The 55,000-nt window shown below is 41.3% G+C and overlaps 4 protein-coding genes across 4 annotated transcripts; all 4 read left to right on the top strand.

The window, feature by feature from the left end:
• Positions 1 to 4,746: 4,746 nt before the first annotated feature.
• Positions 4,747 to 7,005, top strand: LOC134441128 (zinc finger protein 300-like). Its single transcript, XM_063191314.1, has 2 exons — positions 4,747 to 4,759; positions 5,698 to 7,005. The coding sequence occupies exons 1-2, from the start codon at positions 4,747 to 4,749 to the stop codon at positions 6,633 to 6,635; spliced, it is 951 nt and encodes a 316-aa protein (XP_063047384.1). The 3' UTR covers positions 6,636 to 7,005.
• Positions 7,006 to 15,494: 8,489 nt separating this feature from the next.
• LOC134441790 (gastrula zinc finger protein XlCGF7.1-like) lies at positions 15,495 to 21,735 on the top strand. The gene is made up of 2 exons (XM_063192196.1): positions 15,495 to 15,705; positions 20,535 to 21,735. The coding sequence occupies exons 1-2, from the start codon at positions 15,510 to 15,512 to the stop codon at positions 21,134 to 21,136; spliced, it is 798 nt and encodes a 265-aa protein (XP_063048266.1). The 5' UTR covers positions 15,495 to 15,509; the 3' UTR covers positions 21,137 to 21,735.
• A 5,512-nt stretch (positions 21,736 to 27,247) lies between these two features.
• On the top strand, positions 27,248 to 35,096 carry LOC134441125 (zinc finger protein 239-like). The gene is made up of 4 exons (XM_063191313.1): positions 27,248 to 27,260; positions 27,619 to 27,974; positions 28,050 to 28,416; positions 35,062 to 35,096. Exons 1-4 carry the CDS (start codon positions 27,248 to 27,250, stop codon positions 35,094 to 35,096), a joined length of 771 nt encoding a protein of 256 aa, XP_063047383.1.
• A 6,276-nt stretch (positions 35,097 to 41,372) lies between these two features.
• Positions 41,373 to 46,053, top strand: LOC134441787 (zinc finger protein OZF-like). Its single transcript, XM_063192191.1, has 2 exons — positions 41,373 to 41,800; positions 45,163 to 46,053. The coding sequence occupies exons 1-2, from the start codon at positions 41,377 to 41,379 to the stop codon at positions 46,029 to 46,031; spliced, it is 1,293 nt and encodes a 430-aa protein (XP_063048261.1). The 5' UTR covers positions 41,373 to 41,376; the 3' UTR covers positions 46,032 to 46,053.
• The last annotated feature ends 8,947 nt before the right edge of the window (positions 46,054 to 55,000 follow it).

The raw sequence follows: 55,000 nt of genomic DNA, 5'->3' as shown, positions 1-55,000 counted from the left end.
GTGGTCTATCTGGTCAAGCAGGATATAGTAGCGAAACAGGTTAGTTAGTTAGTTAGTTAGTTAGTTAGTTAGTTAGAAACTTCATTGTCCGCGATGGGGATTTTTTGTCAATTTTATTGCCTATAACATGATAAAAACTAAGATTTAACACATACAATACACACCTAGATATAACATACATGACATGACAATAGGTTCTGTGTGTGAGGTGCCAGTTTAAGCAGAAAATGCCCGGTTGGTTTCATCGTCCCAGTCCAGCCCTGTGTGAAAGTGTGTGTTGATTGGGCGCCGCTGATGCTGCTGCTGCTACAGAGAGGAAAACAAAACATTCATGACTTGCACACATGATGAGAGCATGAACGCCGCCCACAGTAGGGGGTCCAGATGAAATAAGAGGGGCATTTATTTCTCTCTCTCTCTCTCTCTCTCTCTCTCTCTCTCTCTCTCTCTGGGGGTTTTGGGTGTTGAGGTGTTGGATAATTAACCCGACCTGGTAGACATGCAGACATGCAGACATTAATGCGACCTGGCAGACATGCAGACATGCAGACATGCAGACATGCAGACATTAATGCGACCTGGCAGACATGCAGACATGCAGACATGCAGACATGCAGACATGCAGACATTAATGCGACCTGGCAGACATGCAGACATGCAGACATGCAGACATGCAGACATGCAGGCATTAATGCGACCTGGCAGACATGCAGACATGAGGGCGACCTGGCAGACATGCAGACATGCAGACATGAGGGCGACCTGGCAGACATGCAGACATGAGGGGTGTGTATATGTGCATGTGTTTGGGTGTGTTACATAATGTATGTGTGTATGTACGTACATTTTTATTTGTGTTTATGTGAATGTGTGTGTGGGTGTGTGTGTTTTGTTTGTGAGTGGCGAGGGCAGGCGGGCGGGCAAGCAGGCCAGGCAGGGCTTGTGTGTGTGTGTGTGTGTGTGTGTGTGTGTGTGTGTGTGTGTGTGTGTGTGTGTGTGTGTGTGTGTGTGTGTGTGTGTGTGTGTGTGTGTGTGTGTGTGTGTGTGTGTTGAGAGGGGAGGCCAGACAAGGCTTGGCCCGGTTAGAGTGGCCATCGGTCCGTTTTTACGACCTGTTCACGACTTCTGTGTGTCCCTCTCTTTGTCTTTCCTCTCCTCCTAGTCTTTTGCTTATGGCCTCAAGATGCGAGGCAACGTCATTGACGCAAACTAGACCTTGCCAGTCGGTCGAGTTTCCGATATCTGCGGCCGCCATGTTACTTCAGATTTAATTCCAGACTTTGCAAGCGAATTAACTGTATTGCTGTCGCCTTGTGTCAGGGAAATCTCTGTGCAATTAGTGTCAATTGCGGTCCATAGCCCTATGAAGTGCTGACTGTAGGCTATGAAAGTTAAATAAGGTATATATATTACTTGGTACGTTTACATGAGGCATTTAAATCCGATTTAACTCACTTTAAATCTCATTAAAACTTAATTCCACTTTAAAAACATCATGTAAACACTTACCGAACAGGATTTAAGTTAATTCCGATTTAAACTTAAGTCCGATTAAAGTGGGTGGTTTATTCCTCTTTTAAATCCGATTAAACACGTTCCTCTGTCATGTAACCTTTTAATCAGAATTACAATAAATCCGGTCGTTCCACGCATGCTCGTTGACCACACGATGGCGCCAAGAGCCCGTGCTCTTTGTCAGTGAGAGAAAGATGGCGGCACTTCCTGTTGATTTTCACATGAAAGTTTTGCTTAATTTAAAGTCCCTAAGCGACTATAAATGTTGTGGCTTCCATATATTGATGTAAAAGTGCCCCACGAAGTAATTAAGCACAACAAAGTTACTCCACATCACCCTTTCACCAGTTCGTTTTTCTAAGCAAGGAGGGTGCTAACTAGCATTTGAAAGAACCAGACCCAAAGGGGATTTTACCAGCCTTGAGTCCTCTGAGGGAATTCATTTTCGGGCTGAAGATAAGCTTGTGTCCCAGTAGTTCCCCGGAGGTTTGGCGACCACGCCCCCACGCCTTATTTGGCTCACTCAGCACGTGCGTCCTCAGTCCAATCGCAATGCTTTATTTTCCCCAGACGTTTAATCGCATTTAAGTGAAATTGCCATGTATACACGTCGCAAAATAACTCTTAATCCGATCTACTTAAATCCGATCTATTAGATCCGATTCAAAAACATCATGTACACGTAGCAATTGTCTACTGTCTGTTTCCTATTTTTCCTACACTGGTGGCAACGTATATTGCAACTACGTTTGTCCGCTAAATGCCTTTACAACGAGGGCTCTCAACTTTACAAACAGGGCAAAGAAAGCGTTCTGCACGGGCGCTCTGTCTGTATTTTGAGCTCGTGTTGTTGCTTATCCAGCGTCTGCATGAAAAAAAGGTTGACAAGCGGTTTGCCTCTCATTTTAAAACACAGCTGATAAACACTCTCCTGACCAACTTTGAATAAAGTAAATCAAATTAATTGTTGGCTATTATAGGCCTACGCATGCATGACTACCCAAAATACATGAAATAAATACTTATGAAATAATACAGACAACAACGGAAGGATTTGTCTATCGTAACCTGCCGTCTCTGATACAACATTAGGCCTAAGTGAGTGGTAGCCTACTGATGACTCCTTTATGACTGAGGTAATGAAATGCGAAAATCCTTCCCAAAAAATCTTGTTTTACAAGTAAGCTGAGTTAGTCTGAGGTAAGATGGCAGCGCTGTTCCCTGATTTCTGCCTACAGTTTAGAATGCCGACTTCACTGTCTTCTCCACGGAGGCAGGGAGTCGGCAAGTCAAAGCAATGGGTACGGCGCGAGGACGCTAGGTTAGAAAGTTAGGGGGCGGGGTTGTCCGGCCGAAGTCCGGACAGCTGGTCACCCTAGGCCCGGTGTGTGTGCCCAACATCCCAGAGCTCACATCAAGCGGTCAAGTCACAAATGAGGACCAGATTCCAGCGTGACACTCTCTGCCAGCTCATCGCAGCTTTGAGGACCAGATTCCAGCGTGACACTCTGCTATCTCAGCTCAGCTCTGAGGACCAGATTCCAGCGTGACACTCTCTGCCAGCTCAACTCTTGTCTCTGTCTGTCTGGGCTAATGGGCTCTGATTGCCAACATGTTGCCTCAGCCAGGACTCTGACGAGACCTCCGTTCTCACCTGCCCAGGTGTGTCAGAGGGGTTCTGCTCTTCTCTTAATCGTACACAGCACAAAGCTAACATCAAGTCGTCTCTGTAGCCACATATCCTGCCGGCATACTCGCTCTTTCGTTAAAAAAAACCCTCAACTGAATCAAAACAACATTGCAATTGCATTACTGAGATATTTAAGTAAAAATACTTGGTCATTACTATTTTGGTGGCTTGTAAGGATATAACATACGCTCTGCACAAATTGGTTAGTGCTCCTGGAGCCAAATGCTGGTACAAAAGTAATACGTAGAGGTGGCCAGAGTAAAAGTAAAAGTGAAATGAATATGGATAAAATACATTGCATGCTATTGCATAGCTGTTACGCCAGTTATTCCATCGTACCATACTGTATGAGGTGGCTAGATGATGTTACTGAAAAATAAACTAAAAACCTAAAAAGAACTCCCTCCCCTACAATTTGCTCCAACCAGTGCAAAATGATGTACATCGGTCTGTAGAGTGAATGTAGATCGGTTACTCAGTGCAGTTACTTCTATACTTTTACTTTGGCCATCTCTGGTAATTCAGTATCACAAGCTTTGGGAGTCTGTGAGAAACTGTAAACCTTTTTAAATATATGAAAGGTCCTTTTTTGAAAGTTTGTCATGAAGTAAAGTCATACAGTAAAGAGATTTCATATAACCTGTGGAAAGGCCTGATCACACTACAGCCACTAGAGTAGCCTAACAGTTACAAATAACACTCAGACTGGGTAGCAGGGCACCCTTGATTAGAATGGAAATGACTTTCCACATTCATAGCCGTTAACACCCTCTGGATCCTGAAACCACAACAACTCTCCCATTTACACCTTGATGGGTGAGACAGTTTGTCACCTAACGAGGGGAGTGGTCTACAGCTCCACCTCTACTAGTGGCCCAGGTATAAAGCTCCTGGCTACTTTCTCTAAGGTCAGAACTGCAGAAGACTTGGCTAAAACAAAACAGCAATTGGTACCATCAGGTCAGAACTGCAGAAGACTTGGCTAAAAAGTGGAATCTGCAAAAAGTACTTCTGCTGGCTACAACTCTGACCCTTTGACTACCAGAACCTGGATGAATGTGAATCTTCATAGATGTCAATTTTCTTCCTGGATGAATGAGAATCTTCATAGATGCTCATCACAACTCACAATGAACATGGATGACATAAAGGAAGAGGACATCTATGACTTTCTACCAGAGCATTTGTCTGCAGACACGAAAGATAGTCGTACTTGGACACCAGTTTGCAAAGAAGAACCAGTTTTGTCATATGAATATGAAGGAGAGGAGAAGTCTCAAGTCATGCAATTTAGTGGTGATGAGAACACTTCTACTATTCAGCCATCAACTCCATCACAGCAAGAAATATCTTTGAAGATGATTAAAGAAGAAAACATTGATGATTTCCTTCCGGAGTATTTATACAGAACAAAAGAGGAAGAGAATGATACTGACACACTGAACGTGAAAGAAGAAGCCCTGGATATGAAAAGGGAAGCAGAAGACACCCTGGACATGAAAGGGGAAACAGAGTGTTCTCTAATGGAACAAAATGCAGACATGGACCCAATAGGTAAGTTTCATAACTTAAAGGTACACTGTGTAAGATTTTTAGTTGTTTATTTCCAGAATTCATGCTGCCCATTCACTAATGTTACCTTTTTCATGAATACTTACCACCAGCATCAAATTCTAACTATTCATTATGACTGGAAAAATTGCACTTTTCATACATGAAAAGGGGATCTTCTCCATGGTCCGCCATTTTGAATTTCCAAAAATAGCCATTTTTAGCTGCAAAAATGACTGTACTTCAACAAAATATGCCCAGCAATATACGTTTCTGGGAGAATGACCCAAAATATCTCCGGATTGAAGACATTGAAAATGGGCTAGGCCCAAAGCAGCTGTTGCTCCATATTATGTCACTTTTTTACATTTTAATTTTACATATGACAAATGCCTCATGTGCACCTCATTATATTACTTTTAAAAATGTTAATAGGATAACGTCACTCAATTTGAACATGCAGTTGTAATGCTCACACTACCCTGAACTTGTCAGTACCTGAGGTTTTTTCTTCTTCTTCCTACTTTCCAGAGATTCAAGTCATTGTAATAGGGGCAGCGCTTTGTTTACATTACAAAAACGGTTTTTATGTATTCCCAAAAGTATACAACATCAGCAGACAACTAGAAAACAGCAGTACTTCATGGGAAAATATTGGAGTAGGCCCGTATTATTATTTTTTTTAAAATGTTAACAAATGCTGCCCCCATTAGAATAGGTCATATCTTGGAAAGAGCTGAGCCGAAAAATGTGGCATCACCGGGTACTGACAAGTCAAGAATAGCATGAGCAATACAACAGCATATTGAAATTGACTGAAGTGGTCCTTTAACAATTTACCATGTCTCAAAATTATGTATTCTTCAATTCATCAGTTGTGAAGTCAGAAATCATTTGTTTGTTTTTCTTCTTTTTTCTTTTCTCATATGAACACCAAGCAGCTCATAATAACACAGACCAACACCAGTGTGCCACATGTGGAAAAGGATTTAAACAGAAAAGTATCCTCATTATCCATGAGAGAATCCATACTGGAGAAAAGCCTTACCAATGTACTGCATGTGGAAAAGGCTTTAAACAGAACGGTATCCTCATTATTCATGAAAGATTCCATACTGGAGAAAAGTCTTACCAGTGTACCACATGTGGGAAAGGATTTGCAGGAAAGAGCGATCTCATCAGGCACCAGCGAATCCATACTGGGGAAAAGACTCACCAGTGCAATAGATGTGGAAAATGCTTTAAAGAGAAAAGTACCCTAATCAAGCATCAGATAAATCATACTGGGGAATGGCCTTACCAGTGTTCTACATGTGGAAAAGACTTTGTTTATAAAAGTGCCCTCATCACCCATCAGAGATTCCATACCGGAGAAAAGCCTTACGAGTGTGCTACATGTGGAAAAGCCTTTCTACGGAAGTGTAATCTCATCAGGCACCAGATAATCCATACTGGGGAAAAGCCTTACGAGTGTGCTACATGTGGGAAAGGATTTGCAAGAAATAGTGATCTCATCGGACACCAGAGAATCCATACTGGGGAAAAGCCTCACCAATGTGGTACATGTGGAAAAAGCTTTAGAGAGAAAAGTCACCTCATCACGCATCAGAAAACTCATACTGGGGAAAGGCCTTACCAGTGTGCTACATGTGGAAAAGACTTTGCATATAAAGGTGTCCTCATCACCCATCAGAGATCCCATACTGGAGAAAAGCCTCACAAGTGTGGTACATGTGGAAAAAGCTATAGACATAAAGGTGCCCTCATCAGGCACCAGCGAATCCACACTGGAGAAAGGCCTTACCAGTGTACCACATGTGGGAAAGACTTTGCAGTCAAAAGTGTCCTCAAAAGGCATCAGAAAATTCACATTGCCTAATCCAATTCTTGAAAAAAAAATGGATGGAATTATATTCTTCAAAGAATGAACTGTTTAGAGCTGTTAGGGGTCTGTGAAATTACCCACAATTTTTTTTTTGCCATTTTAGATGTTTTTACAGTATCTGAGGAAAATGTGCCTTTTTGGTGTGACATCACATTTCTGTAAAATACAATTAATAATATTCTGCACAAACATCTCCCCATGCACTGTCTACTATTGTTCTTTAACCCCCAATACACACTACTACCCACCCCCCCACACACACACCTATGCATCATACAGGCAGACAACTGCATGTTTTCACTGAATTACTTGTAATAATTGTGTGAAAGTGACAAATAAATTGCCTGGTATCCATACATCCTTGCAGGATAAATAAAAACAACAAGTAAGGCTTGAGTAGCAAATTGCATAACATTGCATAAGCATGTCAAACCACAGGACATGAAGTCACACCACAGGCCTTTCTCTTTATTGTGTCAATTTCAATTCTTTTGTATACATGACTGACCTTGGACCCCATGTTAACTAGATGAATAAAAACAATATAATCTTAATATGTGGCTTTATTTATTGTATTTGTGAATGTCTGTGTGGGTGTGTGTTGTGTTTGTGAATGATGGCGAGGGCAGCAAGGCCGGCACGCAGGCCAGACAAGACTTGGCAAGATGTGTGTGTGTGTGTGTGTGTGTGTGTGTGTGTGTGTGTGTGTGTGTGTGTGTGTGTGTGTGTGTGTGTGTGTGTGTGTGTGTGTGTGTGTGTGTGTGTGTGTGTGTGTGTGTGTGTGTGTGTGTATGCAGAGGGCAGGCCAGACAGGGTGTGTGTGTGTGTCCAACCCCCCAGAGCTCACATCAAGCGCTCAAGTCACAAATGAGGACCAGATTTCAGCGTGGCACTTTCTGCCAGCTCAGCGCAGCTCTGAGGACCAGATTCCAGCGTGACACTCTCTGCAATCTCAGCGCACCTCAGCTCAGTCTGTCTGGGCTAATGGGCTCTGATTGCCAACATGTTGCCTCAGCCAGCACCCTGATGAGACCTTCGCTCCACTCTCACCTGCCCAGGTGTGTCAGAGGGATTCTGCTCTTCTCTTAATTACCGTACACAGCAGGAATAGCAAAGCGGAAAGTCTGCAAACATCAAGTCGTCTCTGTAGCCACGTAGCCTCGAAGCCTCTTTGTGCAGATGGGCCCGCCGGCCTGTTCACTCTTTCGTAAAAAAAAACAAAACCCTCAACTACATCAAAACAGCATTACAATTACAATACTGAGAGATTTAACCAAACAAGATTTGGTCATTACTACTTTGGTGGCTGTAAGGATATAGATACGCTCTGTACAAAGGGGTTAGTGAGCCAAGTACAAAAGTAATACACAGAGGTGGCCAAAGTAAAAGTAAAAGTGAATTTATGGTGTTATTACAACAGTAGTACATGATATTACATAGCGCTTACACCAGTTATCCCATCGTACCATATGAGGTGGCTAGATGATGCTGTTTCGAAACTAAACTATAAAGAACCCCCTCCCCCACAATTTGATCCAACCAGTGCAGAATCAGGTACATCGGTCTGTAGAGTGACTGTAGACCAGTTACTCAGTGCAGTTACTGCTATACTGTTACTTTACCATCTCTGGTGATTCAGCATCACAGGCTGTGGGAGTCTGTGAGAAACTGAGACGTGTTTAGAAGTATGAAAGGACCTTAGTGAAAGTTTGTCATAAAGTAAAGTCATACAGTAAAGAGAATCCATATAACCTGTGGTCAGGTCTGATCACACTACAGCCACTACCGCAGTCTAAAAGTTACAAAACACTCAGACTGGATAGCAGGGCACCCTTGGTAGAATTCAAATGACGTTCCACATTCATAGCCGTTAACACCCTCTGGATCCTGAAACCACAACAACTCTCCCATTTACACCTTGATGGGTGAGACAGTTTGTCACCTAACGAGGGGAGTGGTCTACAGCTCCACCTCTACTAGTGGCCCAGGGATAAAGCTCCTGGCTACCTTCCATTAGGTCAGAACTGCAGAAGACGACTAAAAAGGGGAATTGGTACCATCAGATCTGGACTGCTGAAGATTTGGTTAAACAGGGGAATCTGCAAAAAAATACTTCTGCTGGCTACAACTCTGACCTGACTAAACCAGAACCTGGATGAATGAGAATCTTCATAGATGTTCATCACAACTCACAATGAACATGGATGACATAAAGGAAGAGGACATCTATGACTTTCTACCAGAGCATTTGTCTGCAGACATGAAAGACAGTCGTACTTGGACACCAGTTTGCAAAGAAGAACCACCATTGTCACATGAATATGAAGGAGAGAAGTCTCATGCCATGCAATTTAGTGGTGATGAGAACACTTCTACTATTCAGCCATCAACTCCATCACAGCAAGAAATATCTTTGAAGATGATTAAAGAAGAAAACATTGATGATTTCCTTCCAGAGTATTTGTACAGAACAAAAGAGGAAGAACATGATACTGACACACTGAACGTGAAAGAAGAAGCCCTGGACATGAAAAGGGAAACAGAAGAAGCCCTGGACATGAAAAGGGAAACAGAAGAAGCCCTGGACATGAAAAGGGAAACAGAAGAAGCCCTGGACATGAAAAAGGAAACAGAGTCTTCTCTAATGGAACAAAATGCAGACATGGCCCCTATAGGTAAGTTTCATAACTTAAAAGTACACTGTGTAAGATTTTTAGTTGTTTATTCCCAGAATTCATGCTGCTCATTCTCTAATGTTACCTTTTTCATGAATACTTACCACCAGCATCAAATTCTAACTATTCATTATGACTGGAAAATTTGCACTTTTCATACATGAAAAGGGGATCTTCTCCATGGTCCGCCATTTTGAATTTCCAAAAATAGCCATTTTTAGCTGCAAAAATGACTGTACTTCAACAAAATATGCCCAGCAATATACGTTTCTGGGAGAATGACCCAAAAATATCTCCGGACTGAAGACATTGAAAATGGGCTAGGCCCAAAGCAGCTGTTGCTCCATATTATGTCACTTTTTTACATTTTAATTTTACATATGACAAATGCCTCATGTGCACCTCATTATATTACTTTTAAAAATGTTAATAGGATAACGTCACTCAATTTGAACATGCAGTTGTAATGCTCACACTACCCTGAACTTGTCAGTACCTGAGGTTTTTTCTTCTTCTTCCTACTTTCCAGAGATTCTAGTCATTGTAATAGGGGCAGCGCTTTGTTTACTTTACAAGTATACAACATCAGCAGACAACTAGATAACAGCAGTACTTCATGGGAAAATATTGGAGTAGGCCCGTATTATTATTTTTTAAAAATGTAAACAAATGCTGCCCCCATTAGAATAGCTCATATCTTGGAAAGAGCTGAGCCGAAAAATGTGGCATCACCGGGTACTGACAAGTCAAGAATAGCATGAGCAATACAACAGCATATTGAAATTGACTGAAGTGGTCCTTTAACAATTTACCATGTCTCAAAATTATGTATTCTTCAATTCATCAGTTGTGAAGTCAGAAATCATTTGTTTGTTTTTCTTCTTTTTTCTTTTCTCATATGAACATCAAGCAGCTCATAATGACACAGACCAACACCAGTGTGCCACATGTGGGAAAGGATTTAAACAGAAAAGTATCCTCATTATCCATAAGAGAATCCATATTGGAGAAAGACCTTACCAATGTACTACATGTGGTACAGGATTTAAACATAAAAGTTCCCTAATTATCCACAAGAGAATCCATACTGGAGAAAGACCTTACCAATGTATTACATGTGGTAAAGGATTTAAACATAAAAATTCCCTAATTATCCATGAGAGAATCCATACTGGAGAAAAGCCTTACCAATGTACCACATGTGGGAAAGGATTTGCACGAAACTGTGACCTCATCAGGCACCAGAGAATGCATACTGGGGAAAAGCCTCACCAGTGTAATAGATGTGGAAAAAGCTTTACAGAGAAAGGTAGCCTCATCAAGCATCAGAGAAGCCATACTGGGGAAAAGCCTTACGAGTGTGCTACATGTGGAAAAGCCTTTTTATGGAAGTGTGATCTCATCAAGCACGAGCTAACTCATTCTGGAGAATGGCCTTACCAGTGTGCTACGTGTGGAAAAGGCTTTTCATGTAAAAGTGCCCTCTTCACCCATCAGAGATGCCATACAGGAGAAAAGCCTTACCAGTGTGTCTTATGTGGGAAAGGATTTACACGAAAGAATGATATCATCAGCCACCAGCGAATCCATACTGGGGAAAAGCCTTACCAGTGTACTACATGTGGGAAAGGATTTGCACGAAAGAGTGATCTCATCAGACACCAGAGAATCAATACTGAGGAAAAGCCTCACCAGTGTAATAGATGTGGAAAATGCTTTACAGAGATAAGACACCTCATCACACATCAGAAAACTCATACTGCTGAAAGGCCTTACCAGTGCTCTACATGTGGAAAAGACTTTGCATATAAAAGTTTCCTTCTCTCCCATCAGAGATCCCATACTGGAGAAAAGCCTTACCAGTGTGCTACATGTGGGAAAAGCTGTAGAGAGAAAAGTCACCTCATCAGGCACCAGCGAATCCATACTGGAGAAAGGCCTTACCAGTGTACCACATGTTGGAAAGACTTTGCAGGCAAAAGTGACCTCAAAAGGCATCAGAAAATTCACATTGCCTAATCCAATTCTTGAAAAAAATGGATAGAATTATATTTTTCAAAGAATGAACTGTTTAGAGCTGTTAGTGGTCCGTGAAATTACCCACAAAATTTTGCCATTTTTAGATGTTTTTACAGTCTCTGAGAAAAATGTTCCTTTTGGTGTGACATCACATTTCTGTAAAATACAAATAATAATATTCTGCACAAACATCTCCCCATGCACTGTCTACTATTGTTCTTTAACCCCAACCCCCAACACATACTACTACCCAGCCCACACACACACACCTCACTGATTCTTGAGAAAGCGGCTAAAACATGTCTCTGCAATAAACTGCCAATTCTGTTGAAAATAAATTACATTTTCATGAACAAAATGAATCCAGGTAAAGACACAGGGGTCTGTTACATAAATGTACAGTCGTTTGAAATATTTAAGTGTAATTTTATTACTTTTCATGGCTATAAACCTGCCCACACCCTGTAAAAACAGCTGTCCCAAGGACAGACATCATCATTTCAATTGACTTGAAATGTAAAAATCACTGATATTATTGAATAATATCACCATGATGTGAAATTCCATGTTGAAGTGGTTCTGCAGATATGCACATAGTGCGTGTAAAGCAATATTTACTACTATTTTCTGATTGCTCAAAGTGTGTCCAGCATATTAGTCACCACCGTCAGATTTTTTTTAAAAGACAATAAAATCAGGTATGCGCAAGGTCATTGTCATTACTTAGGACCCCTTTTCAAACCTTTAGATCTACTGAGTACTTCACCATCACTGAAGCTCCTGTAAGTTTACTAATTTCGCCTCAATTTGATAATTTGTTTGGACACTGGTACTGTCCCAACCATAAACTGTCAACACCGTCGGGGGTTTTAATAGTATTATTGTTACATTAATGTTAATTATATATAATTTTTCAGAAGCGTCATGAAGCCCTTAAGAAACAGAGCGAAAACGAAGTGGCTAATGTGAGCAAAAAATGCACAATATGTAAAAGAGTGTTTTTTTGTCTCACACCGTCAGATGTCACCACCGTCAGATTTTGTGCCGCTCATCATCTTGTTCCATATTTTACTAAATTGTGCTGGTTAATGAAACATTACCAGACATGTTAGTAATAATTGTGACCCAAACTTATACTCCAGCCTCCACTGAGGTGCATTTGGAGGGTTTTTTGTCACAAAACCTGACGGTGGTGACATCTGATGTAGTTCACGAAAAAGCATGTGTTTTACATGTTTTTGACAAGTTTTAAGAATATGCTTCCAATAAGTATCTACAATTATGTTGAATTGTAAAAGCAATTCACTTAAATACAGTAAACTTATTTTTTAACTTCTAATTCTGTCTGACGCTGGTGACAAAACCAAGAAAGAGCCCATTTTATGAAAAATGTAAAACATGGGGAGCTTGGCCAATACATTCACTGCACAGCCAAGACGTTCATCTATGATAATACACCTCTATATTTTGGATTTGAACAACTTAAAACCTGTTAATGCCACATTTTCAATAATCTAGGCCTACTTCCTAGAGGATCTAACAAATGAAGAAAAAACACATGCACAAACATACTGTGCACACACAAAAATAAAGTGTTTATGCTAGATGTCATTGACTTGAGAGGGCTATTTATTTTGCTAAATGTAGGTAATAATTAGGTCACTTTCACCACCTTCAGATTACTGTCACCACCGTCAGTTCTCAAGTCACCACCGTAAGAAGGAGTTTTGGACATTTTAAATGAATGTGCTTACAAAAATTTTCCTTTGTAGTTGTTGAATTATCAAAGTAATAGCAAATTTAAGCCTACACGAATATTTGTGAAATTACAAAAAAATGTTTGATCTATTTAGCCATTAAGTAAGCATTGTCTGACAGCACATATTTTTTTAAATTAGAACACATGAAGCAGTATTAAAATAGAATGAAAGTGAATTTTCAACATTTAAAGGCGTATGTGTGAACCAAAAAACACACACAATCACTTAAAAACTCCAGATACATATGCAACCAAATCAATACACTTTTTATTGCTTTTAATTGTGTCTGACGGTGTTGACAAAAAACAAGGTATGATCGGAGAAAAACCTGATTTCTGAAAAAAAAATGGAAAATGGGGAGATTGGCCTTGTGCATTTCTGAAAAGCCAAGACCTTTGTCTACGAGGATATACCATATTATTTTGTAATTCACTTTGTTTTTTTTCTTTCAAGATTACAACCTGTTTTAGCCACTTTCTCAAGACTCAGTGACCTATAAATTGTACAGGCAGACAACTGCATGTTTTCACTGAATTACTTGTAAAAATTGTGTGAAAGTGACTAAGTGAATAAATTACCTGGTATCCATACGTCCTTGCAGGATAAATTAAAAAAACAAGTAAGGCTTGAGTAGCAAATTGCATAACATTGCATAAGCATGTCAAACCACAGGACATGAAGTCACACCACAGGTCTTTCTCTTTATTGTGGCCATTTCAATTCTTTTGTATACATGACTGACCTTGGACCTCATGCTAACTAGATGAATAAAAACAATCTTAATATGTGTCTTTATTTATTGTATTTGTGTTTGTGAATGATGGCGAGGGCAGCAAGGCCGGCACGAAGGCCAGACAAGACTTGGCAAGGTGTGTGTGTGTGTTTGTGCAGAGGGCAGATCAGACAGGGCTTCGCCCGGTGTGTGTGTGTGTGCCCAACACCCCAGAGCTCACATCAAGCACTCAAGTCACAAATGAGGAAAAGATTCCAGCGTGACACTCTGCCAGCTCAGCGCAGCGCAGCTCTGTCTGTCTGTCTTGACTAATGGGCTCTGATTATCAACATGTTGCCTCAGCCAGCACTTTGATGAGACCTGACGAGACCTTCACTCCGCTCTCACCTGCCCAGGTGTGTCAGAGGGATTCTGTTCTTCTCTTAATTACTGTACACAGCATGAATAGCAAAGCGGAAAGTCTGCTAACATCAAGTCGTCTCCGTAACCACGTAGCCTTGTAGCCTCGTAGCCTCTTTGTGCAGATGGGGCCGTCGACCCGTTCACTACATCAAAACAACATTACAATTACATTACTGAGAGATTTAAGCAAACAAGACTTGGTCATTACTATTTTGGTGGCTGTAAAGATATAACATACGCTCTGCACAAAGGGTTTAGTGCTCCTGGAGCCAAGTGCATGTACAAAAGTAATACGCAGAGGTGGCCAAAGTAAAAGTAAAAGTGAATTCATGGTGTAAGCACAACACTAGCACATGATATTGCATAGCAGTTACACCAGTTATTCCATCGTACCATATGAGGTGGATAGATGTTGTTACTGATCTAAAAACCTAAAAAGAACCCCCTCCCCCACAATATGATCCAACCAGTGCAGAATCAGGTACATCGGTCTGTAGAGTGACTGTAGACCAGTTACTCAGTGCAGTTACTGCTATACTGTTACTTTACCATCTCTGGTGATTCAGCATCACAGGCTGTGGGAGTCTGTGAGAAACTGAGACGTGTTTAGATGTATGAAAGGACCTTTGTGAAAGTTTGTGATTAAGTAAAGTCATACAGTAAAGAGAATCCATGTAACCTGTGGTCAGGTCTGGTCACACCACAGCCACTACAGTAGCCTAGCAGTTACTACAACACTCAGACTGTATAGCAGGGCACCCTTGGTAGAATTCAAATGACTTTTCACATTCATAGCCATTAACACCCTCTGGATCCTGAAATCATAACAACTCTCCCATTTACACCTTGATGGGTGAGACACTTTGTCACCTGACGAGGGGAGTGGTCTACAGCTCCAGCTCTACTAGTGGCCCAGGGATAAAGCTCCTGGCTACCTTCCATTAGGTCAGAACTGCAGAAGACTTGGCTAAAAAGTGGAATCTGCAAAAAGTACTTCTGCTGGCTACAACTCTGACCCTTTGACTACCAGAACCTGGATGAATGTGAATCTTCATAGATGCTCATAACAACACACAATGAACATGGATGACATAAAAGAAGAGGACATCTATGACTTTCTGCCAGAGCATTTGTCTGCAGACACGAAAGATAGTCGTACTTGGACACCAGTTTGCATGAATATGGAAGAGAGAAGTCTCATGTCATGCAATTTAGTGGTGATGAGAGCACTTCTACAATTCAGCCATCAACTCCATTACAACAAGGAAAATCTTTTAAGATGATTAAAGAAGAAAACATTGATGATTTCCTTCCGGAGTATTTATACAGAACAAAAGAGGAAGAGAATGATACTGACACACTGAACGTGAAAGAAGAAGCCCTGGATATGAAAAGGGAAACAGAAGAAGCACTGGACATGAAAAAGGAAACAGAGTCTTCTCTAATGGAACAAAATGCAGACATGGCCCCTATAGGTAAGTTTCATAACTTAAAAGTACACTGTGTAAGATTTTTAGTTGTTGATTTCCAGAATTAATGCTACCTATTCACTAACGTTACCTTTTTCTTGAATACTTACCACCAGCATCAAATTCTAACTATTCATTATGACTGGAAAGAATGCACTTTTCATACATGAAAAGGGGGATCTTCTCCATGGTCCGCCATTTTCAACTTCCAGAAATAGCCATTTTTAGCTGCAAAAATGACTCTACTTGGGCCTTACTAGAAATTATTAGTTTATTACTTGGCAAACTTTCATGAAAAAAAAAAAAAAAAATTGGCAATATGCAACCCAGTTTCAATGAGCTGTATAGTCGCAATACTTTGTTTGTCCATTTCCTGCACAGTGTACCCAGTGATGGTACAAGAAGGAGATAAGTCAGGCTCGTTGTTTTCCGGTATCCCGTGACGTCAGGTGAACGCCCCTTTAGGAGACCATCCGAGTTTGAGAGTGAATTACGCCTCTAGAGTGCATTTGTGGGATTGAATCCTTGGATGACAGTTCAGATTTCGGATGTCAAAATGCAAATTGACGTGTGTCCTCCTCGACACTTCCACCTTGAAATAAAACAAAGGGGTGAAATAGGTTTGTGTTGTGTGTCTTATTCATTGCACATCATCCAAAGACGGAACACAGGTGTGTTTCACATAGGCCTACCTACTATTTAATTATGCCATCGTATATTTTTGGGTAGCAGCAACTGTGTAGATGAAGTAATTAGCAATATTACATAACATTGGTTGCTCTTTCTATCGTAATTTTGGCGATAACGTCCAGCATGTTCACAATGTAGGCTAGCTTCAGCGCAATTCACCGACAAAAGGCTCCCAATTCCGCGCACTTTTCAGGTCAGGGTATTTCCGTTAGGCCTACTGTTTATTATTCCTTTATATGCCTGTTGTGCTGATTTCGCTCACACTTGCAGTCCTGGCTTTACTGCTGCAGGAACTGTGATTAGTTTGGTCGTTGCTGTGGAAACGGTTGAATAATTTTAGTCCTAAAGTTAAATAGGGAAGCGGCCAGGGCGAGTTTGAAGCCAGAATGTCGTCGTGAAATTAAAGTTCCATCTCTTTCCAGCTGCCGTTACATTACAATGCTGTCTAGCGATTATGGCCGTTTGACTCGGTTTTAAATGTCATCACCGTTTCAAATTGTAGGCCTAGGTTATAGCCTTGACATCTCTTTAGTAGGCTATTTCATACACATATGGTGTCCCATGTAAAGTGTTACAGACTTCTCGCGAATAGGCCTATTTCCTCACTGCCTAGCCAAAAAAGGGGACAACTAATGTGGCTTCACTGACAACTGCAACAGTTAGGCTACTGCAAGCAACTGATATCTACCTGGAGTTGCATAAACCAAAATACGAAAAGTGCATTAAACACCGCACACTGTGTAGGCCTAGGCCCTACTGTTCTCCCCCCCTCTTCAAAGCACGCGTTTCGCCCGGTGCGTCTTCAGGTTCCCGAAGACGCACTGGGATAAGAGCTAATCTGAAGACGCACTGTGCGAAACACGTTGCTCGCTCAGGGGGAAAAATACAAAAGAAGTATCCAGTGTGCGATGTTTAATGAACTTTTCATATTGATCAAGTTTTTCTGCCTTACACCTGGAAGGGTTGTGCACAATACAAGGACTTCCATGCACAAATAAATAAATACTAGGCCTAGGCTATAGGCCTATATATATGACAGGATATTACAATAAATGTACAATGAAAACAACGTGAATGTCAACTGGGATTACTAGGCCTATAGGGCAGACAGTTACCATGAGCGACGCGTCCCATCCCATCCGTCTCCGCCACGCCTCTTCACAGACTACGAATCCCACCTCAGCCCTTTGGATGGCGGTAATACGCAACCCTTGTCAGCTGCCACCAAACGCAACAGTAAGAGAAGAAGAAGGGGGGACAACGCCCCCTTAGGAGACCCAAACTTGAGCACATCCATTTACATTGTGTGGGCGGAGTTCAGGGTATCTCCTTCTTGTACCATCACTGGTGTACCTTTTAAAAACTAGAACGTCCTTAAAGGTGCACTGTGTAGCATGAAGGGTAGGATGGTGGCCAGAGTGGGAATTGCAACTATGATGCTTATTGCAAAATGTGACCTTTTCATTAATATTTTCTGATATGACCAAAGAACAGTAGCCTACCTTTTGAAGCTATACATGTATATTTCTGTAAATTCTGTGATAAAATAACAAAAAAAGGCCTGCCCACTTAGATGTTCCTTGTTGTTCTTTCATTTGTTATTTTAATTAAAGAGCACAAAGAAGATCTAAGTGAAGACATTTCTCTTCTCAGTTTGTTTATAATCTTATGCTTGACAAATTTTAATCAAAAGTGTGGTGTAATCTGGCTCAATGGATTATTTCTAGAAATTCAAACAGACAATGGAGAAAATCCTCCTTGTCATGTATGAGAAATGAAAATGCCCAGGTCATAACGAATACTTTCAACTTGATTGTGTGGTATGTCTTTGTGAAAAAGGTAACATTTGTGAATGGGCAGCATGAATTCTGGGAAGACAGTAAAATATTACACAGTGCACCTTTAAATATTATGGTGTGTAATTGGGAAAGCTAAATGGTTGGTGTGTGCGCCTCTGCTTGGATCTTGTATAGGCGAATCTTGTAAACACGTTTGTGTGCAATGCTGTGCATGCGCCAAAATGCTGTGTGGCAAGAAGAGCTGAGATAACACCATTCTCTATTCAGGTACAATTATGTTAGGTTAGGTTAGGTTTCTTTATTAGTCTCCACGAAGGAGAAATTTGCTTTGGAGACAGGGAGGTTGCAGCATCATAAAACACATAAAACACACAGGACACATGACACCAACACAAAAAAGCAAACAAGAGTAAAACAATAGAATTCACTCACAAGAAAAACAGTGTACATTCTCAGAATCACTGGATGTCCATACATGCCCCCCCCCCCCCACACACACACACACCGTCCTACAACCAACCCCACCTTCACCCTGTAATAAATAACTAGGTTACATCCATTCCATAACTTACATAAACAATAGTAAAAACAAGGATATTCATGTCTACATATCTCACATCCCAGCTCTTACCCTAGTCTCCATTCTCACCAGCAGGACCAACACTTGCTACAGAGGTCCATTTTGTCCCACTCAATCTCTCTTATTCCCTGTTTATTCAGTAGCTTGATTGAATGAGCTATAAAGGAATTTTAAAAACTATTATATTTGCACCAAGGGAGTCTGAGCCTCCTCCCAGAGTTCAGATGCATGTTTTTCCCCATTTAGTGCATGATCACCATCCGCTACAATGGCATTCACCTGAGTGATAGCGGCCTGCTCAAAGAGCTCTTGCGGGTTAAGGGGGGGCATTACCCCCATAATCTTACCTGCCGTTTTAATAAGTCTTGAGATTACTGTGATAACTGTGAGATTGCAAAACCAGCTGGTAATCCCATAACGGAGAACAGACTCTATTGTGGATTAACATTATGTTTTTACAAACTCCAAAGACTCTAAGTCTGCGCAAAAAATGGAGACGCTGGTGTGTCCTAGAACAGACATTGGTGACCTGGGTGTGCCAGCTAAGGTCGCTGTCTATGTGTACACCCAGGTACTTAAAAGTCTTAACCTGTTCAATGGCCTGGCCATGCACAGCCACTGTAGCCTGGCCACAGAGGGATTTGGGGTCTACCACCATCTCTACTGTTTTTTTTTAGTGTTGATGTGTAGGAAGTGTGAATCACACCAATCAACAAATGTATCTATAGCTGTTTGGTGGCTGTTAACCTTATCATTACCATGTTTAGAGAGCAGGCTAAGAATAACAGTATCGTCCAAAAATTTAGTAATATACTGATTTGGCCCGGAACTGACACAATCATTAGTGTATGAAGTAAACAAAAATGGTGAGCTGACGCAACCTTGGGGCGCGGCAATACTGCAATGCGTTGTATCCGACAAAGTATTGAACTTGACCCGTTGTGGCCTATTTGATAAAAAAAGAATAATAACACTTCATTAAAAACGGATTTTCATCCATACAATGCGAAATCCCTGACATGAAATCTCATATCTTGGCAGAAACTTGGCCAGACATACCACGTGATGTGTTACACATTACATATTGGTTATTGGGGGTTATGGTTTCAATCTATTTTGCTAATTGAAGATTTGGCCAGGTATTAAGTGTGCTTAAAAATAGTGTGCCACTAAATGTCTTTATCCACTATGTTCAGACGAGACATTGCATCAACTGAAACAAAACAGTTTTGTTTCCGAAAGTTAGCTGTGTTGGTCACATAAATACAGAGTATAATAGTTTTTCATGTCACAAAAAGCATCCAGATAAGCTTCATGACTCATTAAAGAACTGTGCAATGACATCTAGTTCCACAAAACACCCGGGATAAGGCTATTATTATCTACTGTAGACTACCGCCAACAACTGCAAGCCCAAACATCGCAATTTGCTAAGCTGATTTTAATTTTATTGTATAGCTGTTTGCATACTGATACCACACCAAATTGTGATAGGTTGCAATATCAGTAACGTGGAAAAAATATCTGAAGGGAATACGCCTATAAATAAGAATTAAAAACTGAAAAATAAACAGATCAAAACCAATTCATGTATCATTATTCCTTTCACATTAACCTCAATAATACATCCTTGTGACTAATTTATAATTTATAATTGATTTGGCTTGTGCACATTTAAATCAACAAAGTATGCCTCGTCAGTTGTGAAGTCAAAACTCATTTGGTTGCTTTTCTTCTTTTTCTTTTCTCAGACGATTACCAGGCAGCTCATAATAACACAGACCAACACCAGTGTGCCACATGTGGAAAAGGCTTTAAATATAAAAGTGCCCTAATTATCCATAAGAGAATCCACACTGGAGAAAGGCCTTACCAATGTACTACATGTGGAAAAGGCTTTACACAGAAAAGTGCCCTCATGAAGCATCAGATCACTCATACTGGGGAAAGGCCTTACCAGTGTGCTACATGTGGAAAAGGCTTTACACAGAAAAGTGCCCTCATCACCCATCAGAGATGCCATACTGGAGAAAAGCCTTACCAGTGTGCTACATGTGGAAAAGGCTTTGCAGAGAAAAGTGCCCTGATCAGGCACAAGCCAATCCATACTGGGGAATGGCCTTACCTGTGTGCTACATGTGGAAAAGGCTTTGTTCATAAAAGAGCCCTCTTCATCCATCAGCGAATTCATTCTGGGGAAAAGCCGTATGAGTGTGGTACATGTGGAAAAAGCTTTGCACAGAAACCTCACCTCTTGCAGCATCAGAAAACCCATACTGGGGAAAGACCTTTCCAGTGTACTAAATGTGGAAAAGGCTTTGCACAAAAAAGTACCCTCAAAAGGCATCAGAAAATTCACATTGCCTAAATTAAACACCAGCGCACAAGTCCTGTCTTAAGAACAGTCACAGAGCATCTGGGTGGTTCACGAATAAGGGTGTAACACAATTGTTAAAAAAAAAAAAAAATTCAATTCCTGACAAAAATGGATGGAATTATATTGTTCAAAGAATAATCTCTTTAGAGCTGTTAGTGGTCTGTGAAATTTCATTTTTTAGATGTTTTGAGGAAAATGTGTATTTCGGTGTGACATCACATTTCTGTAAGATAAAATCAATAATATTCTGCACAAACATCTTCCCATGCAATTTCTACTATTGGTCTTTAACGCCCATCCCCAACACACACTACCACCCACCCACACACACCTATGCATCGTACAGACATACAATAGCATGTTTTCACTGAATTACTTGTAATAATTGTGTGAAAGAGACAATGAATTACCTGGTATCCATACATCCTTGCAGGATACATTAAAGAACAAGTTAAGATTGAGTAACAGATTGCATAACATTGAATAAGCGTGTCACACCGCAGGACATGAAGTCACACCACAGGACGTTCTCTGCATTGTGGCCATTTCAATCCTTTCGTATACATGACTGACCTTGGACCTCATGCTAACTAGATAAAGACATTGTTTTTATCGTAATATGTGTCTTTATTTATTTATTTATTTATTTTATTTGTGAATATGTGTGTGGGTGTGTGTGTTGTGTTTGTAAATGGTGGTTAGGGCAGGCAGGCAGGCAGGCCAGTGTGTGTGTGTGTGTGTTTGCGTGTGTGTGTGTGTGTGTGTGTGTGTGTGTGTGTGTGTGTGTGTGTGTGTGTGTGTGTGTGTGTGTGTGTGTGTGTCTGTGTGTGTCTGTGTGTGTCTGTGTGTGTGTGTGTGTGTGTGTGTGTGTTGAGATGGGAGGCCAGGCAGGGCTTGGCCCAGTGTGTGTGCCCAACACCCCAGATCTCACATCAAGCTCTCAAGTCACAAATGAGGACCAGATTCCAGCGTGACACTCTCTGCCAGCTCAGCTCTGAGGACCAGATTCCAGCGTGACACTCTCTGCCAGCTCAGCTCTGGGGACCAGATTCCAGCGTGACACTCTCTGCCAGCTCAGCTCTGGGGACCAGATTCCAGCGTGACACTCTCTGCCAGCACAGTGCAGCACAGCTCTTTGTGTCTGGGCTAATGGGCTCTGATATGAATATGTGGAGGAATGTGTGTTTACACACATGATGCTTGGTGCAATAATGCTACGGTGGTACAGAGGCACTGCTCTCCACTAGTGGAGTTCATGATCATCAAGTGCCGAGCCTTCTATTTACCCAGAGAAATATCCGCTATCCTATTAGTCGCAGTATATCTCGCCCCCAGCAACAACAACGGCATCAGAAGCGAGGCACTGAACGAGCTGCATCGGGGCATCAGTGAACAACAAGATGCACACCCAGATGCCTTCACAGTGGTCTTGGGAGACTTCAACCACGGAAATCTCAAAACAATACTTCCAAAATTCCAAAAAGAGAAAATGTCTGCAAGTTGAACCTACAAATGATCAGTTGAAAATTTTGACCTGAATAAACTTGCAAAAAAGTATTAAAAAAAGAGAAACTGTGAACATTTTTAAATGTATGAATGGACCTTTGTGAAAGTCATACAGCAAAGAGAATCCATATAACTTGTGGAAAGGTCTGGTCACACTACAGCCACTACAGCAGCCTAACAGTTAAAAAAACACTCAGACTGGATAGCAGGGCACCCTTGATGAGAATGCAAATGACTTTTCACATTCATAGCCGTTAACACCCTCTGGATCCTGAAACCACAACAACTCTCCCATTTACACCTTGATGGGTGAGACAGTTTGTCACCTAACGAGGGGAGTGGTCTACAGCTCCACCTCTACTAGTGGCCCAGGGATAAAGATTCTTTCTTCCATCAGGTCAGAAATACAGAAGACTTGGCTAATAAATCAGGAATTAATACCATCAGGTCAGAACTGCTGAAGATTTGGTTCAAAACAGGAATCTGCGAAAAATACTTCTGCTAGCTACAACTCTGCGCCTTTGACTACCAGTTCCTGGATGAATGAGAATCTTCATAGATACTCATCACAATGAACATGGATGACATAAAGGAAGAGGACATCTATGACTTTCTACCAGAGCATTTGACTGCAGACACGAAAGATAGTCATACTTTGGGCTCTTTTGAACGGCATCAGTTTGGTGTCATTATTGGATATTATGACGTCATTAAGACGTCATTTCCTGATTTTATTGCCCAAAATGTCACCTTAATGTTTTTCAAGTTTAGGCAAAGGATGCGCTCAACTTCTTGGAAAAAGTCTTTGGGTACGCGATAAAATGGATCAATTTAAGGAAGAAAAATCCGCACTCACAAACTGCGTCTCATTATTTATTTATATTACCACCATGTCCAAAAAGTAAACGCGTTTCGGCTATCAAGCCTTGATCAGTGCGTTTACTTTTTGGACATGGTGGTAATATCAATAAATAATGAGACGCAGTTTGTGAGTGCGGATTTTTCTTCCTTACCTTAATGTATTTTCCATCTAACTTGGGTAATGCACATCAATTTTGGTTATTATTTGCATCAGACCACTTAAAATGTTCACACGGGTGTCTGATGCTAATGGAAATGTAAAAAAAATATGAAAAGTGATGAGACTTAGATCAGTGATTTTTGGTCAGGCGTACCTGGCAGAAAACTGTTGCCATGGCAACAACAATCACAACAGGAGTTACACGACATCAAAGTTGGTGTGGGCACTTTTTAACCCTCCCCCCCACCACCACCACCACCACCATGGTCTGGATAGGGTTCAATATTTTGTGTATACTATATATATTATATAATATATTATAGTGTAATATTTTTTGTAGTTTATTTCCAGAATTCATGCTGCCCATTCAAAAATGTTCATTTTTTCATGTAAGTATTCAGGATGACTGGGAAAATTGCACTTTTCATACATAAAAAATCTTCTCCATGGTACGCCATTTTGAATTTCCAGAAATAGATTTCTTTAGCTGCAACACTTACCACACTTTGGTTATACTAGTAAATATTGGTTTATTATTTAGTAAATATTCACGAAAACATAAAATGTGGTAATAGACAGCACAGTTTCAATGAGCAGCATAGCTGCAAAGGTGCATTGTGTAGGTTGGTGGCCAGAGCAGCTATTGCAACTATGATGCTTATTGCAAAATGTGATATTTTCATGAATATTTTCTGATATGATAAGACAAGAGGCCTGCCCACTTAAATCCTCTTTTTGTTCTTTTATTTGTTATCTTAATTAAAGAGCACAAAGAGGATCTAAGTGCAGACATTTTTCGTTTGTTTATGTTGGACAACTTTTAATCAAAAGTGCGGTGTAGTCTGGTTAAATGGATTATTTCTAGAAATTCAAAATGGAGGACAATGGAGAATCTCCTCCTTGTCATGTATGAAAAGCAAAAATTTGCAGGTCATAACGAATACTTAGAACTTGATTGTGTGGTAAGTCTTTGTGAAAAAATTACATTTGTGAATGGGCAGCATGCATTCTGGAAAGACAATAAAATATTACACAGTGCACCTTTAAATATTAAGCAGTGTAGTCGGGGAAACTAAATGGTTGGTGTGTGTGCCTCTACTTTGAACCGTGTATTGCTTAATGCTTGGTGTCTTTGAGACATGCAGCCATTGCTCATTCATTCTAAACATTCTCACTAGTTCCAGGTTAAGCTTACGTCTGAAAAGCCTATGTGAATTTAAGCGTGCCGCCGGCAAAAGGGTTAATACAAATTAGTGCTGCACAATATTAGAAAAATATGCGATACACGATAACATGACTGTATACAGCGACATCGATATTACTCGCAATGTTTAATATATACATATACTTTCCCCTCTCTATTTGCCATTCTACACTTAATCATGTATAAAACAACTGAGAGCAATGTTTTATTGCCAACATTATTTTTTATTAGGAAAAAACGTGGCAAATACACAGCATCAACGTAAAATGTCAACATTTTTAATGCATTTTTTAACCTTCTCACAAAATGTCCTGTTTAAAAACTGTTTATACGTGCACAACTTTTGCGATACGTGTACATCGCGATATCGATACATTTTCGATATATCGTGCAGCCCTAATACAAATTCATTGAGCAACCAATCTATTTTCAAGCACCACCCAACTTCAGTTATATATTATCACTGTTGTGCCAGTTCACAGATTTTCTGAACTAGTTCAAGTTCAGTTCATAGATGCTCAAAGTGAACAGTTCACGTTCAAAGTTCCCAATTTTAATTGTGAACTAGTTCAAAGTTCAGTTCAGTTCTTTTTTTTTCGTGCAATATTCAAATAAATAGGCCTACTTTTTTCACACCACGAGAAATCATACATTCTTTGAAACTGATTAGACATTTGCTCATGACGCTGCAATTGTGGGTTTCATACCAGGTGATGAAACTTGCAGCATGCAGTACAGACAAGGTAGACCAGTTCTAACCTAGTTCAATGAAGTCTAGCATTTCAATAAATAAATAAATAAATAATATGTATAACATGAAATATGTATATAATTTTATATGATATTATATAGCCTATCTGTTTGTGTATGAATTCATTTACATGGGCAAAACTTTTGAATGAAGATAGACCTAATGAAGGCAAAAGTCAATTGCACGAATATGCCTATAGCCTATTTTTAAGGAAACTTATGTGACACACTTATAACACATGTAGTGGCCAAATGCATTCACACAGGATGGATGTTTTAACTCAAAGTGCCGTTTCAAATTCGAACAGGACGTTGTGGATGTCCTTACTGTTTTTGCTGCGCAGGTGGTTTAAATGTTCATAAGGATAATCGGTGTCTGTCTCCGTGCCATCCTTTCCACGAACCACATTTTAAATGCAGCGCTTGGTCTGGCTGATTCTTGCTCTCTCTCGCGCGCGCTCTCTCTCTCAGACGCAACTCATCATGGGTAACGTCGTGCGTAAGCAGCAATAACTAAAGCTGGGCTTACACTGTGCGACTTTTGCCACGATTTCGCCACGATTTGGCACTCGCACGACTTTTCGGGAGTCGGCACGATTTCTTGCTCAATCGCAGGTCAATCGTGAGTCTCGTATCGTGCAGTGTACATGGGGTAAAGAAAGCGATTTCGCCACACAATCGTGCAATCGCAGGGTCGCAAGAAAATCAAAACTGTTTGAAATCCTGGTCGTGGCTCGTGCGTAAATCGCACAGTTAAAGTATTGCTACGACCCGATCTGACACTTCACATGCACAAATGAATAGGGCCGTGCGATTCGCTGATGAGCGCGACCTCATCTCCACCTCAGGTGCACATGTTCCCTCCTCTGCAGACCGGGGAAACATAACCTTCGCGGCGCACAGTGGAAGCATTTGGCTCGCATCCGACTGTCGGCTCGTATAGTGTGACGGCGTGAGTCGTGAGATGTGAACTTTTAAATGGTGAGATTCCATCGTGCAGTGTGAGCAGGAGCTTAATACCCACGAGTGAAAATATCGCACAGTGTATGCCCGGCTTTAGCCTGTGTTATCCAACTATTCTCAGCCGGACAATACGTTGCCCGCAATGCATTGCGCACAGAGATGTCAAAAGAAATTCTCACTGATGATACAAGCGGCACCAGCGATAGAGAGAAGGGCGGAACTTTCTCTCGTTGCGCTTCAAAAGAGAAAACAGATGTCACTCAGCTTTCAATGAAAAACAAATTCCAACGTTCATTTACAGTGATGTATGCCGTTCATGACAAGTAATGTGAACTAATTCACGTTCAAGTTCTTTATTAAAAAATGTGTTGCGTTCAGTTCAACGTTCACGAAAAAATTAGCGTGTTCAATGAACGCGTTCTTTTGAACGCGTTCACGCACAACATTGTATATTATGTACATGTTTTTTGTCCTGTATTGGGTGGTGGGCCACCAGTGGCCACTAGGGGGAGGGTGCCTACAAATAAGAATTAAACATTGAAAAATAAACAGACAACCAAGTCATGAATCATATTCCTTTCAACATTAACCTCAATGATACACCCATGTGACTGATTGTATCATTTATTTGGCTTGCACACATTTAAATCAACAAAGTATGCCTAGAACAGGTAATGTACATTTCTGGGAGAATGACCCAAAATCTCCAGATTGACGACATTGAAAATGGTCTGGGCCCGAAACAGCTGTTGCTCCATATTTTGTCCTCAGACTTTTTACAACTTTAATATTTATTACATTACGAATGCCTCGCATGCACCTCATTATATTACTTTTTAAAATATTGAGCTGAATATGTCAGTGCATAAGTTGCGAATGGTTATGAGAACAGTATGAGAACATTTGAAGGAATGTCCATAGACTTTCAGTATGTAAAGACTATTAACCATGTCTGAAAATTATCGATACAATTCATCAGCTGTAAAGTCAAAACTCATTTATCTGTTTTTCTTCCTTTTCTTTCCTCAGATGAACACCAGGCAGCGCACAATAACGCAGACAAATACCAGTGTGACACATGTGGGAAAGGATTTAAACATAAAAGTGCCCTCATTACCCATCAGAGAACACACAATGGAGAAAGACCTTACCAGTGTACTACATGTGAAAAAGGCTTTAAACAGAAAAATGGTCTCATCAAGCATCAGAGAACTCATACTGGGGAATGGCCTTACCTGTGTGCTACATGTGGAAAAGGCTTTGCAGAGAAAAGTGCTCTCATCACCCATCAGAGAATCCACACTGGAGAGAGGCCTCACCAGTGTGCTACATGCAGAAAAGGCTTTAAACAGAAAAGTGCCCTCAACAAGCATCAGAGAACTCATGCTAGGACATGGCCTTACCAGTGTTCTACATGTGGAAAAGGCTTTGCAGCGAAAAGTTCCCTCATCACCCATCAGATATACCATACTGGAGAAAGGCCTTACCAGTGTACCACATGTGAGAAAGGATTTGCACGAAAGTGTGATTTCATCAGGCACCAGAGAATCCATGCTGGGGAAAAGCCTTACCAGTGTAATAGATGTGGAAAACGCTTTACAGAAAAAAGTACCCTCATCAAGCATCAGAGAACTCATACTGGAGAAAAGCCTTACCAATGTAATGCATGTGGGAAAAGCATGACACAGATAAGTAACCTCATCGCCCATCAGCGAATTCATACTGGGGAAAAGCCTTACAAGTGTGCCACATGTGGAAAAGGCTTTGTACATAAGTATGATCTCAACAAGCACCGGAGAATCCATACTGGTGAAAGATCTTACCAGTGTATTACATGTGGAAAAAGCTTTGCAGAAAAACGTTACCTAAACAGGCATCAGAAAATTCATCTTGACTAAAATGAACACCAGTGTTCTTCAGAGGAACACTGGAATTGTGCTGTCACAGAGTATCTGGGTGGTTGACAAATAAGTGTATAACACAATTTTTTAAAAAAACATTCCAATTCTTGAAAAAAAAATGGATGGAATTATATTGTTCAAAGAATTAACTGTTTAGAGCTGTTAGTGGTCTGTGAAATATCTCCCAATTTTTTCCAATTTTTAGATGTTTTTACAGTCTCTGAGGAAAATGTGTCTTTCGGTGTGACATGACATTTCTGTAAGATACAATTCATAATATTCTGCACAACCCTCACCCCCAACACACACTACTACCCACCCACACCTATGCATCGTACAGGCAGACAACTGCATTTTTCACTGAATTACTTGTAATAATTGTGTAAATGTGACAAATAAATCATTTGGTATCCATACATCCTTGCAGGATACATTGAAAAACAAGTAAGGACTGAGTAACACATAGCATAAGTACGTGACACCGCAGGACATGAAGTCACACCACAGGGCATTATTTTGTATACATGACTGACCTTGGACCTCATGCTAACTGGATAATGATATTGATTTTAATCTTAATATGTGTGTGTGTGTGTGTGTGTGTGTGTGTGTGTGTGTGTGTGTGTGTGTGTGTGTGTGTGTGTGTGTGTGTGTGTGTGTGTTTTACCATATCACAAACTCATATTATTATTTTTTCAGAGGGATCCTTGGCTTGAATTACAATATATAGTAGACCCAATGAACTAGCCAGGAAATAAGTTACCACAATAAGTTATATAACCAGCAGCTCCACACACATACACAATAGAATTTAGCATGCTTGTCCCTAGCATACTAATTCAGTCCCACCAGGAAATCGCGGGCATTTTCTCAAAAAATCGCGGTCGGAATTGCCAGATGGTGCACGAGGATTTCCAGAAAATCGCGATAAAAGTTGCGGAGCTTCTTACTGTGTTGTTGCGATTTTGTTGCGGCATGAAGTGAAAGGTGCGATTTTTGTTGCGATTTTTAATGTGTTTCCCCACGCTTGAAAGTAAGGGACACTGCCACATTCCATTCCTCTGGTGTTTTTTTATTATTTCCATTTTTATATTATAATTTTGGTTCTTAGGCAAAGCAGGGAAGCTGCCAGGGCGAGTTTTTAGCCAGAATGTCGTCGTGAAAAGTTCCATCTCTTTCATGCTGCCATTAGGACACCCTTCATTACAATGCTGTTTATGGCCGTTTGACTCTGTTTTGAATGTCATCACCGTTTCAAATTGTAAGCATACAAACTTCGTATCATGTCGATATCCATTCCTGACTTTAAAAAGTGGATACATAATTAACTATAGGCCTAAGTAGGCGGGCGGAATTGGGCATGTCCACCCAGTTAAAGAGGCTGCGCGACAGGAACTCTTGTGACTGAAATCCTGGTTAATGTGAGTCGACTCGTCTGCTACACATAGCCTGCCTGTGTCGGCGTTTAATTTTCAAGCTGGTCAAAAGCAACACAAATAAAAGCAGAGAGAGGGGTCGCTTTCGAAAGAAGGCATAGCCTAGGTTTTTTTTTGTTCTCCCGCGCCGTCAGCCGGCTTTAAATTAACGGCTGATGATCATCATTCAATGTAACGAGGATGGAGTTCACAGATTTCCTTTTGTGAAGGGTGCTTGCTGAATAATGCTCAGAAATTATATTAATTTTGGTGCTCTTGTGCATATAAAAGACGAAGACATTGTTATCTAGGCTATAAAACACCACGTCGCCTGCAGAACGGAGGTCTCAGCTGTCAATCAATACCGTCAATCGCGCAAGGAAGATAGAAGGAGAGGGAGAGACAGAAAGTAGTTTTCCAACTTACTACTCCCACAGCTTTCCAACGTGTCTGCTCTGGATTTATTCATGTTCAGTGTTCCTTGTCCGTTTGACCGCGCCAGGTTAAACGAAAGTGATTTCACGACACGGTCACCACGGTCACCAAGTGCTCGTATCCAGCCATAGCCCAATTTGCGCGAAAGAGATTACTATATCGGCCAGGCACGCACGCAGCATTCACAATGAAGGATGGAAATTACTGCTTTGTTGTGGACAAGGCATTTGCGCATCTCAATTCGGAGGGAAAATGTTGCCTTCTGTATGCGCACAAGTCAAACACCAAAGTGGTCCAGCAGGTGGACCGTTTTAGAAAAAAGAAAACACATCTTGTTGTAGGAGCCCTATACTTGGCGTAATGTAGATGACTGTCATGAAGTGTTAATTATATATTTATGTAGGCCTACCACATTTTAAAAATGTAGGCCTATTGGTTATGCCAGACTAGTCATACATTTTCCCTCCTGTGACCATGCGAGCAGACGCGCAATGAGAACATGGCGTTTCCTACATTCGTATTTATTAGTTTTTTCCCCCTCACCGACAACTTTGTACATGCATAGTAAAGTGCTGGGACTGATTGCTAGGTTACTTTTTTATTGTATTTTTTTATTGTATTATCCTTTTTGAAAGGAAGTTTGTCGACGTCAGTGAAGTCAGCGCAACATGGATTGGTTCAAAGTGTTCAAAGTTGCACTCTCGCGCAGAATTCGCAGGATTTCATTGAAGTTGCGAAAAACGCAGCGATTGCAACATCGCGATTTCCTGGAGGGACTGCTAATTGTTCTCCGTTAGTTCATTTGCCTTCACCTCAGCCTTTGGAAATCTCCATGTATTCATACAACAGCTTTGAATCGTGGCAGCATTCGAGAGAGAGAGAGAAGCAATTTGAACGGCATAATGACTCAAAAAGGGCCTTGTATCTTTCGCTGGCCATGACGAGCTCAAAAAGGGCCTTGTATCTTTTGCTGGCCACCCCCTTTCATTTGTTTGGTAAGGAGAGACCACCGGCAGGCATACGAGACCAGCGTCCTTTACTTTCAAGTCTCTTAGAGGGCTACGTTTTCAGTAATAACTCAATATTCAAAATATTCCTCAAGTTAAAAATTGCAACCAATATCACACTTTCCTTCATCAACACACACACACACACCAGAGACCAGAGACCAGAGACTAGAGCATGGCTCCCAGGCACCAACTGTGTGTGTGTGTGTGTGTGTGTGTGTTTGTGTGTGTGTGCGTGTGCGTGTATGTGTGTCTGAGTTTGTGTGTGTGTGTGTTAGCCACAAGCATGCTAATAGCATGTTCTCTATAGAAATGCAGTCTTATCCCATCTCACCTTATCTGATCTGATCTTATCTGATCTCGTCCCACTTGATGCTTTACACCAACGCAATGAAAAACCTGAAACATAATGGGTCTACAATTACCACTTTGAAATAACTATGAAACATAGTAGCATAAAACAAAGAATATGCAACAGTAGTAAAGCTCATCTAGCAAATAGAATCTGCACAGTTACTTTCTGTATTGTTTGACGATATGGCTTCCCACTGCGCAAACAAAAGTGAAAAGTGAAAGCCCATTGGGAAACTCCAACTCCCATTGTCATTGTGACACAGCACTCCACAGCACACAAGTGAGCACCGCACACAACGAAATTGCATTTATGCCTCACCCGTGCAAGGGAGCAGCCCTCAGTGGCGCCTCATGGGGAGCAGTGCGGTGGGACGGTACCATGCTCAGGGTACCTCAGTCATGGAGGAGGATGGGGGAGAGCACTGGTTGATTACTCGCCCCACCAACCTGGCGGGTCGGGAGTCGAACCGGCAACCTCTGGAATGCAAGTCTGACGCCCTAACCGCTCACCCATGACATGCCCATAGCATCATGATATGCAGTTCTGTCAGATCCACTCTAGTCAAAAATGAGACGAGAAACAGAGATACATTTCAGAAGCTTTATTTCTGATTGCACATTTGTGTTTGGCGGTATGGCTCTGTTTGGAGGAAGCTCCCCGGCTTCTCCATGAGCTCCAGGGAACAGCAGCATCCTGAGGTGGAGTGCCTTTCATTTAGCTGGAAAGGCAACATACATTCCTTCTGTCTAAAGGTGTATACATTGCATCTCTCTCTCTCTCTCTCTCTCTCTCTCTCTCTCTCTCTCTCTCTCTCTCTCTCTCTCTCTCTCTCTCCCTCTCCTCAAAGGAAATGAGAGAGAAAAGGGAACTGCCTTCAACCAAACTGGTACTCCATGTGAACTCTTTTAAATGCAGCACAAAGTGAGTTTGGTCCGTGAGTTTGGTCAGTGGACGAGGCGTCTTTCAAGCAGCAAAAGAAGTCCGGTTGCCTAACAACTAAACTCTTATCAGAAGTCCGGTTGCCTAACAACTAAACTCTTATCAAAAAGATGACCTGGATGAATAAGAATATTCACAAACATTGTGGTCTTGGCTTGTTTAATACCCACATCTTTCACCTCCTCTCCTGTCCTCTCCTCTCCTTTCCTCTCACCCCATCTTCTGTCTTCTCATCCCCTCTCCTTTCCTCTCCTCTCACCCCCCTCTACTCTCTTGTCTTCTCCTCTCCTCTCCTCAAACCCCATCTTCTGTCTTCCCCTCTCCTCTCCTCTCCTCTCCTCTCCTCTCCTGTTTTATCTTCTCTTGTCTTCTCTTGTCTTCTCTCCTCTCCTCTCCTCTCAAGCCTTTATTTTTTGTTTATATGAGACAGGACAGTGAAGGAGGTGACAGGAAGCGAGTTGGGAGGGAGAGATGGGGGAGTGTCGGCAAAGGGCACGGTTCAGAATCGAACCCGGGTCAGCCGCGTAGTAGACCAGTGTCCTACCATTAGGCCACGATAGGGCCGAGAAATTATTGGTTTAATGACCTCTGTGAATGTCAGCACAAACATTGGCAGGAAAAAAGGCCTGATATTTCCAGCTAATGACCTGCTATATTGGCTACTATTTTGAAGACTATTGGTGGTTGCACAAGTCAAATTTTAGGCCCTCACAAACATATACAAAATAATTGTATGGGCATATTATCATTTTCAGAGTCCACCGAGTATTGAGGTTGTGTAATTTTGTGTCCTTGGCGTTCTTTCATGCCACAGAGATAAACGAAATCAAACAGTTTAGCCAACATGTGTGAGAAAATGTGACCTATGTCTGGTTTAATGAAGTGCTGTGACCTCTGTGTGTGTCAGAAACATTCAGCAATGGACTTAAATGAAAGAATGAAAGGTCCCCTTTCCAGTAATACCAAGCGCTATTGTATATAATATTGACAATATCCCAAGCTGTCCGGGACCTTCTTTCGTGCAACTGCACTACAAAATGCTCTAGCCATCATTGTGTTTGTCTGGTAAATGGCCTCAGGTGCACAGACATGTGTAAACTGAGAGTGTGCGGAAACCAGGCAACCATAGACAGTTCAGATGAAGGGGATGACATGGAAGATGAAGAGTACTGACGACGAAATATAAATCTGCATGAAACTATTCTTTCATTAAACATATTCCCTTTGCAACATGTTTCTTTATTGGCTTGTAACCCCTTGTATAGGGTCTCAGTCTATTTGTTTATGAAATAGCCTGTATGAAATGTTGTATATGAACATTTATCTAAATTCTGTTAATGAGATACCATATCTGAGTGGTTTAAGTAAAGTGTTACCCAATGCCCTATCATTCCAGGGCCTACCATCTAGATTGTATTTCTTCACATACACTACAACAGTGTTTCTCAAACTTTTCGTGCCATTCCTCCCTTCAGAGGAAGGGTGTCTGTCTGCGCCCCCCTCGAGCAAAATGGTTATGAAAACAAATAAATAGGCCTTCGTGAAGTTTATTAGAGCCTAATATACACGTACAGTATGGCCTATGTTCTCTAAATATTAGTGACTTAATGGCAAAGCAGAAAAGTATTAAAAAAGAAAAACCTTCTGACTTCACGCGCCCCCCTAGGGGGGCTTCCGGCCCACTTTGAGAAACACTGCACTACAATAATTGAATACTTTAACAACTTGTGAATGTTATGTACATTCACATATGAACTACAGTATAAACAAAGTTTGTTTAAGTAAAGTGATACCGGCATTGTATTAGTCCATTCTATTGGGTCCTATTTTGAAGACATTTTTGCTGGTTGCACAAGTGACATTTAAGGCTCTCACAAACATATACTAAAATGATAGCATGGGCATATTATACATTTTCTGAATCGGTAGTGTGCCCTGAGTATTGAGGTTGTTAACTTTGGTGTCCTTGGTGTTCTTTCATGCCACAGATGTAAACGAAAGTGCACAGTTTTGGCACAATTTGTGTGAAAATGGGAGCTATTTCTGGTTTAATGACGTGCTGTGGCTTCTGTGTATGTCAGACAGATTCATTAATGGGCTGAAATGAAAGCCTGAAAGGTCCCCTTTCCAGTGATAACAAGCACGATGGTATAGGATATTGGCAATACCCCCAACATAAGCCATAACTACATATACAGCCGATATTAAAAAACAGTATTTATTATAGGGGGGTAGTAACTTCAAGAGCTGAAAAAAGTGATTTCGCTACCACCCCATGACTGCTATCAAGCTTTTTCTACTAGTGGGGAGATATACCTTGCCAAAAAACATTGCTAGCACCCCGACACCCCCAGATGGCACCGGTCGACCCCTGCGGCTCATAGCCTATTTGTGCAGATGGGCGTGACACTCTCTGCCAGCTCAGCGCAGCTCTGAGGACCAGTTTCCAGCGTGACACTCTCTATCAGCTCAGCGCAGCTCTGTCTGTCTGGGCTAATGGGCTCTGATTGCCAACTTGTTTCCTCAGCCAGGACTCTGACGAGACCTGACGAGACCTGACAAGACTTTCACTCCGCTCCGCTCTCACCTGCCCAGGTGTGTCAGAGGGGTTCTGCTCTTCTCTTAATTATTGTACACAGCAGGAATAGCAAATCGGAAAGTCTGCAAACATCAAGTCTCCGTAGCCACGTAGCCTTGTAGCCTTGAAGCCTCGAAGCCTCTTTTGGGCCCGGCGACCCATTCACTCTTTCGTAAAAAAAAACAAAACCCTCAACTACATCAAAACAACATTACAATTACATTACTGAGAGATTTAAGCAAATAAGATTTGGGGATTACTATGTTGGTGGCTGTAAGGATATAACATTTGCTCTGCACAAATTGGTTAGTGCTCTTGGAGCCAAGTGCATGTACAAAAGTAATACGTAGAGGTGTCCAAAGTAAAGGTGAATTCATGGAGTAAGCACAACACTAGCACATGATATTGCATAGCAGCAGTTATTCCATCGTACCATATGAGGATGATGTTGTTACTGAAAACCCTAAGAAGAAACCCCTCCCCCACAATTTGATCCAACCAGTGCAGAATCATCAATCATCACCAATGGAAAGGCCTGATCACACTACAGTCACTAGAGTAGCGTAAGAGTTTAAAAAAAAAACACTCAGACTGGATAGCAGGGCACCCTTGATTAGAATTGAAATTACTTTTCACATTCAGCCCTTATCATCCTCTGGATCCTGAAACCACAACAACTTTCCCATTTGCACCTTAATAGCTGAGACCCTTTAGTCACCTAACAAGGGGAGTGGTCTACAGCTCCACCTCTACTAATGGCCCAGGGATAAAGCTCATGGCTACTTCCATTAGGTCAGAACTGCAGAAGACTTGGCTAAAAACAGGAATTGGCACCATCAGGACAGAACTGTTGAAGATTTGGTTAAAAAAGGAATTGGTACCATCAGATCTGGACTGCTGAAGATTTGGTTAAACAGGGGAATCTGCAAAAAAATACTTCTGCTGGCTACAACTCTGACCTGACTAAACCAGAACCTGGATGAATGAGAATCTTCATAGATGCTCATCACAACTCACAATGAACATGGATGACATAAAGGAAGAGGACATCTATGACTTTCTACCAGAGCATTTGTCTGCAGACACGAAAGATAGTCGTACTTGGACACCAGTTTGCAAAGAAGAACCACTTTTGTCACATGAATATGGAAGAGAGGAGAAGTCTCATGTCATGCAATTTAGTGGTGATGAGAGCACTTCTACAATTCAGCCATCATCTCCATCACAACAAGGAATATCTCTGAAGATGATTAAAGAAGAAAACATTGATGATTTCCTTCCGGAGTATTTGTACAGGATAAAAGAGGAAGAGAATGATACTGACACACTGAACATGAAAGAAGAAACCCTGGACATGAAAAGAGAAACAGAGTCTTCTCTAATGGACCAAAATGCAGACATGGCCCCAATAGGTAAGTTTCATAACTTAAAAGTACACTGTGTAAGATTTTTAGTTGTTGATTTCCAGAATTAATGCTACCTATTCACTAATGTTACCTTTTTCTTGAATACTTACCACCAGCATCAAATTCTAACTGGAAAAATTGCACTTTTCATACATGAAAAGGGGATCTTCTCCATGGTCCGCCATTTTGAATTTCCAAAAATAACCATTTTTAGCTGCAAAAATGACTGTACTTCAACAAAATATGCCCAGCAATATACTGTACGTTTCTGGGAGAATGACCCAAAAATATCTCCGGATTGAAGACATTAAAAATGGGCTAGGCCCAAAGCAGCTGTTGCTCCATATTATGTCACTTTTTTACATTTTAATTTTACATATGACAAATGCCTCATGTGCACCTCATTATATTACTTTTAAAAATGTTAATAGGATAACGTCACTCAATTTGAACATGCAGTTGTAATGCTCACACTACCCTGAACTTGTCAGTACCTGAGGTTTTTTCTTCTTCTTCCTACTTTCCAGAGATTCAAGTCATTGTAATAGGGGCAGCGCTTTGTTTACATTACAAAAACGGTTTTTATGTATTCCCAAAAGTATACAACATCAGCAGACAACTAGAAAACAGCAGTACTTCATGGGAAAATATTGGAGTAGGCCCGTATTATTATTATTTTTTAAATGTTAACAAATGCTGCCCCCATTAGAATAGCTCATATCTTGGAAAGAGCTGAGCCGAAAAATGTGGCATCACCGGGTACTGACAAGTCAAGAATAGCATGAGCAATACAACAGCATATTGAAATTGACTGTGAAATTGACTGAAGTGGTCCTTTAACAATTTACCATGTCTCAAAATTATGTATTCTTCAATTCATCAGTTGTGAAGTCAGAAATCATTTGTTTGTTTTTCTTTTTTTTTCTTTTCTCATATGAACACCAAGCAGCTCATAATAACACAGACCAACACCAGTGTGCCACATGTGGAAAAGGATTTAAACAGAAAAGTATCCTCATTATTCATGAGAGAATCCATACTGGAGAAAAGCCTTACCAATGTACCACATGTGGGAAAGGATTTAAACAGAAAAGTATCCTCATTATCCATGAGAGAATCCATACTGGAGAAAAGCCTTACCAATGTACCACATGTGGGAAAGGATTTGCACGAAAAGGTGTCCTCATCAGGCACCAGCAAATCCATACTGGGGAAAAGCCTCACCAGTGCAATAGATGTGGAAAATGCTTTATACAGAAAAGTCACCTCATCAGGCATCAGATAACTCATACTGGGGAAAGGCGTTACCAGTGTGCTACATGTGGAAAAGGCTTTGCATATAAAAGTGCCCTCATCACCCATCAGAGAAGCCACACCAGAGAAAAGTCTTACCAGTGTACCACATGTGGGAAAGGATTTGCAGGAAAGAGCGATCTCATCAGGCACCAGCGAATCCATACTGGGGAAAGGCGTTACCAGTGTTCTACATGTGGGAAAGGATTTGCAAGAAATAGCGATCTCATCGGACACCAGAGAATCCATACTGGGGAAAAGCCTCACCAATGTGGTACATGTGGAAAAAGCTTTAGAGAGAAAAGTCACCTCATCACGCATCAGAGAACACATACTGGGGAATGGCGTTACCAGTGTGCTACATGTGGAAAAGGTTTTGCATGTAAAAGTGGCCTCATCACCCATCAGAGATACCATACTGGAGAAAAGCCTTATCAGTGTACCACATGTGGGAAAGGATTTGCACGAAACTGTGACCTCATCAGGCACCAGAGAATGCATACTGGGGAAAAGCCTCACCAGTGTGCTACATGTGGAAAAGACTTTGCATATAAAGGTGTCCTCATCACCCATCAGAGATCCCATACTGGAGAAAAGCCTCACAAGTGTGGTACATGTGGAAAAAGCTATAGACATAAAGGTGCCCTCATCAGGCACCAGCGAATCCACACTGGAGAAAGGCCTTACCAGTGTACCACATGTGGGAAAGACTTTGCAGTCAAAAGTGTCCTCAAAAGGCATCAGAAAATTCACATTGCCTAATCCAATTCTTGAAAAAAAAAATGGATGGAATTATATTCTTCAAAGAATGAACTGTTTAGAGCTGTTAGTGGTCTGTGAAATTACCCACAATTTTTTTTTGCCATTTTAGATGTTTTTACAGTATCTGAGGAAAATGTGCCTTTTTGGTGTGACATCACATTTCTGTAAAATACAATTAATAATATTCTGCACAAACATCTTCTACACTGTATACTATTGTTCTTTAACCCCCACCCCCAACACATACTACTACCCAGCCCACCCACACACACCTATAAATTGTACAGGCAGACAACTGCATGTTTTCACTGAATTACTTGTAATAATTGTGTGAAAGTGACAAATAAATTGCCTGGTATCCATACATCCTTGCAGGATAAATTAAAAAAACAAGTAAGGCTTGAGTAGCAAATTGCATAACATTGCGTAAGCATGTCAAACCACAGGACATGAAATCACACCACAGGCCTTTCTCTTTATTGTGGCAATTTCAATTGTTTTGCATACATGACTGACCTTGGACCCCATGCTAACTAGATGAATAAAAACAATATAATCTTAATATGTGGCTTTATTTATTGTATTTGTGAATGTCTGTGTGGGTGTGTGTTGTGTCTGTGAATGATGGCGAGGGCAGCAAGGCCGGCACGCAGGCCAGACAAGACTTGGCAAGATGTGTGTGTGTGTGTGTGTGTGTGTGTGTGTATGCAGAGGGCAGGCCAGACAGGGTGTGTGTGTGTGTCCAACCCCCCAGAGCTCACATCAAGCGCTCAAGTCACAAATGAGGACAGGATTCCAGCGTGACACTCTCTGCCAGCTCAGCGCAGCTCAGTGCAGCCCTGTCTGTCTGGGCTAATGGGTTCTGATTGCCAACATGTTGCCTCAGCCAGCATCCTGACTAGACCTTCGCTCCACTCTCACCTGCCCAGGTGTGTCAGAGGGATTCTGCTCTTCTCTTAATTATTGTACACAGCAGGAATAGCAAAGCGGAGAGTAGGCAAACATCAAGTCTCTGTAGCCACGTAGCCTTGTAGCCTCGAAGCCTCTTTGTGCAGATGGGCCCGCCGACCCGTTCACTCTTTCGTAAAAAGAACCCTCAACTACATCAAAACAACATTACAATTACATTACTGAGAGATTTAAGCAAACAAGACGAGGCAATTACTATTTTGGTGGCTGTAACGATATAACATATGCTCTGCACAAAGGGGTTAGTGCTGCTGGAGCCAAGTACAAAAAGTAATACGCAGAGGTATCCAAAGTAAAAGTAAATTTATGGTGTAAGCAAAACACCAGCACAAGATATTGCATAGCAGTTACACCAGTTATTCCATCGTACCATATGAGGTGGATAGATGATGTTGTCACAGAAAAAAAAAACTAAAAAGAACCCCTACCCCACAATTTGATCCAACCAGTGCAGAATCAGGTACATCGGTCTGTAGAGTGACTGTAGACCAGTTACTCAGTTCAGTTACTTCTACACTTTTACTTTGGCCATCTCTGGTAATTCAGCATCACAGGCTGTGGGAGTCTGTAAGAAACTGAACATTTTTAGATGTATGAAAGGACCTTTGTGAAGGTTTGTCATAGAGTGAAGTCATACAGTAAAGAGAATCCACATAACCTGTGGAAAGGCCTGATCGCACTACAGCCTCTACAGCAGCCTAACAGTTACAAAACACTCAGACTGGAGGTCCGTTCGAAACAGGGAAGGCAGCTGTCCTTCCAGTGAGCTAACTGGACATCGAGTCATGAAGAGTGGATCGAAACGAAAAATTGCTTTATTTCCTCCCTCGGCAGTTGACTGCATTTGTGGGCGTAATGGGGATATTTGAGGTCAGCATCAGATGCTGACTTCGCTGCCTTGGTACCCAACATGCTGTGCGCCACCTCCCTCTCAAACGGAAACCTGAAAAACAAACATGGCTACTACCCAAGCTACTACCTTATCATACTCTTTATTCTGACACTTATGTAGAATATTATTATTATTATGACAATTATGTAGATATTGAAAATCGAATGGATAAATCAACATTGTAGTATCTAAATGTGCTGTCGCTAGATCTATTTATAGCCTATTTTACGATTCCGCTGTCTGACGATCATTCACCATTCAAATAGCATGCATAAGCTAAGCGCTAAAGTGATGAACGTAACTCCCACCATAGAATCACCGTAACATCAAATGCGCAAGGCAGCGCACTCGTTAGTGCCGTTCGTAACGGCTGCCTCATCAGCTAACTTCACCTATCTGATCAATGACCTGTTTATGTAGGAGGAGAGGCATCGAGTCACTGCCTCCCGTTTCGAATTGAGCCTGGATAGCAGGGCACCCTTGGTAGAATTCAAATGACTTTTCACATTCATAGCCGTTAACACCCTCTGGATCCTGAAACCACAACAAGTCTCCCATTTACACCTTGATGGGTGAGACAGTTTGTCACCTAATGAGGGGAGGGGTCTAGAGCTCCGCCTCTAGTGGCCCAGGAATAAAGCTTCTACCTTCCATTAGGTCAGAACTGCAGAAGACTTGGCAAAAACAGGAATTGGCACCATCAGGTCAGAACTGCTGAAGATTTGGCTAAAAAGGGGAATCTGCAAAAAGTACTTCTGCTGGCTACAACTCTGACCCCTTGACTACCAGAACCTGGATGAATGTGAATCTTCATAGATGCTCATAACAACTCACAATGAACATGGATGACATAAAAGAAGAGGACATCTATGACTTTCTGCCAGAGCATTTGTCTGCAGACACGAAAGATAGTCGTACTTGGACACCAGTTTGCAAAGAAGAACCACTTTTGTCACATGAATATGAAGGGGAGGAGAAGTCTCAAGTCATGCAATTTGGTGGTGATGAGAGCACTTCTACAATTCAGCCATCAACTCCATTACAACAAGGAAAATCTTTTAAGATGATTAAAGAAGAAAACATTGATGATTTCCTTCCGGAGTATTTATACAGAACAAAAGAGGAAGAGAATGATACTGACACACTGAACGTGAAAGAAGAAGCCCTGGACATGAAAAGGGAAACAGAAGAAGCCCTGGACATCAAAAGGGAAACAGAGTCTTCTCTAATGGAACAAAAAGCAGACATGGCCCCAATTGGTAAGTTTCATAAGTTAAAAACTAGAACATCCTTAACCCTATCCAGACCGGGCTTTTTTGGCATTCCTGGGACCGAGGGGGGGGGGCTGTTTTGAACAGCATCAGTTTGGTGTCATCTGATGTTTGATGACGCCTGATTTTATTGCCCAAAATGTCACCTTAATGTATTTCAAGTTTAGGCAAAGGATGCGCTCAACTTCTTGGAAAAACGAAAGTCTTTGGGTACGCGATAAAATGGATCAACTTAAGGAAGAAAAATCCGCACTCACAAACTACGTCTCATTATTTATTTATATTACCACCATGTCCAAAAAGTAAACGCGTTTCGGCTATCAAGCCTTGATCAGTGCATTTACTTTTTGGACATGGTGGTAATATCAATAAATAATGAGACGCAGTTTGTGATTGCGGATTTTTCTTCCTTACCTTAATGTATTACCTGTATTACCTTAATGTATTACCTTAACATCAATTTTGGTTATTATTTGCATCAGACCACTTAAAATGTTCACACGGGTGTCTGATGCTAATGGAAATGTAAAAAAAATATGAAAAGTGATGAGACTTAGATCAGTGATTTTTGGTCAGGCGTACCTGGCAAAACTGTTGTTCACAACAGGAGTTATACGACATCAAAGTTGGTGTGGGCACTATGTGATCTTTTCATGAATATTTTCTGATATGATAAGACAAGAGGCCTGCCCACTTAGATGTTCCTTGTTGTTCTTTCATTTGTTATCTTAATTAAAGAGCACAAAGAGGATCTAAGTGCAGACATTTTTCGTTTGTTTATGTTGGACAACTTTTAATCAAAAGTGCGGTGTAGTCTGGTTAAATGGATTATTTCTAGAAATTCAAAATGGAGGACAATGGAGAATCTCCTCCTTGTCATGTATGAAAAGCAAAAATTTCCAGGTCATAATGAATACTTAGAACTTCATTGTGTGGTAAGTCTTTGTGAAAAAAATTACATTTGTGAATGGGCAGCATGCATTCTGGAAAGACAATAAAATATTACACAGTGCACCTTTAAATATTAAGCAGTGTAGTCAGGGAAACTAAATGGTTGGTGTGTGTGCCTCTACTTTGAACCGTGTATTGCTTAATGCTTGGTGTCTTTGAGACATGCAGCCATTGCTCATTCATTCTAAACATTCTCACTAGTTCCAGGTTAAGCTTACGTCTGAAAAGCCCATGTGAATTTAAGCGTGCCGTCGGCAAAAGGGTTAATACAAATTAGGGCTGCACAATATTAGAAAAATATGCGATACACGATAACATGACTGTATACAGCGACATTGATATTACTCGCGATGTTTAATATATACATATACTTTCCCCTCTCTATTTGCCATTCTACACATAATCATGTATAAAACAACTGAGAGCAATGTTTTATTGCCAACATTATTTTTTATTAGGAAAAAACGTGGCAAATACACAGCATCAACGTAAAATGTCAACATTTTTAATGCATTTTTTAACCTTCTCACAAAATGTCCTGTTTAAAAACTGTTTATACGTGCACAACTTTTGCGATACGTGTATATCGCGATATCGATACATTTTCGATATATCGTGCAGCCCTAATACAAATTCATTGAGCAACCAATCTATTTCCAAGCACCACCCAACTTCAGTTATATATTATCACTGTTGTGCCAGTTCACAGATTTTCTGAACTAGTTCAAGTTCAGTTCATAGATGTTCAAAGTTCCCAATTTTAATTGTGAACTAGTTCAAAGTTCAGTTCAGTTCTTTTTTTTTTCGTGCAATATTCAAATAAATAGGCCTACTTTTTTCACACCACGAGCTAGAAATCATACATTCTTTGAAACTGATTAGACATTTGCTCATGACGCTGCAATTGTGGGTTTCATACCAGGTGATGAAACTTGCAGCATGCAGTACAGACAAGGTAGACCAGTTCTAACCTAGTGCAATGAAGTCTACTAGCATTTCAATAAATAAATAAATAAATAATATGTATAACATGAAATATGTATATAATTTTATATGATATTATATAGCCTATCTGTTTGTGTATGAATTCATTTACATGGGCAAAACTTTTGAATGAAGATAGACCTAATGAAGGCAAAAGTCAATTGCACGAATATGCCTATAGCCTATTTTTAAGGAAACTTATGTGACACACTTATAACACATGTAGTGGCCAAATGCATTCACACCGGATGGATGTTTTAACTCAATGTGCCGTTTCAAATTCGAACAGGACGTTGTGGATGTCCTTACTGTTTTTGCTGCGCAGGTGGTTTAAATGTTCATAAGGATAATCGGTGTCTCCGTGCCATCCCTTCCACGAACCACATTTTAAATGCAGCGCTTGGTCTGTCTGCTTCTTGCTCTCTCTCTCTCTCTCTCTCAGACGCAATTCATCATGGGTAACGTCGTGCGTAAGCAGCAATAACTAAGCCTATGTTATCCAACTATTCTCAGCCGGACAATACGTTGCCCGCAATGCATTGCGCACAGAGATGTCAAAAGAAATTCTCACTGATGATACAAGCGGCACCAGCGATAGAGAGAAGGGCGGAACTTTCTCTCGTTGCGCTTCAAAAGAGAAAACAGATGTCACTCAGCTTTCAATGAAAAACAAATTCCAACGTTCATTTACAGTGATGTATGCCGTTCATGACAAGTAATGTGAACTAATTCACGTTCAAGTTCTTTATTAAAAAATGTGTTGCGTTCAGTTCAACGTTCACGAAAAAATTAGCGTGTTCAATGAACGCGTTCTTTTGAACGCGTTCACGCACAACATTGTATATTATGTACATGTTTTTTGTCCTGTATTGGGTGGTGGGCCACCAGTGGCCACTAGGGGGAGGGTGCCTACAAATAAGAATTAAACATTGAAAAATAAACAGACAATCAAGTCATGAATCATATTCCTTTTAACATTAACCTCAATGATACACCCATGTGACTGATTGTATCATTTATTTGGCTTGCACACATTTAAATAAACAAAGTATGCCTAAAACAGGTAATGTACATTTCTGGGAGAATGCCCCAAAATCTCCGGATTGACGACATTGAAAATGGGCTGGGTCAGCTGTTGCTCCATATTTTGTCCTCAGACTTTTTTCAACTTTAATATTTATTACATTACGAATGCCTCGCATGCACCTCATTATATTACTTTTTAAAATATTGAGCTGAATATGTCAGTGCATAAGTTTCGAATGGTTATGAAAACAGTATGAGAACATTTGAAAGAATGTTCATAGACTTTCAGTATGTAAAGACTATTAACCATGTCTGAAAATTATCGATACAATTCATCAGCTGTAAAGTCAAAACTCATTTATCTGTTTTTCTTCCTTTTCTTTCCTCAGGTGAACACCAGGCAGCGCACAATAACGCAGACAAATACCAGTGTGACACATGTGGGAAAGGATTTAAATATAAAAGTGCCCTCATTACCCATCAGAGAACACACAGTGGAGAAAGGCCTTACCAGTGTACTGCATGTGGAAAAGGCTTTACACAGAAAAATGGTCTTATCAAGCATCAGGGAACTCATACTGGGGAATGGCCTTACCAGTGTGCTACATGTGGAAAAGGCTTTGCAGAGAAAAGTGCTCTCATCACCCATCAGAGAATCCACACTGGAGAGAGGCCTCACCAGTGTGCTACATGCGGAAAAGGCTTTAAACAGAAAAGTGCCCTCAACAAGCATCAGAGAACTCATGCTAGGACATGGCCTTACCAGTGTGCTACATGTGGAAAAGGCTTTGCAGCGAAAAGTTCCCTCATCACCCATCAGATATACCATACTGGAGAAAGGCCTTACCAGTGTACCACATGTGAGAAAGGATTTGCACGAAAGTGTGATTTCATCAGGCACCAGAGAATCCATGCTGGGGAAAAGCCTTACCAGTGTAATAGATGTGGAAAACGCTTTACAGAAAAAAGTACCCTCATCAAGCATCAGAGAACTCATACTGGAGAAAAGCCTTACCAATGTAATGCATGTGGGAAAAGCATGACACAGATAAGTAACCTCATCGCCCATCAGCGAATTCATACTGGGGAAAAGCCTTACAAGTGTGCCACATGTGGAAAAGGCTTTGTACATAAGTATGATCTCAACAAGCACCAGAGAATCCATACTGGTGAAAGATCTTACCAGTGTATTACATGTGGAAAAAGCTTTGCAGAAAAACGTTACCTAAACAGGCATCAGAAAATTCATCTTGACTAAAATGAACACCAGTGTTCTTCAGAGTAACACTGGAATTGTGCTGTCACAGAGTATCTGGGTGGTTGACAAATAAGTGTATAACACAATTGTTTAAAAAAACATTCCAATTCTTGAAAAAAAATGGATGGAATTATACTGTTCAAAGAATGAATTGTTTAGAGCTGTTAGTGGTCTGTGAAATTTCACCTATTTTTTTGCAGTGTTTTAGAAGTTTTCGCAGTCTCAGAGGAAAATGTGTCTTTCGGTGTGACGTCACATTTCTGTAATATACTACAATTGATAATATTTTGCACAACCCTCACCCCCAACACACACTACTACCCACCCACACCTATGCATCGTACAGGCAGACAACTGCATTTTTCACTGAATTACTTGTAATAATTGTGTAAATGTGACAAATAAATCATTTGGTATCCATACATCCTTGCAGGATACATTGAAAAACAAGTAAGGACTGAGTAACACATAGCATAAGTACGTGACACCGCAGGACATGAAGTCACATCACAGGGCATTATTTTGTATACATGACTGACCTTGGACCTCATGCTAACTAGATAATGATATTGATGTTAATCTTAATGTGTGTGTGTGTGTGTGTGTGTGTGTGTGTGTGTGTGTGTGTGTGTGTGTGTGTGTGTGTGTGTGTGTGTGTGTGTGTGTGTGTGTGCGTGCGCGTGTGTGCGTGTGTGTGCGTTTTACCATATCACAAACTCATATTATTATTTTTTTCAGAGGGATCATTGGCTTGAATTACAATATATAGTAGACCCAATGAACTAGCCAGGAAATAAGTTACCACAATAAGTTATATAACCAGCAGCTCCACACACATACACAATAGAATTTAGCATGCTTGTCCCTAGCATACTAATTGTTCTCCGTTAGTTCATTTGCCTTCACCTCAGCCTTTGGAAATCTCCATGTATTCATACAACAGCTTTGAATCGTGGCAGCATTCGAGAGAGAGAGAGAGAAGCAATTTGAACGGCATAATGACTCAAAAAGGGCCTTGTATCTTTCGCTGGCCATGACGAGCTCAAAAAGGGCCTTGTATCTTTCGCTGGCCACCTCCTTTCATTTGTTTGGTAAGGAGAGACCACCGGCAGGCATATGAGACCAGCGCCCTTTACTTTCAAGTCTCTTAGAGGGCTAAGTTTTCAGTAATAACTCAATATTCAAAATATTCCTCAAGTTAAAAATTGCAACCAATATCACACTTTCCTTCATCAACACACACACACACACACCTCTCCCTCCCTCTCCCTGTCAGTCCCACCAGGAAATCGCGGGCATTTTCTCAAAAATTCGCGATCTGAATTGCCAGATGGTGCACGAGAATTTCCAGAAAATCGTGATAAAAGTTGCAGAGCTTCTTACTGTGTTGTTGCGATTTTGTTGCGGCATGAAGTGAAAGGTGCGATTTTTGTTGCGATTTTTAATGTTTTCCCACGCTTGAAAGTAAAGGACACTGCCACATTGCAGTCCTCTGGTGTTTTTATATTATTTTCAGTGGCCATTTTGGTATTTTTGAGGTAGGCTTGGTAGCCTAGGTAGTAACCTCATAAGATACGTAGCGGGCTTTCAAACAATAAAACAATAGCAGGCATATTTATCTAATGGCAGGCCCCGTCTATCTAAAATCTAGGCTATTTTCTTTTATTGTGCGCACACAGCTACGTCCTCGAAATGTATAAACAGCCAATCATGGCTTTGAGGGAAAATGTGATTCCTGTCGACCAATCAGAATAGCCAAGACGAGTTTGACAGTCATATTCTTGACAGCTGATAGCTAGCGCTTCTCATGAGACGAATGATAAACAAACAGTGACCGTGTTCAAAATCCAGTAATAAAATAAGATGGCTGGTCTGGTTTTCAACACCTCAGTTGGACTATTGCTGCCCCCAAATGGAAATACTTTCAGAAATGAAAACAAGAAACAAAGTAGTGACACCCTCAACAACTCAGTTCAGGTAGGCAAATGTTGTCTATTGTGCTAGCAGCTCGCTAGGTATTAGCTATCTAGCCTGCCTGCTGCCATAATAATCGCAGATTCAGGTCATAAGTGTTAGTTTTCTATTTCCCTTCGTCTCAGTCATTGTGTAAACATGCGTTTCACAAGTTCACTGTGACTTCCTCGAGATAGATCCCAATGAGCAGTTCTTAGCAATTTGTTTGTAGTAGTAGTAGCCTAGTTTACTGGTCGGGGGTATCTGTGAAAATAAGCTAGTTGATGACTTTCAATGCAGTTGTCTGCCAAGATTGTGCATGTGGTAGCCTTGACGATCATCTCGAGAGAAAATATCAAGGCTTGAACGAGAAGTTGTGTTGTGTAGGCTTATAAATGGCTCCAGCAATAGCATGTCAAATGGGATGCTTCAGTGCTGCCTGCTTGCTTGGCTTCGGATGCCCAATCTCTCCATTCCCCAGCTGACATTATATTCACGTTCACTTGCACTGTTCACTTGTTCGCAGTTTACAATGTTTGGGGAAATTAAATTATCACTTTGTAATGGTTGCTTTACCACTGCCTGTTTGTTATGTAGGTAAGGCTATGGATGATGGTGACGATGTGACAGAGAGTCTGTGTGTAGAATTGTGAGCGCATTGAAGAGTTGGTGCCGAAAGCTGTAGGTGATGGACAGTCTCCGTGTGTGTGTCTGTCTGATCTTATTGCATTTAACAGAGTTGGTGGGGGTGTTTAGTTATTCATGCACTGTCTTGTGCAGGTCATGCAAGTGAAAATTCAAGCTATAGGAATGGTAAAATATTTGACCGTCATGTTATTAAAATGTCCGGAAGATGAAAACTCGGCCGCAAACGTAAATGCAAACACAGGCATATTTATGCATCTAATGGGTATGGATTGGTTCAAAGTTGCGGGAAATCGCGGTGATTGGTTAAAGTTCGGGAATTAATTGAAGTTGCGAAAAAGTTGCAAATAGCGACATCGCAAATTCCAGGAGGGACTGCCCTGTGTGTATGTGTGTATGTGTGTGTGTGTGTGTGTGTGTGTGTGTGTGTGTGTGTGTGTGTGTGTGTGTGTGTGTGTGTGTGTGTTAGCCACAATCATACTAATAGCATTTTCTCTCTATAGAAATGCAGTCTTATCCCATCTCACCTTATCTGATCTGATCTTATCTGATCTTGTTCCACTTGTTGCTTTACACAAACGGAATGAAAAACCTGAAACATAATGTCCTACAATTACCACTTTGAAATAAAAGCAGCATAGCATCACACAAACAATGTGCAACAGCTCATCTTGCAAATAGAATCTGCACCGCAGAGAGCAGGAGCTTTCTCTATTGAAGGTCACTTTCTCTATTGAAGGTCACTTTCTCTATGGAAGGTTACTTTCTCTATTGAAGGTCACTTTCTCTATTGTTTGCCGATATGGCTGGTTACTTTCTCTATTTGGGAAAGATATTCCTGGCCTACTAAGACAGTTACATTTTTAACTAAATTATTTATTTTATATAATAAGCACTTTGTACAAGCCTACTCTATGTTGGTGTGTCTATTTCGAAAGAAATGGAATCTATTACATTGTATTCCATTTACCGCCACCCACACACACATTTACGCCTCCCCTGCCCACTCCTCTCCCTCTATCTAGTCCTTTCTCTCCATTGCTCTCTCTATCTCCTCCCCTCCCCTCCCCTCACCACTCCTCTCCTTCCTCACTCCATCACCCCCCCCCCCTCTCTCTCTCCATCTCTCTCTCTCCATTTCTCTCTCTCCATATCCATCTCTCTCTCCCCCTCTCCATCTCTCTCTCTCTATGTCTCTCTCCATCTTTCTCTCTCGATGTCTCTCTTCATCACTCTCTCTCCCTCTTCTTCTTCTTCTTCTTCTCTCTCTCCCTCTCATTGTCTGCTTTTTGCTGCCCTTGTGAGATCTCGCATTTTAATTGATTTTCGCTTCTATAAGCTAATGAATGATGTTGAGGTTTTTGAACAAATCTGGTGTCATAATGGTGCTGTGTGCTCTGTTAGGAACGATGAATTGCTTTTTACACATGTATTGGCACCTGGCTGAGATGTAAGATGTATTTACCTATGTAACTTTTGTTTTTTTTGTGTGATTGTTACTCCATGGCACTTTTTGTGCTTCTGTATTCCAAGAATTTGTAATAAAGGTGTTTTGAAATTCAATTCTCTCTGTCTCTCCCTCTCTCTCTCTTTTCCCTCTTTCCATGTCTCTTTTCCATTTCTCTCTCTCTCTCTCTCTCTCTCTCTCTCTCTCTCTCTCTCTGTCACACACTCTTGACACGTCGTTCACCTGCCTGTGTCTCTCACACTCTCTGTATATGCACCACTTTCTCTTTCTCTTTCTCCTCCTCTCTTTCTCTTTCTCCTCCTCTCTTTTTCTTTCTCCTCCTCTCTTTCTCTTTCTCCTCCTCTCTCTCTTTCTCCTCCTCTCTTTCTCTTTCTCTTAGGTATCTCTCTCTCTCGCACCTGCCATCTCTCTTTCACACAACCCCAGATCTAAAACACACTCTCTCTCCCCCCTCTCGATCTCTCTCTGTCCTCTCTCCTCCATCACTCCCCCCACCTCTCTCCTCCATCACTCCCCCCCCCCCCTCCGTCCTCTCCTCTCCCCCCTCCCTCTCTCTGTCTCTAAGTGTGTGAGGGCAGAGGGGTGCATCTTTGCCACATTGATCATGTTCCTCATTTAGTGGAGGGAGTGAAGGGAGGGGAAGAAAGAGAGAGTGGGAAGGAGAAAGAAAGATAGAGAGAGAGAGAGTGATAGAGAGAGAAGTGAAGTGTGGGGTCCACTCACAAATCAGGAATTTGATAAATGGGAAAAGCATCCAATTGAGACCCTGCATGTGGAATTCTGCAAAACCATCCTAAAAGACCACCGACACACAACAAATAATGCATGCAGGGCAGAATTAGGCCAATACCCTCTTATTATCAACATTCAGAAAAGATCAATTAAATTCTGGAAGCACCTCAAATTAAGTGACCCACACTCTTTATGTCACAAAGCCTTGCAAAACCAAGAGCTGAGCAAAATCACCACCCCACATACCAACCAGGTCCACTGCTATCCCTTCCCACTAACACCTCCACACTCTACAGGCCTGCAAGACCAGATCCAAATTACACAACATACTCCACTAAACCAAATTTTCTTATACTTGAAAAATAACTATTATCAATATTGGCAATTGAAAACCAAAACACAAAGCAAGATGCAATGCTATCTGTCCCTAAACAAACAGTATGCAGTTGCAAACTATCAGAAAAATATTGACGAAATACAGACTCAGTGAACACCGCCTGGCCATTGAAACCGGCCGACATAAAAAAGACTGGCTCCCCAGAGAAGAACGTTTTTGCAGACAATGCACTGACAATATTGTTGAAACCGAGCTTCACTTCCTAACCGAATGCAACAAATTTAAAAATATCCGTGAAATGTTCTTCCAAAAATTCGAGCAGAAACACCCAAATTTCACTTCCCTCCCAACCCAGAACAAACTCCCATTTATCATGGGTGAACAAGAAATGAGTTGTTTCTTGTCAGCCCAATACATTTTCACATGCCACCAGCAGAGGGACAATGAGTGATATACCTACATACTGTATATTATATGTATTCTTTAAATACCTTATGTTTATGTGCTGGAATACTCACTGAAACACACTCAAAGACTGTGGATGGACATACGCGTGCACCCACGCATGCACATAGAAAACACACACAAACAAACTGAGACATGCGTGCACACACACACACTCTACATGCACACACAGACACACACACACACACACACACACAGACACGAACACACACACACACACACACACACACACACACACACACACACACACACACACACACACACACACACACACACACACACACACACACACACACACACACACACACACACACACACACACACCGAACACACACACACACACACGGTATAATTTTATTATGTCTTACTGTTCCTATTATTGTTGTCTTATATATGTTATGTACCATGCTTTGGCAGTACAAAGTTTCTTTTGTCATGCCAATAAAGCACTTTTGAATTTGAATTTGAATTTGATAGACAGAGGGAGAGAGAGAGAGAAAGAAAGATAGAGAGAGAGAGAGTGATAGAGAGAGGGAGGAGGGAGGGAGTGGTAATCAATGTGTCCCACTGAGCTGCTGGCATGATGGAACAGTTTGATGTGTTGTGTACACAACAGCACCCGACTTATGGGGCGCAATCACACACACACACACACACACACACACACACACACACACACACACACACACACACACACACACACACACACACACACACACACACACACACACACACACACACACACACACACACACACACAGAGGCACACACACACACACACACACACACACACACACACACACACACACACACACACGTGTGCCCGCATGCTTGTAGAGTGAATGAGAGAGTACCAAGAATTCCAAGCAGGCATGTTTATATGCATAGGGTCGTGCAATTCATTTTTTATTTGTAACAGACACCAGCGCATGGTCCATAGAAAAAAAAATAGATAAGAGAAATAAAAGACAGGCAAGGATTAAAAAAGTTAAAAGACAAGTTAAAAGCATCAGGCATATAAGCACACTCTCCAGTGATTAGAAAAGATTAGAAAAGAACCTAAGAGAGCTCTTGGCTGGGTTTACTAGAGAATCAAGTATACCATTTTGGTAGGAGTCCAGTCGCCAAATGAGAATAATGTAGGCCTACATCTGGTTGCTCACGAGAACGGCATCACGCCCAGGAACATTGGGGTGAACAGGTAGCTGGCACTGGACCATCTATGGGCCAATCCCATTTGTATTTTTCTACCCCTACCCCTACCCCTACCCCTACCCCTTACCCCTACCCCTACCCCTCCAAACGGAGTCTGCCTGTCCGAAACCCTCCTTTTTTATGGCTACAAAGCCCTCCCCTTTACCCCTACCCCTCTGCCTTAACGACTATTGGGATACCACTACCTCTACACAAAACGGAAGAGAGGGGTAAGGGGTAGGGCCAAGGGGTGAATTGAGACTGGGCCTTATAAGGTAACTTCATCAGCAGTCTCATAGCATCATTATATGCAATTCTGTCAGATCCACTCTTGTCAAAAATGAGACGAGAAACAGAGATACATTTCAGATGCTTTATTTCTGATTGCACATTTGTGTTTGGTGGTATGGCTCAGTTTGGAGGAAGCTCCCCGGCTTCTCCATGAGCTCCATGGAAGCCAAGACAGGGAACAACAGCATCCTCAGGTGGAGTGCCTTCCATTTAGCTGGAAAGGCAACATACCCCCTAGAACAGAGCAAGCAACAATGACAAAAATATGACATTGTTTGGCAATGATAAGCCTGGTGGAGCAGGGGAGGTGGTGGGTGCAGGTGAAGCGTGCCAAAGGCCAGCATCCAATTGCGAGCAGCAGCTGATTAAGTAAAGCGCAGCTGATTCGTGGACAGCTGTAGGGGTTAGGTCGGCGTCAGCCAATAGGCAAAAGGGAGCGTTGACTACGTGGTCTGACAGAACTAACGCAGGTTGCTCGATTTATATGTAATATTTTCACTCATTTTCAAAATGTCAATTTTTATTATACAGTGTACTGTATTTTATTTATCTTTTACTTTAATTATGGGTATATTTATTAAATTCCTTCTGTCTAAAAGTGTATACATTGCATCTCTCTCTCTCTCTCTCTCTCTCTCTCTCTCTCTCTCTCTCTCTCTCTCTCTCTCTCTCTTGCCTCAAAGGAAATGAGAGAGAAAAGAAACTGCCTTCAACCAAACTGATACTCCATGTGAACACTTTTAAAAGCAGTACAGTTTGGTCCATGAGTTTGGTCAGTGGACAAAGTGTCTTCCAAGCTACAGAAGAAGTCTGGTTGCCTAACACCTAAACTCTTATCAGAAGTCCGGTTGCCTAACAACTAAACTCTTATCAGAAGTCCGGTTGCCTAACAACTAAACTCTTATCAGAAGTCCGGTTGCCTAACACCTAAACTCTTATTAGAAGTCCGGTTGCCTAACAACTTATCACCAAGATGACCTGGATGAATAAAAATTTTCACAAACATTGTGGTCTTGGCTTGTTTTATACCCTCACCTTTCACCTCCTCTCCTCTCACCCCATCTTCTGTCTTCTCCTCTCCTCTCACCCCATCTTCTGTCGTCTCCTCTCCTCTCCTCTCCTGTTTTATCTTCTCTTCCTCTCTCTTCTCTCTAAATGAGACTCACCGGCCACATTAGCTGTGCCCATAAAGGATCCAGACACTTCACCAGATAATTAACATGGGCCATGATGAGAGCACTAAAACCTCCATATATTACGGCTGCAGAGTAGTGCACAACTCCTATGGGGCCAGTGGACTCTACTCTACTCTACTTTAGTGTGTGTGTGTGTGTGTGTGTGTGTGTGTGTGTGTGTGTGTGTGTGTGTGTGTGTGTGTGTGTGTGTACGTGTGTGCGTGGGTATGTGTTTGTGTGTGTGTGTGTGCGTGTACATGTGTGCGTGTGTATGTGTGTGTGTGTGTGTGTGTGTGTGTGTGCCTGCGTGCCTGCGTGCGTGTGTGTGCCTTGCATCGTGTACTGTTTTATCCGAAGAGTTGATGCAACCTGGGCGTAATCGCACAAAAACAAACAAATGAATAATAATCATAACAAATAATTAGATATGTAATATGAATACCGAAGCAGGTCATTAGCAAATCTTACTGTGTGATGTTTCTCCCCAAATGGAATAAATCTCAACGATCAAGTTGTGAAAAGTGCAAATGGATGTTGTCAGGATTTATAGGTGTGATTTATTCAAGTTTTTGGAGAGCTGCCATCTGATATTACAGTCACCGCAGGCATAAGCAAACGCACCCAGCATCATCACATACGCAGACACACGCACACATGCACACGCACGCACACACACACACACACACACACACACACACACACACACACA

The sequence above is a fragment of the Engraulis encrasicolus genome, chromosome 24, assembly GCF_034702125.1.
Source record: "Engraulis encrasicolus isolate BLACKSEA-1 chromosome 24, IST_EnEncr_1.0, whole genome shotgun sequence".
Taxonomy (NCBI): domain Eukaryota; kingdom Metazoa; phylum Chordata; class Actinopteri; order Clupeiformes; family Engraulidae; genus Engraulis; species Engraulis encrasicolus.
Note: the sequence above shows the minus strand (reverse complement) of the source record. Positions and strands in the feature narration are given on the sequence as shown.

Coding starts and splice junctions, on each gene's coding strand:
- LOC134441790 (XM_063192196.1), top strand. CDS start 15,510: ATGATTAAAGAAGAAAACATTGATGATTTCCTTCCGGAGTATTTATAC. Junction 15,706..20,534: donor TGCAGACATGGCCCCTATAG/GTAAGTTTCATA, acceptor ATTACCAGGCAG/CTCATAATAACACAGACCAA.
- LOC134441787 (XM_063192191.1), top strand. CDS start 41,377: ATGAACATGGATGACATAAAAGAAGAGGACATCTATGACTTTCTGCCA. Junction 41,801..45,162: donor AGCAGACATGGCCCCAATTG/GTAAGTTTCATA, acceptor TTCTTTCCTCAG/GTGAACACCAGGCAGCGCAC.
- LOC134441125 (XM_063191313.1), top strand. Junction 27,975..28,049: donor ACAAGCATCAGAGAACTCAT/GCTAGGACATGG, acceptor ATCACCCATCAG/ATATACCATACTGGAGAAAG. Junction 28,417..35,061: donor TGGTGAAAGATCTTACCAGT/GTATTACATGTG, acceptor ACTCTCTGCCAG/CTCAGCGCAGCTCTGAGGAC.